Source organism: Ovis canadensis, chromosome 21, assembly GCF_042477335.2.
Source record: "Ovis canadensis isolate MfBH-ARS-UI-01 breed Bighorn chromosome 21, ARS-UI_OviCan_v2, whole genome shotgun sequence".
Taxonomy (NCBI): domain Eukaryota; kingdom Metazoa; phylum Chordata; class Mammalia; order Artiodactyla; family Bovidae; genus Ovis; species Ovis canadensis.
In genome coordinates, this window is record NC_091265.1 from 43111680 (window position 1) to 43183768 (window position 72089).

Consider the following 72089-nt stretch of genomic DNA (forward strand, 5'->3'; position numbering starts at 1 on the left):
AACTCTTACGTCCATATATGACTCCTGTAAAAACCATAGCTTTGACTATATGGGCCTTTGTCATACATATATTAAATGCTCCACTCTATTTTTATTAAATACACTAATTTTATTAATATTAAATATATTTAATATACTAAATATTTCACTTTTTTTCATTTAATTCTTATAATTACTTTGTGAAGTAACAATTTTTACTATTCAACATTTAAATGGTTAGGGTATCAACATTTAAGGGAGTACTTAAAAGAAAAGCATAGCAGTGCTCAAAATTAGGAGGTGTAAAGCTAGTTATCATACATAGGCATGTCTAATAACAATTTTGAAAACATTCTATAGTGTTCCTTACAAAATAATGGATTTTAAATAAGCTGGATAGGAAAATTATCACCTTCCTTTTGTACTGTTTCTTTGAATATTAAAGGAGTTCAGGAAAGAACAAGATGGCAGAGGAGTAGGTGGATGTGGAGTACATCTCTCTTCACAGATGCATCAAGAATACAGCTTCTGACACAGAAGTGCATGCAAAACACCAGCTGAGAGAAGATGGGAGTACCTGACTAGTGGACAAAATACATAGAATCACACGAAACTCGGTAGAATGAAGAAACTAGGGGGAAAAACAGGAGTGTTAGAAAGACTGGACCTGCCCTTGGTGGGTGGGGGAACTGAGACAGGGGTCCCATCACCACATTGAGGCAATTGTCTGAGTCAGGGGAGAAACATTTAAGGCTGAAAGAGAAACAGCTTAACTGTGGCAGCCTAAATGGAATAAGAATCAGACAGCCCTTGCTGCAGCCATACATACTCCAAACAGGGATGCAGGTCTCATGGAAGGCACAGTAGCTGGGAGCTGGAATTTAGGGATTGTGGAGCAATACCAAGGTGAGTGGGCTGCTGTTGACTGAAGACAGATTGAGGGGATGTGAAGGAGGAGATTGTGGTGGGAGATGGCTATGGAGGAGAGCCAGGCAGCCATGGAAGCAAGGGGATACAGCTGAGGCACATGTAGGGATGGAACTATCACTATAACCTCTCTCCCCATAGGCCAGCATCGGCAGCTGAACAATAGAGAAGCTGGCCCAGAAAACACCGGACACAATGAAATACACAGTAGGACCCCAGCCAGGGGGGGCCCCTCTTTCTGTCTGATGTGCTGAACAACAGAGAAGCACCCCAGGCAAGGGAGCCCTTTAAGTGCCTGAATGGGCAGAGCTACAGAGGAAGACTGGTCAAAGAAGCCTTTTGATCACCAGCTATAAGAGGCTTGAAAAAAAGACTCTGATAGGGCCATAACTCCAGTGCTGGAGGCAGTCCATGTGCCTGCACATTTGGCACCCCCAGGGTTCCGGCAAGCAGCTGAACTATCTTCACACTCAACTCTCACTGGGGCAGTGCCGCCATAGGTAAAAACAAAACAAAACAAAACAACCTTGCATCTATGTGTGCAGCTTTTCTTTGGTCGTGTCCTACTTTTTACAATCCTATAGACTGCGGTCTGCCAGGGTTCTCTGTCCGGGAGGTTCTCCAGGCAATAATACTAAAGCATATTGGTCAATACTGGTTGCATAACCTTCTAGAGCATATATTTTCCACTGCCTTAGCCGGCAATTCCCTTGAGTACCTGGTGCTACAAGAACCCCTATGGCCCAAGCAGCTGCATCACCTCCACACCTGGCCTTCACAGAAGCAAACCCAAGTCATACAGGGCAGCCTCAGGAGCAAACCACAGTGGACAACCCATGTGCAGAGGTGGAAATAAAACAACAATTGAAACCCAGGGGCAGTGTGGCTAAAGAAGAAGACCCAAAACCTTCCCACTAGCTGTACAGGTTTCAGATTAAGTGCACAGGATCATCTAGGCAGACTCTGTGTTTGGATATATAAAAGGTGATTGAGTTCAGTTCAGTTGAGTAGCTCAGTTGTGTCTGACTCTTTGCAATCCCATGAATTGCAGCGTGCCAGGCTTCCCTGTCCATCACCAACTCCCGGAGTTCATTTAGACTCATGTCCATCGAGTCAGTGATGCCCTCCAGCCTTCTCAACCTCTGTCATCCCCTTCTCCTCCTGCCCCTAATCCTTTCCAGCATCAGAGTCTTTTCCAGTGAATCAACTCTTCATATCAGGTGGCCAAAGTACTGGAGTTTCAACTTTAGTATCATTCCTTCCAGAGAAATCCCAGGGTTGATCTCCTTCAGAATGGACTGGTAGGATCTCCTTGCAGTCCAAGTTCAAAAGCATCAATTCTTCGGTGCTCAGATTTCTTCACAGTCCAAATCTCACATCCATACATGACCACTGGAAAAACCATAGCCTTGACTAGACGGACCTTGGTCGGCAAAGTAATATCTCTGCCTTTGAATATGATATCTAGTTTGGTCATAATTTTTCTTCCAAGGAGTAAGCATCTTTTAATTTCATGGCTGCAGTCACCATCTACAGTGATTTTGGAGCCCCAAAAAAATAAAGTCTGACACTGTTTCCACTGTTTCCCCATCTATTTCCCATGAAGTGATGGGACCAGATGTCATGATCTTCGTTTTCTGAATGTTGAGCTGTAAGCCAACTTTTTCACTCTCCTCTTTCACTTTCGTCAAGAGGCTTTTTAGCTCCTCTTCACTTTCTGCCATAAGGGTGGTGTCATCTGCATATCTGAGGTTATTGATATTTCTCCCGGCAATCTTGATTCCAGCTTGTGCTTCTTCCAGCCCAGCCTTTCTCATGATGTACTCTGCATATAAGTTAAATAAGCAGGGTGACAGTATACAGCCTTGATGTACTCCTTTCCCTATTTGGAACCAGTCTGTTGTTCCATGTCCAGTCCTAACTCTTGCTTCCTGACCTGCATACAGATTTCTCAAGAGGCAAGTCAGGTGGTCTGGTATTCCCATCTCTCTCAGAATTTTCCACAGTTGATTGTGATCCACACAGTCAAAGGCTTTGGCATAGTCAATAAAGCAGAAGTAGATGTTTTTCTGGAACTCTCTTGCTTTTTCCATGATCCAGCAGTAGTTGGCAATTTGATATATGGTTCGTCTGCCTTTTCTAAAACCAGCTTGAACATCTGGAAGTTCACTGTTCATGTACTGCTGAAGCCTGGCTTGGAGAATTTGGAGCATTACTTTACTAGCATGTGAGATGAGTGCAATTGTGCGGTAGTTTGAGCATTCTTTGGCATTGCCTTTCTTTGGGATTGGAATGAAAACTGACCTTTTCCAGTCCTGTGGCCACTGCTGAGTTTTCCAAATTTGCTAGCATATTGAGAGCAGCACTTTCACAGCATCATCTTTCAGGATTTGAAACAGCTCAACTGGAATTCCATCACCCCCACTAGCTTTGTTTGTAGTGATGCTTTCTAAGGCCCACTTGACTTCACATCCAGGATGTCTGACTCTAGGTGAGTGATCACACCATCATGATTATCTGGGTCGTGAAGATCTTTTTTGTACAGTTCTTCTGTGTATTCTTGCCATCTCTTCTTAATATCTTCTGCTTCTGTTAGTTCCAGACCATTTCTGTCCTGTATCGAGCCCATCTTTGTATGAAATATTCCCTTGGTATCTCTAATTTTCTTGAAGAGATCTCTAGTCTTCCCCATTCTGTTCTTTGCCTCTATTTCTTTGCATTGATCGCTGAGGAAGGCTTTCTTATCTCTTCTTGCTATTCGTTGGAACTCTGCATTCAGATGCTTATATCTTTCCTTTTCTCCTTTGTTTTTCACTTCTCTCCTTTTCACAGTTATTTGTAAGGCCTCCCCAGACAGCCATTTTGCTGTTTTGCATTTCTTTTCCATGGGGATGGTCTTGATCCCTGTCTCCAGTACAGTGTCACAAACCTCCACCCATAGTTCATCAGGCACTCTATCAGATCTAGGCCGTAAAATCTATTTCACACTTCCACTGTATAATCATAAGGGATTTGATTTAGGTCATACCTGAATGGTCTAGATAGAGCTCCCACAAAAGAAAACACAATAGTTCTGATAGCTGTGAACATTGGAGGTAAGAACACATAGGTGTAGGACCAGATTAGTATTTGAGCTGCCCCAGAGCAGGTCCAGAGGTCAGCACAGTGTTGGAAGGCATTCTAGGGAGGTTAAGTGAAATGTGATTCCCAGTGAGGGAAAGGACTCTGACATTAGTGACTCAAGAACAACTTTTATTACTCTTATCTGTTGACTTGTTCTCTAGATTCTTTTGAATTTTTTTCTTCTTCTTTTTTCCTTTTTATCCCCCTCTGTTGCAGTTATCGACTTTATTGGTATTATGACACTATGAAATGGGAGTAAGCTTTTGAGCTTTTATTTTTTCTTTCTTTTTTCTTCTTACTTTTTTTTCTTTTTAATTATAAACCTCTGCCTCTATGATGGGCTTTTGCTGTTCTGTGGACTTTTTCTCTTTCTATTTTTTTTTTTTTGCTTTCTTTCCTCTTTTCTTAATTTTATTTTTTAACTTTATAAATTTATTATTATTTCTTCTATATTTATTCCTTCATTTACTTTTCCTACTGTACTATTCCCCTTGCTGGAGAAAGCAATGGCACCCCACTCCAGTACTCTTGCCTGGAATATCCCATGGACAGAGGAGCCTGGTAGGCTGCAGACCATGGGGTCACTAATTAGTCAGACATGACTGAGCGATTTCACTTTCACTTTTCACTTTCATGCATTGGAGAAGGAAATGGCAACCCACTCCAATGTTCTTGCCTGGAGAATCCCAGGGATGGCGGAGCCTGGTAGGCTGCAGTCTATGGGGTTGCCAAGAGTCAGGCACGACTGAGCGACTTCACTTTCACTTTCTATTCCCCTTGAAGTTAATCTTTAATGTATAAAAATCTTCCTTTCTATCTCTTTAACTTTGCATATCTATTTTGTACAGTTCTTCTGTGTATTCTTGCCATCTCTTCTTAATATCTTCCGCTTCTGTTAGGTCCAGACCATTTCTGTCCTTTATCGAGCCCATCTTTCCTTCCCTCTCAACATATATGTTGCTTTTATTTTCATTGCTGAATTCCCCCAACTGGAATCTTGCTTTACTTTTTTACTTTTTTACTTTTTTTAATTTTTAATTTTTTTTTACTTTACAATATTGTATTGGTTTTGCCATACTTCAACATGAATCCACCACGGGTGTACACGTGTTGCCAATCCTGAACCCCCTTCCCACCTCCCTCTCCATATCATCCCTCTGGGTCATCCCAGTGCACCAGCCCCAAGCATCCTGTATCCTGCATCAAACCTAGACTGGCGATTCATTTCTTATATGATATTATACATGTTTTAATGCCGTTCTCCCAAATCATCCCACCCTCTCCCTCTCCCTCAGAGTCCAAAAGTCCGCTCTATACATCTGTGTCTCTTTTGCTGTCTCGCATACAGGGGTATCATTAACATCTTTCTAAATTCCACATATATGCATTAGTATACTGTATTGCTGTTTTTCCTTCTGGCTTACTTCACTCTGTATAATAGGCTCCAGTTTCATCCACCTCATTAGAACTGATTCAAATGTATTCTTTTTAATGGCTGAGTAATAATCTATTGTGTATATGTACCACAGCTTTCTTATCCACTCATCTGCTGATGGACATCTAGGTTGCTTCCATGTTCTGGCTATTATAAACAGTGCTGCGATGAACATTGGGTTTCACGTGTTTCTTTCAATTCTGGTTTCCTCGGTGTGTATGCCCAGCAGTGAGATTGCTGGGTCATAAGGCAGTTCTATTTCCAGTTTTTTAAGGAATCTCCACACTGTTCTCCATAGTGGCTGTACTAGTTTGCATTCCCACCAACAGTGTAAGAGGGTTCCCTTTTCTCCACACCCTCTCTAGCATTTATTGCTTGTAGACTTTTGGATTGCAGCCATTCTGACTGGCATGAAATGGTACCTCATTGTGGTTTTGATTTGCATTTCTCTGATAATGAGTGATGTTGAGCATCTTTTCATGTGCTTGTTAACCATCTGTATGTCTTCTTTGGAGAAATGTCTATTTATTTCACTGGCCCATTTTTTGATTGGGTCGTTTATTTTTCTGGAGTTGAGCTGCAGGAGTTGTTTGTATATTTTTGAGATTAGTTGTTTGTCAGTTGCTTCATTTGCTATTATTTTCTCCCATTCCGAAGGCTGTCTTCTTGCTTTACTTTTGTTTTCCAGTTTGTGCTTTAGTTAGTTTTGTTTTGGTAGATATGATTTTTGGTTTTCTTTGTTCACTGGGTCAATCTATTGCACTTTATTTTTGTTGGACTGTCTCAATTTTGTTTATGGGTGTATATGCATATGTATATATTGTCACACTTTTAATTATTGTTATAAATCTCTGCCTCTAAATTGGGCGTTTGCAGTTCTGTTGAGTTTTCCTTTTTTTTTTTTTCTTTCTCTTTTCTCTCTACTTACACTTTTTGTTTTCTTTTTTAAAAAACTTTAATTAAAAAAATTTTTTCCTACATTTTTCCCTTTGTTTGCCTTTCTGTTATTTTCCCCTTTCAGTTAGACTTTGATGTATATAAATCTTATTCATCTAACTATTTAACTTTGTATATCTATTCTTTGTTTCCTTTCCTCTCAACATATTTGTTATTTTTGTTCTCATTGCTTTATTCCACACTTGGCACATTGCTTTAGTTTTGTTTTCCAGTATGTGCTTTAGTTAGCTTTGTTCTTAGCTGGTAAATATAATTTTTTATTTCTTTTGTTCACTGGGTCAATCTATGGTATTTTATGTTTGTTGGACTGATTTGACTTTGCTCATTGGTGTATATGTATATGAGTATATTCTATTATTTTAATTATTACTTGCCTAATTGTGTAACTGCCGTTTGTCTGGAGTTCATCTTTGGTTTATCATTTTTGGGTATTTGTTTTACCTCACTTAATGTCATAACAAACCATTTGTGGGATCTTCCTTCCTGACCAGAGATCAAGCCCTGAGCCTTGGAGTAGGAGCACTGACTCCAAGACCCTAGACTACCAGAGAACTAACACTAGGGAAAATCAAATAGTGAGAACTCATACTAAGGAAACCACTTGAATAAAAGACCCGGCAACACCCAGCCACCAGTAGCACTCTGTGCTACACTGTTTAGAACTCCTCATCTAAACAACAGACAAAACAAAAGTACAAACCCAGTCATCAGAAGACAAATTTATTACCTCACTCAGCCTTTCCCATCAGAAGAAAAACAAACAAACAAATAAACACACACAGGAAAAAAAAAAACCAACCTCAGGACAAATCTCACCCTATATGAAACTTACACAAATCACTGGACCAACTAGGGTAAGGCAGAGACCAAAAGAAAGAAAGTATTCAACCTTGAAGCCTGGGAAATGGAAACATCAAACACAATAAGTTTAAAAAAAATAATGAAAAGTCAGAGAAACACTACACAAATGAAGGAACAAACTAGAGATACAGAAGTCCAAATAAATGAAGAGGAAATAGGCAAACTACCTGAAAAGAATTCAGAATAATGATAGTAAAGATGATCAAAATCCTAGAAAACAGAATGGAGAAAATGCAAGAATCAATTAACAAAGGCCTAGAAGAATTAGAGAATAAACATATGCACACAAACAACACAATTGCTGAAATTAAAAATACTATAGAATAAATCAATAGCAATATCTGAAGCAGAAGAATGAAACAGTGAGCTGGAAGAAAAAAGATGGAATAAACTTCTGAAGAGGAGAATAAAGTGAAAAGAATGAAAAGATCTGAGGATAGTCTTAGAGACCTCTGGAACAATATCAAGCACAACAATATTGGAATTATAGGGGTCCCAGAAGAAGAAGAGAAAAAGAAAGGATATGACAACATTTTTGAAGAGATTATAGTTAAAAACTTCCCCAATATGGAAAAGGAAATAGTCAATCAAGACCAAGAGGCACAAGAGTCCCATATAGGATAAACCCAAAGACAAACACACCACACACATACTAATCAAACTAACAGAGGCTAAACACAAAGAAAGAATATTTTAAAATGCAAGAGAAAAGCAACAAGTAACATACAAGGAAACCACATATGCTTAACATATGATTTTTCAGAGGAAAAGCTGCAGGCCAGAAGGGAATGGCAGGATATATTTAAAGTAATGAAAGGGGAAAATCTAGAACCAAGATTACCGTACTCTGCAAGGATCTCATTCAAAATTGATGGAGAAATCAAAAGCTTTTCACAGAAGCAAAAGTTAAGAGAATACAGTACCACCAAACCAGCTTTACAACAAATGTTAAAGGGAATTGTATAGTCAAGAAACACAAGAGAAGAAAAAAAGGTCTATAAAATCAACCCCAAACAATTAAGAAAATGGCAATAAGAACATATATATCAAGAATTTCTTTAAATATAAATGGATTAAATGCTCCAACCAAAATGATCCAGCCACAGACTGGCTGAATGGATGCAAAAACAAGACCCATATATATGCTGTCTACAAGAAACTCAAATCTGACCTAAAGACATATTTAGACTGAGAGTGAGAGGATAGAAAAATATATTCCATGCAAATGGAAAGAAAAAGAAAGCTGGAGTAGCAATTCTCATAGCAAACAACAACCGCAACAAAAACTTTAAAATAAAGATTATAAGAGATAAGGAAAGACACTACATAATGATCAAGGGATAAATCCAAGAGGAAGATATAACAATTGTAAATATCTATGCACCCAATATAGGAGCACCTCAATACATAAGACAAACATTAAAAAGAGATAAAAGTAGAAGCTGGCAGTAACACAATAATAGTAGGAGACTTTAACATCCCACTCACACCAATGGACAGATCATAAAAACTGAAAATTAATAAGAAAATGCAAGTCTTAAATGATACATTAGATGAGATGGCTCTCATTGAAATCTTCAGGACATTCCATCCAAATGCAGAAGAATACACCTTCCTCTCAAGTGCACATAGAACATTCTCCAGGATAGACCACATCTTGAGTCACAAATCAAGCCTCAGTAAATTTAAGAAAATTGAAATCATATCAAACATCTTCTCTGAACACAACAGTATGAGACTAGATATCAATAACAAGAAAAAAAACTGTAAAAAACACAAACACATGGAAATTAAACAACACATTTCTAAGTACCCAATAGGTTACTGAATGAATCAAAAGGGAAATGAAAAAATTTCTAGAAAAATGACAATCAAAGCACAACAACTCAAAACCCATCAGTTCAGTTCAGTTCAGTTGCTCAGTCATGTCCGACTCTTTGTGACCCCATGGACTGCAGCACGCCAGGCTTCCATGCCCATCACTAACTCCTGAACTTATTCAAACTCATGTCCATAGAGTCAGTGATCCATAAACCATCTCATCCTGTTGTCCCCTTCTCCTGCTGCCCCCAATCCCTCCCAGCATTAAGGTCTTTTCCAATGAGTCATTTCTTCACATCAGGTGGCCAAAGTATTGGAGTTTCAACTTCAGTATCAGTCCATCCAATGAATATTCAGGACTGATTTCCTTTAGGATGGATTCGTTTGATCTCCTTGCAATCCAAAGGACTCTCTCAAAAGTCTTCTCCAACACCACTGTTGAAAAGCATCAACTCTTCAGTGCTCAGCCTTCTTTATAGTCCAACTCTCAGAAATTTTGGGATGCAACAAAAGCAGTTCTAAAAAGGAAGTTTTTAGCAATACAATCCTACCTCACGAAACAAGAAAAACATCGACTAGAAAACCAAACTTTACATCTAAAACAACTTGAAGAACAACAACAACAACAAAAAAAAAAACAAACCCCATAATTAATAGAAGGAAAGGAATCAAAAAGATCAGAGGAAAAATAAATGAATAAGAAATTAAAGAAAGAATATTAAAGATCAAAAAAACTAAAAGCTGGTTCTTTGAGAAGTTAAACAAAATTGACAAATCTTTAACCAGACTCATCAAGAAGAAAAGAGAGAAGAATCAAATCAACAAAGTTAGAAATTAAAAAGGAGAGGTTATAAGAGACAATGCAGAAATACAAAGGATTATAAGAGACTATTATGAACAACTATATGACCAAAAAAAAAAAAAAAAAAAGGATAGCCTGGAAGAAATAAACAGATTCTTAGAAAAGTTCAATATTCAGAGACTGAACCAGGAAGAAATAGAAGTTATTACCAACCTAATTACAAGCACTGAAATTGAAGCTGTGATCAAAAATCTCCCAAAAAACAAAAGCCCAGGACCAGATGGTTTCACAGGAGAATTCTAGCAAACATTTAGAGTAGAGCTAATACCTGTTCTTCTAAAACTCTTCTATGAGGCCACCATCACCCTGACAGCAAAACCAGACAAGGACAATAAAAAATAGAGAATTACAGGCCAATGTCACTGATGAACATAGATGCAAAAATTCTCAAAAAAAAATTAAAGCAAACAGAATTCAGCAACACATCAACAAGCTCATACACAATAATTGGTTCAGTTCATTTCAGTTCAGTTGCTCAGTCATGTCCAGCTCTTTGCGACCCCATGAATCACAGCACGCCAGGCCTCCCTGTCCATCACCAGCTTCCGGAGTTCACTCAGACTCGTGTCCTTCGAGTCAGTGATGCCATAAAGCCATCTCATCCTCAGTCGTCCCCTTCATCTCCTGCCCCCAATCCCTCCCAGCATCAAAGTCTTTTCCAATGAGTCAACTCTTCACATCAGGTGGCCAAAGTACTGGAGTTTCAGCTTTAGCATCATTCCTTCCAAAGAAATCCCAGGGTTGATCTCCTTCAGAATGGATTGGTTAGATATTCTTGTAGTCCAAGGGACTCTCAAGAGTCTTCTCCAACACCACAGTTCAAACGCATCAATTCTTCGGCACTCAGCCTTCTTCACAATCCAACTCTCACATCCATACATGACTACTGGAAAAACCATAGCCTTGACTAGACAGACCTTAGTCGGCAGAGTAATGTCTCTGCTTTTGAACATGCTATCTAGGTTGGTCATAACTTTTCTTCCAAAGAGTAAGCATCTTTTAATTTCATGGCTGCAGTCACCATATGCAGTGATTTTGGAGCCCAAAAAATAAATTCTGACACTATTTCCACTGTTTCTCCATCTATTTTCCCATGGAGTGATAAGACTGGATGCCATGATCTTCGTTTTCTGAATGTTGAGCTTTAAGCCAACTTTTTCACTCTCCTCTTTTACTTTCATCAAGAGGCTTTTTAGTTCCTCTTCACTTTCTGCCATAAGGGTGGTGTCATCTGCATATCTGAGGTTATTGATATTTCTCCTGGCAATCTTGATTCCAGCTTGTGTTTCTTCCAGTCCAACACAACAAGAACACAAGAGAAGACTCTACACATGGACATCACCAGATGGTCAACACTGAAATCAGATTGATTATATTCTTTGCAGCCAAAGATGGAGAAGCTCTATACAGTCAACAAAAACAAGACCAGGAGCTGACTGTGGCTCAGATTATGAACTCATTACCAAATTCAGATTGAAATTGAAGAAAACAGGGAAAACCACTAGACCATTCAGGTATGACCTAAATCAAATCCCTTATGATTATACAGTGGAAGTGAGAAATAGATTTAAGGGCCTAGATCTGATAGATAGAGTGCCTGATGAACTATGGAATGAGGTTCATGACATTGTACACCATAATCAGGTTGGGTTTATTCCAGGGATTCAATGATTCTTCAATATATGCAAATATATCAATGTAATACACCATATTAACAAATTGAAAGATAAAAACCATATGATAATCTTGATAGATTCAGAAAAAGCCTTTGACAATGTACAACACCATTTATGATTAAAACTCATCAAAAAATGGGTATAGAAGAAACCTACCTCAACATAGGAAAGGCCATATATGATAAGCCTACAGCAAATATTATTCTCAATGGTGAAAAACTGAAAGCATTCCCTTTAAGATCAGGAACAAGACAAGGGTGCCCACTTTCACCACTCTTACTCAACACAGTTCTGGAAGTCCTTGCTAAAGCAATCAGAGAAGAAAAAGAAATAAAAGGAATTCAGTTTGGAAAAGAAATAAAGATCTCACTGTTTGCAGATGACATGATACGGTATATAGAAAACCCTAAAGATAGTTTCAGAAAATTACTTGAGCTAATCAGTGAATTTAGCAAAGTTGCAGGATACAAAATCAATACACAGAAATCACTTCCATTTCTACATACTAACAATGAAAAATCAGAAAGAGAAATTAAGGAATCAATCCCATTCACCATTGCAACAAAAAGAATAAAATATCTAGGAATACACTTAAGGAGACAAAAGAACTGTACACAGAAAATTAAAAAAACAGTAATGAAAGAAATCAAAGATGACATAAACAGATGGAGAGATAATCCATGTTCCTGGGTAGGAAGAATCAATATTGTGAAAATGACTATACTACCAAATGCAATCTACAGATTCAATGCAATGCCTATCAAATTACCAATGACATTTTTCACAGAACTAGAAAAAAATTTCACAATTTCTATTGAAACACAAAAGACCCGAATAGCCAAAGCAATCTGGAGAAAGAAGAATAGAGCTGGAGGAATCAACCTTCCTGACTTCAGATTATACTACAAAGCTGCAGTCATCAAGACAGGATGGTACTGGCACAAAAACAGAAATATAGACCAATGGCACAAGATAGAAAATCCAGAAAAAAAATGCACCTATGGTTACCTAATTTTTGAGTAAAGAGGCAAGGCTTTACAATGGGGCAAACACAGCTTCTTCAATAAATGGTGCTAAGAAAACTGGACAGCTATGTGTAAAGAATGAAATTAGAACACATCATACACAAAGTTAAACTCAAAATGGATTAAAGACCTAACGTAAGACTAGAAAATATAAAACTCTTAGAGGAAAACATGGGCAGAACACTTGATGACATCAGTCAAAGCCAGGTCCTCTATGATCCACCTCCTAGAGTAATGGAAATAAAAACGAAAGTAAGCAAGTGGGACCTGATTAAACTTAAAAGCTTTTGCACAGCAGAGAAAACTATAAGCAAAGTGAGAAGACAACCCCCAGAATGGGAGAAAATAAAAGCAAATGAACCTACTGATGAAGGATTAATTTCCAAAATACTCAATATCAGAAAAACAAACAACCCAATCAAAAAGTGGGAGAAAGACCTAAACAGACATTTCTCAGAAGACATGCAAATGGCTAACAAACACATGAAAAGATGTTAAGCATTGCTCTTTATTAAGAAATGCAAGTCAAAACTACAGTGAGATACCACCTCACACTGGTCAGAATGACCATTATCAAAAAGTCTACAAACAATAAATGCTGGAGAGGGTGTAGAGAAAAGGGAATGCTCTTGCACTGTTGGTGGGAATATAAACTGATAACAGCTACTGTGAAAGACGGTATAGCTTTTCCTTAAAAAACTAAGAATAAAACAATCATATGACCCAGCACTCCCACTGCTAGGCATATACCCTGAGGAAACCAAAATTGAAACAGACACATGTATCCCATTGTTTATTGCAGCACTATTTACAATAGCTAGAACATGGAAGGAACCTAGATGTCCAACAACAGATTAGTGAATAAAGAAGTTGTGGTATATATACACAATGGAATATTACTCAGCCATAAAAAGGAATGTCTTTGAGTCATTTCTAATGAGGTGGATGAATCTAGAACCTATTATACAGAGTGATGTAAGTCAGAAAGAGAAATATACATATCATATCCTAACACGTATATATGGAATCTAGAAAAAATAGTACTGAAGAATTTTTTTATGTGGCAGCAATGGAGAAACAGACATAGAGAATAGACTTATTGACATGGGCAGAAGGGATGAGAGGGTAAGTTTTATGGAAAGAGTTATATAGAAACATATTACCATATGTAAAATAGATAGCCAACAGAAATTCGCTCTATGACTCAGGAAACTCAAACAGGAGCTCTGTATCAACCTAGAGTAGTGGGGTGGGAAGGGAGATGGAAGAGAGGTTCAAAAGGGAAGGGATTTATGTACACTTATGGTTTTTTCCAGTGGTCACGTATGGATGTGAGAGTTGGACTGTGAAGAAAGCTGAGTGCCAAAGAATTGATGCTTCTGAACTGTGGTGTTGGAGAAGACTCTTGAGAGTCCCTTGGACTGCAAGGAGATCCAACCAGTCCATTCTGAAGGAGATCAGCCCTGGGATTTCTTTGGAAGGAATAATGCTAAAGCTGAAACTCCAGTATGTTGGCCACCTCATGTGAAGAGTTAACTCTTTGGAAAAGACCCGGATGCTGAGAGGGATTGTGGGCAGAAGGAGAAGGGGATGACAAAGGATGAGATGGCTGAATGGCATATCTGACTCGAAGGATGTGAGTCTGAGTGAATTCCGGGAGTTGGTGATGGACAGGGAGGCCTGGTGTGCTGCGATTCATGGAGTCACAAAGAGTTGGACATGACTGAGCGACTGAACTGAACTGAAATGATGGCTGATTCATGCTGAGGTTTGAAAGAAAACAACAAGGTTCTGTAAAGCAATTATCCTTCAGTTAAAAAAAAAAGACATAAAAAAGGAGGTCATATGTTTATTATTAAAGACAAAGGTTATATTTAGAAGACATGAATAGTAAAATAAAATACAAAAAATGTACTAATTAAAAACTGCATCAATGACATCATATGGCAATTTAGTGACCATAATGTCAGTGATGTTACACAGAATCAAAGGAAAAAGATGTATCCATTTATGAATGGATAACTGCTACAGAACTTGCAGCACTTGCTCAACCTCTTTAAACTACTAGAAAGGTGAAAACTACACTTTTGATATACTAACAGGAATCACAAGTTTATGACGAATGCAAGAAAAAAAAAAAACAACTAGATGAACAAATTAGCCTTGTGATCACCCTTGGCTTTTTCCTTTTGTGGAATTTTTGGACATGGACACAGGAAAGGTGATTTAAAAACTTGCATAGAAGTCTTGCTAAACTAATGATACAGAATTCAGACTTCAGAGATATTAGAATGGCTAGGGTTTGTGGGGTGGAACATAGAGAGGAAGAAGGTATTCAGAGAATGTGCTCCAGAAATCAGCAGGAGGGTCCTCTTGAATAAATGACTAACTACTAATTTGTGAAATTCCCCAAGATAAGGCAAAGTAAATGATGGAGCAATCATAACCAGTAAGAAGCTATAAGCAAAAATATTTCAAGTACTCAGAGCTGAAATTGTTCGAGTTCTGACCTTCCCAAGAGGGATGATATGGGAAGTTTGGTAGAGATCCAAGAGTGGTCAACAATCAGAATTGGGGCTGAATTAGCCCACAAGGAAAACCACTTCAGACACATAATAAAGAAGCTTGAAACCAAGGCTTTGATTAATCAAGATGATCCAAAAGTTACATAGCTACATGCCAGAACAAGCTCCAACCCCCTAAAGAAGCATACCAAAATGTAGCACTCTCATGAGGGCCCTAGAGCTAAGAACTGTTTTATAGTTCCACCATCCAAAGTAGAAAACCTTTGTGTTACAAAGAGCATTGAGTAGGGTATGAAGATTTTGTCTCAGCAGTGGAGCAAAACTATCAGTTGATTAAAGGCTGATCAGATCAAATAAAACTTAATAGCAAACCTTGAAAGAAGCAAAATTTCCCAAATAACTGCATCACAGAATCAAAAATATCCAGATACATAAAGAAGTTGAAACATAAGGCCCATAATTAAGGTAAAAATAAGTTAATATACAAAGACCCAGAAAAGTGACAAGTGCTGGAATTAGTAGACAAGGACATAAAAGAAATTCTTTTAAATACATATCATATGTTCAAAAGATAAAAGAACTCATAAGCATCACGAGAAATATGGATGATGAAAAAAATCACCTTAGCCCAAGTTCTAAAGACACACTGTCTCCATGGAGGTTTGGGTCTCATGCCAGGCAGGAGTGCCTTTCCTCGAGTCTCTGTAACATCTTAGAATATTCCTCCTTATATCTACTATTCCTTTCTTCTTTAAAATTGTCTTTTGTTCTCATGAGCTAAATTCCTGTTACTCTAATGCTCAATTTAAAATGTTTGTATTAAAATTTCTTTATTCAAATCATTGTATGGTTTCTATTTCTTGACTAATACATTTTCCACCTAATGTCAAAACAAAGCAAAGATGTTTGTTCTGACCGTTTTTATTCAGTATTTAGTTAAGGATGCCAACCAGAGCAAAAAGGAAAAGAAATAAAAGCATCCATCCTGAGAGGAGGAAATAATGTTCAGTATTTGCTGACTATATGAGCATTTTTGTGATAAATCCTAGGGAATCTATCAAGAAACTACTAAAAATAAAAAGGCGTGGCTGATTCATGTCAATGTATGGCAAAACCAATACAGTATTGTAAAGCAAAAATGAAGTAAAAATAAAAACTAAAAAAAAAAAGGCAAATTTAACAAAGGTTCAGTTCTGTGTATATAACAACCATCCCACAAAGTACAGATGTGTATGGCAGTGGGTGGAGCTATTGGCCAATAATATTTTACTCTTTCTAAATTTTATGTGAAATAATGTATTAGTAACCATAAGAGGACTGTGAAGTTTAAAGATGTACCCACCATTATTAAAGACAAAAATTTGCTCACACCCCTTTGTAGTCAATCTCCAAACACTCCATCCCAGGTAAGAATTAATCTTTTTTCTCACTATATATTTGTTTTGCCTTTTTGATAGTTTTATATGAATGGGATCTATAATGTAAACTCTTTGGTGTCTAGACTTTTTCACTTAACATAATGCTTTTGATATTCATCCCTGTTCTGATGTGTACTTGAATTCACGCCTTTTTTATTGTTGAAATATGCTATCTCATGGAAATAATGCAATTTATTTACTCACTTATTGATGACTATTTCACTTGTTTTCTACTGTTCTAAATGAAACTGTCATGCATGTACATGTACATATTTGTTGAGACATGTTTTCATTTTTGAGGGTAAATATACTGTTGTATCTTATGAAAATGTGTATTCAACTTGAGAAGAAGCAGATCGGCATCATTTCAGTAAGAAAACTCAGGAAAATGTCCTTGTTTCTTAAAATTACCACCATGATGATCTTTAGTGAGAAATTTAAGGTAACTTTTGTTACCATTTACATCATCCTACAAGAACTCTTTGAATTAAGAAATCTCTTAGAAAAGAATTTTCAGTTAATTAATCTCAAAGGTCCTCATTCACTAGTCATGTAGAGATCAGATTCCCTGCCCTCATTATAATATCTGATTATTTTACCTCCCTTTCCTCAACTGAGAATTGTCTAACGAGGCAAAGTTGATTGATCACCTTGGGAACTAAATGAAGCAATTTAGAAATTTTGTTAAAACGATGATGTGCTGAATTCTCTCTTGTGATATTCCAAGGCAAAACTGAGCAGCAGTGCAACACATACACGTTTAATGACTACACACACAGATGCCATTTAGACTGATTTCTCCAGCACTTCCCAAATGAAGCTGATTCCTCTCAAGTCACTGCATTAAAAGGGAAAACCAAAATCTTGTAGCATCAATTGTGTTATTAATAAATATGCCTTACACAAGTTTCAAATTGCTGTTATTGATTCTGACAAGATGCAACAGTGAAAAAAGGTTGCTTGATGCCAGGGCTTCAAATGGCTTCATGTTCTGGATATGTAATCCACTGGCAAATTAAAAAAAAAAAAAAAGTGAAATCTGCACATCACATTGTGTCGGGCAGTCCCTGTTCTCAGAGCAGACTTTGCCGTGTGCGTAATGAAAGGTGGAATTCTTAAACAAGTTCACCCAAGCAATATGTCAGGGTAAACTATTTGAGCCTCGCAATGAATTTCAAGAGAGAATGTAGAGGGCTAAATTTATCAAATCAGGCAATACATTTATCTTAATTAACCAGATGCAGGCTCATTCTTTCCATTTGTATATGTGGTGCGGACATAGCTTAGATCATTCTTAATCCCATGAAACTCACAATTCAAGCATATATTATGTGTTTGGAGCTTCCCTGGGGATTCATTTGGTAAAGAATCTGCCTTCAATGCAAAAGAATGAGATTCTATCCCTGGGTCAGGAAGGTCACCTGGAGAAGGGCATGGCAACTGGCTCCTGTTTTCTTGCCTAGAGAATTCCATGGATCAAGGAGCCTGCTGGGCTACAGTCCATGGGGTCACATAGACCTGGACATGACTTAGTCACTGAAGAACAACAAATAAATGCTATGTGTTCTTCAGATGAATACAAATTCAGAATTCCTCAGGGGTTGGGCCTATAAATCTTGTAGTAGCTTTGTCTGGCTTTAATATTACAGTAATGCTGGCTGCATGGAATGGATTGTATGTTTATAAGAATTTATTCATTTCTTATAGACTATTCATTTTTTTGGTGGGCAACTGTTCATATAAGTTTACTAAACTTTTATTTCTGTGCATCAGTTTTATTTTTGCCTTTCATTTCTGATTTTATCTGAGTCCTTTTATTTGCTTATTGCTGAAGGGTTGTCAATTTGTCAATTTTCAAAAATCTTAGTTTCATTGATTTATTATTTTTTATTCATTAATTGATATATTTGTGATCTAATCTTTACTATTTCCTGCTTTCTAATTTGGGGCCTCAGTTGTTCTTTTTCTAGTTACTTTAAGTATAAAGGTCAGCTGTTGAATTCAGTCTCTCTTCTTTTTAAATATAAAAACTTCTTTTTTTATTATAACTACTGAGTTCTGCAAAAAATCTGCTGATATTTAAATGGAGGTTCCATCATATAGGGCTTCCCTGCTGGTTCAATTAGTAAAGAATCTTCCTGCAATGCAGGAGACCTGTGTTCCATCCCTGGGATGGGAAGACCCCCTGGAGAAGGGAATGTCTATCCACTCGAGTATTCTTGCATAAAGAATCTCATGGACAGAGGAGCCTGGCAGGCTACAGTCCATGTGTCGCAAAAAGTCAGACACAACTGAGTGACTAACAATTTCACTTTTTCCATCATATAAGTTGAATTTCCTTTGCTGCTTTGAAAATCATCTTTGACTTTTGATAACTTGATTACAATGTAATTGTGTGGATTTCTTTGTAGTCTTTTCGTTGTTATTGTTCAGTCATTGTTATTGTTCAATCACTCAGCCATGTCAAACTCTTTGCAACCCCACTTACTGCAACATGACAGGCTTCCCTGTCCTTCACCATCTCCTAAAGTTGCTCATGTCCATTGACTCATTGATGCTGTCCAACCATCTATCTCATCTTCTGTCATCCCCTTTTCCTCCTGCCTTCAGTCTTTTCCAGCATCAGGGTCTTTTCTAATTATGGACAGGGGGGCTTGGCATGCTGCAGTCCATGGCATTGCAAAGAGTATCACAGAGTCGGACATGACTGAGCAACTAAACTGACTGACTGGTACTATTAATATGTATAAAATAAGTAAGTAATAAGAATCTACTGTGTAGCTCAGGGAACTCTACTCAGTGCTCTATAGTGACCTAAATGGGACAGAAATCGGAAAAAGAGGGAATATCTGTATGTATGTGTGTGTGTGTGTGTGTGTGTGTGTGTGTGTGTGTGTATAGCTTTGCTGAACAGTAGAAACTAACACAACATTGTAAAGTCATTATCAGTTCAGTTCAGTCACTCAGTCGTGTCCGACTCTTTGCGACCCCATGAATCACAGCACACCTGTCCTCCCTGTCCATCACCAACTCCCAGAGTTCACTCAATCTCATGTCCATCAAGTCAGTGATGCCATCCAGCCATCTCAACCTCTGTCATTCCCTTCTCCTCCTGCCCCTAATCCTTCCCAGCATCAGAGTCTTTTCCAATGAGTCAACTCTTCGCATGAGGTGGCCAGAGTATTGGAGTTTCAGCTTTAGCCCAATACATTAATTTTTTTTTTCCCAAAAGGGAACACAGTACACACAATAATGGGTATACATTACCTTTATAGGAAGAAAAAACAGATGTGTGTTTCTTATTCATTCTAGATTTTTCATCTTGCTGTGAGTGATAAAATTATTTTAAGTGTTTGAGGGGCTTAGGTTTTTAAACACTTGTGTCTCCAGATTTGTATATTCCGAGAGTCATTGGAAGTGTTGAGCATTATTGGCATTGAAGGCTCTTTATTCCAAAACGTGTATCTTTGGCAAGTGCTTCTGAGACCAAAGGGAAACAAAGCAGGGCTAAGGGGGTGAAAGGACTATTCTCTATCTCCCACTGACCTGAGAACAATGTTCCAAGACAAAAGAGAAGTAGGATTTTTTGTCTGATATTCTTTCCAATATTTAATATGGTACCTGGGTTTTTATCTAAGCTTTTATTTGTTATCTAGTGGAGACTTATGTGGGCTGGTGTACAAGAAGATAAGGACAAGTAATAAATATATCGACTAGAAGCACTCCCAGAGAAGGCAATGGCACCCCACTGTAGTACTCTTATCTGGAAAATACCATGGGCAGAGGAGACTGGCAGGGTGCAGTCCATGGGTTGCTAAGAGGTGGGCATGACTGAACGACTTCACTTTCACTTTTCACTTTCATGCATTGGAGAAGGAAATGGCAACCCACTCCAGTGGTCTTGCTTGGAGAATCCCAGGGACAGGGGAGCCTGGTGGGCTGCCATCTATGGGGTCACACAGAGTCAGACACAACTGAAGAGACTTAGCAGCAGCAGCAAAAGCACTCCAGGGAAGTGAAAGCTCAAAGTCATATGGAAATCCCATTGATGCTTTCTGCATCGGAGATAGGTGAACTCAGATTGGAAACACTCCTACAGAATGTTGTAACCCAAGTTATGAGGAAGTGACAAGATGAGATTAAAAAAAGAGGAGAAGAGTGGACATAACCAAGTGGAAGGAACAGTAGGGCAAGTCTCCTTCTGGATAAAGCACAAACATTGCACATGGATAGCAGCATTGCTAATCACCAACCGTCCTTTAGTAGATTGGATACAACTGCCATGATTAAACTGGACACATATCCTGATACGTTGGCATTGCCTTTCTTTGGGATTGGAATGAAAACTGACCTTTTCCAGTCCTCTGGCCACTGCTGAGTTTTCCAAATTTGCTGGCATATTGAGTGCAACACTTTCACAGCATCATCTTTCAGGATTTGAAATAGCTCCACTGGAATTCCATCACCTCCACTAGCTTTGTTCGTAGTGATGCTTTCTAAGGCCCACTTGATTTCACATTCCAGGATGTCTGGCTTTAGGTGAGTGATCACACCATCGTGATTATCTGGGTCGTGAAGATCTTTTTTGTTCAGTTCTTCTGTGTATTCTTGCCATCTCTTCTTAATATCTTCTGCTTCTGTTAAGTCCAGAACATTTCTGTCCTTTATCGAGCTCATCTTTGCATGAAATGTTCCCTTGGTATCTCTAATTTTCTTGAAGAGATCTCTAGTCTTCCCCATTCTGTTGTTTTCCTCTATTTCTTTGCATTGATCACTGAAGAAGGCTTTCTTATCTCTTCTTGCTATTCTTCGGAACTCTACATTCAGATGCTTATATATTTCTTTTTCTCCTTTGTTTTTCCCCTCTCTTCTTTTCACAGCTATTTGTAAGGCCTCCCCAGACAGCCATTTTGCTTTTTTGCATTTCTTTTCCATGGGGATGGTCTTGATCCCTGTCTCCTGTACAATGTCACGAACCTCATTCCATAGTTCATCAGGCACTCTATCTATCAGATCTAGCCCCTTAAATCTATTTCTCACTTCCACTGTATAATCAAAAGAGATTTGATTTAGGTCGTACCTGAATGGTCTAGTGGTTTTCCTTACTTTCTTCAATTTAAATCTGAATTTGGTAATAAGGAGTTCATGATCTGAGCCACAGTCAGCTCCCTGTCTTGTTTTGCTGACTGTATAGAGCTTCTCCATCTTTGGCTGCAAAGAATATAATCAATCTGATTTCGGTGTTGACCATCTGGTGATGCCCATGTGTAGAGTCTTCTCTTGTGTTGTTGGAAGAGGGTGTTTGCTATGACCATTGCGTTCTCTTGGCAATATTCTATTAGCATTTGCCCTGCTTCATTCCATATTCCAAGGCCAAATTTGCCTGTTACTCCAGGTGTTTCTTGATTTCCTACTTTTGCATTCCAGTCCCCTGTAATGAAAAACACATCTTTTGGGGGTGTTAGTTCTAAAAGGTGTTGTAGGTCTTCATAGAACCGTTAAACTTCAGCTTCTTCAGCGTTACTGGTTGGGGCATAGACTTGGATTACAGTGATATTTAAAGGTTTGCCTTGGAAATGAATAGAGATCATTCTGTCATTTTTGAGATTGCATCCAAGTACTGCATTTCGGACTCTTTTGTTGACCATGATGGCTACTCCATTTCTTCTGAGGGATTCCTGCACTCAGTAGTAGATATAATGGTCATCTGAGTTAAATTTACCCATTCCAGTCCATTTTAGTTCTCTGATTCCTAGAATGTCGACGTTCACTCTTGCCAACTCCTGTTTGACCACTTCCAATTTACCTTGATTCATGGACCTGACATTCCAGGTTCCTATGCAATATTGCTCTTTACAGCATCGGACCTTGCTTCTATCACCAGTCACGTCCACAACTGGGTATTGTTTTTGCTTTGGCTCCATCCCTTCACTCTTTCTGGAGTTATTTCTCTACTGATCTCCAGTAGCATATTGGGCACCTACTGACCTGGGGAATTCCTCTTTCAGTATCCTATCATTTTGCATTTTCATACTGTTCATGGGGTTCTCGAGGTAAGAATACTGAAGTGATTTGCCATTCCCCTTCTCCAGTGGACCACATTCTGTCAGACCTCTCCTCCATGACCGCCCATCTTGGTTGGCCCCACAGGGCATGGCTTCGTTTCATATAGACAAGGCTGTGGTCCATGTGGTTAGATTGACTATAGTTTTCTGTGATCATGGTTTCACTGTGTCTGCCCTCTAATTCCCTCTTGCAATAATCTTGGGAAACTCAGCAGTGGCCACAGGACTGGAAAAGGTCAGTTTTCATTCCAATCCCAAAGAGAGGCAATGCCAAAAATGCTCAAAGTACCTCACAGTTGCACTCATTTCACATGCTAATAAAGTAATGCTCAAAATTCTCCAAGCCAGGCTTCAGCAGTATGTGAACCGTGAAATTCCAGAGGTTCAAGCTGGTTTTAGAAAAGGCAGAGGAACCAGAGGTCAAATTGCCAACATCCACTGGATCATCTAAAAAGCAAGAGAGTTCCAGAAAAACATCTATTTCTGCTTTATTGACTATGCCAAAGCCTATTACCATGTGAATCACAATAAACTGTGGAAAATTCTGAAAGAGATGCGAATACCAGACCACCTGACCTGCCTCTTGAGAAACCTATGTGCACATCAGGAAGCAACAGTTAGAACTGGACATGGAACAACAGACTGGTTCCAAATAAGGAGAGGATTATGTCAAGGCTGTATATTGTCACCCTGCTTATTTAACTTATATGCAGAGTACATCATGAGAAACACTGGGCTGGAAGAAGCACAAGCTGGAATCAAGATTACTGGGAGAAATATCAATAACCTCAGATATGGCAGAAAGTGAAGAGGAGCTAAAAAGAGGAGCTAAAAAGCCTCTTGATGAAAGTGAAAGAGGAGAGTGATAAAGTTACATTAAAGCCCAGCATTAAGAAAACTAAGATCATGGCATCTGGTCCTATCACTTCATGGGAAATAGATGCGGAAACAGTGGAGACAGTGTCAGACTTTATTTTGGGGGGCTCCAAAATCACTGCAGATGGTGATTGCAGCCATGAAATTAAAAGACACTTACTCCTTGGAAGGAAAGCTATGATCAACTTAGATAGCATATTCAAAAGCAGAGACATTACTTTGTCAACAAAGGTCCATCTAGTCAAGGCTCTGGTTTTTCCAGTGGTCACATATGGATGGACTGTGAAGAAAGCTGAGTGCCAAAGAATTGATGCTTTTGAACTGTGGTGTTGGAGAAGACTCTTGAGAAAGCCCGTTGGACTGCAGGGAGGTCCAACCAGTCCATCCTAAAGGAGACCAGTCCTGAGTATTCATTGGAAGGACTGATGCTGAGGCTGCAACTCCAATACTTTGGCTACCTCATGTGAAGAGTTGACTCATTGGAAAAGACCCTGATGCTGGGAGGGATTGGGGGCAGGCAAAGAAGGGGATGACAGAGGATGAGATGGCTGGATGGCATCTCTGACTCAATGCACATGAGTTTGGGTGAACTCCTGGTGTTGGTGATAGACAGGGAGGCCTGGTGTGCTGTGAGTCATGGGGTCACAAAGAGTCGGACACGGCTCAGCCACTGAACTGAACTGATTCATATTTTCAGTATCTTTTAAATTGTATCTAACATTTTAAGTTCATAACACTTTCAAATACATGATTATATAGTTGTTAATCTATTCACCAGGCTTACTTCTCCCTGCAGTGGGAAGGCTTTATGTTAGGGAAACAGTATCACAGCAGAGCATATGAACACCAAAGAACTGATGCTTTTGAACTGTGGTGTTGCAGACGACTCTTGAGAGTCCCTTGGATTGCAAGGAGATCAACCTGTCTATCCCAAAGGAAATCAATCCTGAATATTTATTAGAAAGACTGATGCTAAAGCTGAAGTTCCAATACTTTGGCCACCTGTTGCGAGGAGCCAACTCACTAGAAAATTCCCTGATGCTGGGAAAGATCGAAGGTGAGGGCAAAAGGGAATAACAGAGGATGAGATGGTTGGATGGTATCATTGACTCAATGGAAATTAGTTTGAGCAAGTTCCTTGAGATGGTCAAGGATAGGAAACCTGGCATACTGCAATCAATGGGGTTGCAAATAGTCGGATATGACTGAGTGACTGAACAGCAAACAAAAAATGAGAGAAAGGTAAATATTCTTCCCAATCAGGTAATGGCTAGAGAAAAGCAAGGTGATTGCACTAAAGCTCCTACTCCATGTGGAGGGAAACTCCAGGAGCAGAGTATGACTATCCCCTAATCCTCTGCTCTTGGGAGGCAAGTAGCCCCTCTATACTCCACAGTAATTTTTACAGGTTAATATTCTACTAATAAAAATTGCTGAGGTGTTAATGTGTCTATATTTTGTATGTTCTACTTCCCACTCATACTGGATCATTCCCTTTTCTGTTTAAGCACTTAATTTTCCATGAGAAAATCCCCTGCAGGCTAACATATGAGAAATTTCCACCCAGAAAAGTTTTGCATATTTTTCAGGCATCCCAGTATTATTACCCAAGATGAAGCAACAACTCAATTCAAAGAAGGGGAAGACATAAAGCAAATATACAAAGTTAAGAGATAGTTGGAATATTAGGGGGGAAAGTGGTTTTTTTTGTTTTTGTTTTTGTTTTTGTTTTTTTCGGGGAGGGGCTAGAAGGAGGCAGAATACCAAGAGAAAATCTGGAGCTTTGATAGAAGCCAAATTATGAAAGGCAGTATTGTTATGGTATTTACTTTGAATATACATACACAGTGGCTATTTTTTATCTTTTCCATATTGTCTTATTCTGATGATTTAACGTAGCCTACAAATCTCTACATGGTACACTAGTTAATCTGATTTTGAACAGATATGACAGATTTAGTAAAAATAAATAGAAATATTGTGAATGGACAAATTTAGAAGTATTGGGACTTCTGAGATAGGTTTTCAAAATAATTTTCTTTTACCCAGTGGAATACATCAACAGCAAAGTTTTAAATCAACCACCTACCTTAGCCCTAAAGATATGTTGTCATAAATTGCAACCAATTTTAATAAAACATTTCTTACCCTTCTAACCCCTTCTAATTTCTTTCAGCTTTTTCATTTACCCTTAATAAAATTCCTTGCTTTCTATTCTACTGCACAATTTATCTTGGGAGTGAGAAAACCAATATGCTTGCCATGTGTTAACAGTTGAAAATCGACTTTTTATTTCAAAACAATCTCTAAGACAAATATTCACCTAATTCATTGTCAAAGCAAAGTGGAATTATTTGTTGTCAGAAGTTAACAAATACTTTAATATATTTTATTTATGCCTTAAAATATGAGACTGCAGCCACTTTAAAAATGATTTTAATGAATTCGTTCTCTAAAACTACAGACATAAAATACATATGTATGATTTATTTTGACTTTCTGAAATTTTAAAATAAAAAGTCACTAAGATTAGATGGAAAGAGAGACACTGCAGAATTTTGCAGCATTTTAATGATCTCTTAAAATTTTATATTAAGCAATATCTTCTTCATACTGAATGGCTGAAACACCAGCTTTTATGTTTTGGAAGCAAAAAGTATAATTTATTTTACATTGCAATATTAAGAGTATAAAACACTGAATGATTTCCAAACAAAAACTGTGTCGAACACTGGGAATACAAAGATTTAAAAAAAAAAAAAGAGTCTGAGTTTTATAGGATTTCATAATCTATTAGGAGTAGCAGAGAAGTAATTCTTTTTCAAGATTAACTGTGTCAAGTAGTATAATAGGGTTAACAAAGAATACTTAAAACTATGAAGAACAGACCAATGCTGGATAAGTTGATATAAACCAAACTGCAAAGGGCAGCATTCACCATAGTACCTATTTTCAACACACATCTACACTAACTGCCATTTTATATTTTTTCATCTAATAATTTCTAAAGACTAATAGAAGTCGACAAAAATTTTGCAAATGTTAATAAAACCAGGAAAGAATGAAAGCAGTAATTCACAAAAGCTCTTGTTCACTGCTTTTGTTTTTGTGAGCAAATTTGAAACTGTGTCTGTGTCATGTGAATTCTATTACTGACACCAAAGACATACTTAAAACGAAGTCCTCAACATATTAGACATACCGCTTTAGTGTGTAGATAGATTTTTTAATATTATTCTATTAATTTATTACAGAATCTGCAATATTTGTCCCAGAGGTAGATATCTTTCCACATAGCAAAAACAGAGTAATAATAATTCCTCTATTTTCCTTAATGTTGCAAGTACATAAATACAATTGTAAAAGCTAAGAGGAGAAAGGAGAAGAAATTCTGAGAAACCTCAGGAAGAGAGAAGGAAGAAAGAAAAGAAAGCAAAAAAAAGGAAGGAAAGAAGGATGAAAGGAAGAAAGAGACTCTGAATTACAGTGGAAAATGTATCCCCTTTCCATTTAAGGTGACGATCCAGCCATGAAGAAACCCAAACAAAATCAGCAGAACAATCCAGTCCTCAAAATTCCTCACACAAATTCTGTTGCTGCCAAGAAAATACGTTCTTCTTAGTTTTCTTCACAGAAAATTGACATCATTATTGCTTAGACTATAGGTAATGGAGTTCAAGAAGGGCCCAACATTTGCATGAAAGACTGAGATCACATTTCCCCAGCCCATAGACTACATTAGAAGCTGAGAGGTACATGAATGCTATCGCCCAGGAGAAAAGCGAAAGAGTCTTATATGGGAACTTCGGATACTGAGGTACTGAATTAGAGCTTTAGCTCTGCTCTCTGTGGCGCTGACGGATACAATACTGGAGATGATAAAAGTATAGGTGAAAGTAGTGTTGGTGTGAACCAAAATGATCATCTTATTAGAAGACAAACCACAAGCTCATTGTTGCAGGTACTGGTGCAGGAAAGCTGAAGCAGAAGAAGTATATCGCAAAGATGGTGGTTGACAATATTGGCATCATGGAAGTTCGGTCTCACCATACAAGGAGTGTGGGTTCCTGTTCCCCTTGGCAATTTCCTATATATTTTATTGCACAATTTTTATATGATATCTGATGCAAGATCTAGCTATTTTGTAGAAATGGGGTCCACCAGAGTATCTAATTCAGCGTATTGCAAAAGGTGAAAGTTGGTATCTTTTATTCTCTATTTTTATATTTACAGAAGTTTTCACTAAGTTTTTGAAAAAGTGTTTCTTATAGTTTCTTTTTCTGCACTCACCCTGAGATTAAAATACTCACATGAGTAATCTATGAATATGTTCTACTCCCTCCCTCCCTCTACTAGTTAATCAACTGCAATCAGACTTCTGCTTCTATCATTTCCATAATATTATCTTCCAGAGTTTATAGATCCCCAGTGCAAAGGCCATCTAAACTCTCTACAGCACTGAATACTCTTCTTCTTGAAATAGCTAATTAATTTTCTTGATACCAGGAAATTGCTTATTATTAAAGTTTATATGTGCCCACATAAATCCTTGTCCAGAGACAATTTTAGGATCATAGAACATTAGAAGTGGAAAGCTCCAAATCACCAAGTAACCAAATGGTAATATAACCATTTGAAAAGAATTTTAAAAGGGCATATTCTTGAGCCCTGATGTCAGATGTATTTCAACACAGTAGGTCTTAAAATGGAAAAGAAGATAATAATATTAATTATTATCCTGAATGATTCTAACACATACCCAAGTTAAGAATGATTAATTCAGAGATTAATAATTCAAACTTCATAACTTATATGACTCAGTACCAATAAATCTGATTTTTTATATAAATAGGAATGATTAATTCAATTCAGTTCTTTTAGCATATAAGTCAAGAAACTGAGACACAGTGATTGCAAGATTTTTTTAATGAATAGAACACATGTTATCATCCAGCCTAGCATCTTATTTTTCATATTATTAAACTGAGGCTCCAAAAGTGAAATGATACTACTATGTAGGGTCAAATCCAGGACTACACCTCATTTACTGTAGCTTGAATGCCAAGTAACTAAATAACAACCTTCACAAAAATCCTTTTAAATTGGTACTATTATTTTTCTAATTTTGGAAATGAGGAAATAGATATTCTGAAATGTTAAGTCACATTTCAGAGTCATGTATTGAGCAAATGGCAAAATTGAAATTTAAACCCAGGTAGTAAAAATATAAACCAGAAACTGTGAGCTTGCTCACCCTAATGGGCTTCTAGGAGTCTCTGCAATTCATACCTTCATTTCCTGACTCTTAAATACACACAATAACCTACATAAAAATAAATCCATCTTTGTTTTCCATCCCTGTGCATTGAGAAATGCACTGTGGAAGTAAACTGCTACAAAAGCCATTCTAGGAGGGAGAAGTGGTAATAATTCTTAGAATGACTCACCTTCTCCCCAAATATCTATTCTCTATGACTCAAGGTTTAAAATCAAATAGAAGCATTCACTCATTCCAGACATAATTATTGAGCCTTTACTAAACACCCAACACTACGTAAAGCCCTAGAGATATAACCAAGAAGATACCCAAGGTGCCTTCCCTCCCAGGGAAGACAGATAATCAGATGGCTAGAAAAGCTTGTGAAAATTGCTCTTATTACCTCATGTCAGTCCTGACTGCTACACTTCGGGTGATACAAAAAAGAGCACCTAAACTTTGCAAGGTGGATTAGACAGATTTCCATTCAACTGATACATAAAACATCAACAGAAAACAAAGTAGGTTATAAATAGGTAATAAGAGCATGCTAGAAAAAGGAAAGCAAATAGAATATAACCAGGGAGGAAGCCTCATTGTTCAGTGAGCAAAATGAGTTTTCATGGAAAGGTAGAAAAATGAAAACAAGAGAAACCCTCTATGTACTCCATAAGTCATCATGTGATTCTCATCCCACTTTTGAAAATCCAAGTTGAATAAACATATGTCTTATGTAATATATTCCCTTGTATTGAGCTAAACTTTTTCCTGCAAATTAATAACTTAAAATGTTCTTATCATTAAATACATAGAATGAGATTGAATATTTAAGAAGGAAAGAACTTCCAGTACAGTGGAATGTGCCAGGAGAGGGTAAGCATATACCCTGAAGGTCATCTACCCATCTTTTTGTCCAGGAAAAACCTCCTGGAGTTCTGGATAACCTAATACCTGAAGGATAAACAGGCTGAGTAAGAAAAAGGACTGTTTCTTTGTACATGAAAGTGTTCCAGACTAAGAGAAGAGCTTGTAGAGAGGTAACGCAAAGGAACAAGAGTTTATTTAATTTGGGAAAGTTCAATAAAACTTTAGCAGGGTACTGGTGCCGGGGGCCAGCGTGAGGAACTCCACCCATGGCAAAGGTCATGAGGAAGGAGGCTTGAAATATGCAAAGGCGTGATCAAGCCTCAGGAAACCCCCTGTTCCTGAGCATCTACCCCCAAAACCAGAGTCTATACTGTTTCATGCTCTAGCCTACACCTCTGACTTTATGGGGGGCTGTTCCCCACAGGTTCTCTTGGAGAAGGAGTAAACGTGCAGCTCCAAGTCAATAAAAATTCCTGGGTGTGACAAGAGTGTTTCAATTTACGGACTCCTCTGAAGGTTATCTAGCCTGCCAGTATAGGTTCGTCCGGCTTTCTTGCTCCCCGTTTTTCTGGCTGAATTTCCATCTGGAATGCGGGTATTCACCATGCCTGCTTATTTTGCCTGGGCTTCTAAGATTGGACTGGGGAGGTCTCAGTGCCTCCTCTCCTTCGGGAGAATGGAAAGACTCCTGTGGCCTACATTGGTGGTGATTGGTATTCCATGTAAACCAGGTTATTCAGCCTCCTTTTCTCCACTAATTTTCCTACTACACTATCCATTTCTAATCTCTTTCTATCTGTAATTAAATAAGTTATTTCCATGGATGCTGACTCCGTCCCCACCTTTGAATCACCCTGGACCTACCGGGGCTGGACCCCGGCACTGGGAAGAAACAGGGAGGAAGGAGTTCCAGTGATAGAACATCAGGCTGGAGAGGTGAACAGGGTTCAAACAGAAAGATTCTTGCTTGGCCTACTGCGGAAATTTTGTTTTACCTTGAAAGAAATTCCAGTGAACATAGTGAACCAAGGTAAATAAGATCTTATTTGAAGTATGGAAAGAGCATTCTGGCTGCAGTGTGGAGAATAGATTTTAAGGGGAAAGATAAGAAAGGGAGAAGCCAGTTGGAAGGCTGGTGTCTGGATGAGAAATGATGAGAAATGTTCATAAGACAAGAATTGATAGCAATTGATAAATTGGATGTGGAAGACAAGTACTGAGAGGGGGCTCAAAGAAGATACCAACTTGGGATTTGAGCAATTAAGTAGATGATGCCATTCACAATGACAGAGACCAAAAGAAAAGAAGAGAGTTTGGTAGGCTTGGTTATAAGTTCAGGTGCCTATAGAACATTCTAAGAGAGATATTTGTCAGTTAAACATAGGTTTGAAGTTCAAATGTGAGTCCTATTTTTGTTTTCTGTGTAGAAATTTTCCATAATCAGAACATTCTTATCTGCTATGAACTAGTCAACTTACTTTAAAAGGTGTGAATATTCTTTCTGATTTTTAAGAGGAAGACACTGTGAAGGAAGATAGAGGAAGAAGTGAAAGAAGGAAGAAATATCTTTCACAACTATAAGAACCCCAATTCTTTGCTACAAATATTAAGTTGCATCAATTTCTTCCCAATAAAACTAAAGTAACAGTATACCCATACTTTGCAGAGTGTTCAACCCAACCTTCTAAATTAAAGTCTTTCTATTATACCTCACTTCATCCTGTGTGAAAGAACTCAATATAGGAAAAAAAAAAATTATTTTGAAAGAAAGGTGTATTCTATTATCATAATTAATACTGTTCCAGTTCAGAGAAATATTTTTCTAATGAAGGTTTTTTTCAGGGCAACCTTAACCTCCTTATTTCTGAAGCTATAGATCAGAGGATTAAGCATAGGCACCAAAATGGTATAGAATACGGTGGACACTTTCTTCTGGTTCATGGACAAAACAGAAGAAGGATGAAGATACATAAATGCCCCTGACCCAAAGAAAACAGAAACAACAATTATATGAGAGCTACAAGTACTGAATGCTTTGGACCTTCCTTCTGTGGAACTGATGTGGAGGATACTGGAAAGGATAAAAACATATGAGACAGTGACGGTGAGGCCAGGCACACCAACATCAAAGCCAACGATGATGAGAACCACCAGTACATTGATGTGAGTGCTGGTGCAGGAGAGCTCCAGGAGGGGGAGGATGTCACACATGTAGTGGTTGATGGTGTTCGCATCACAGAAGGTCAACCTCAACATGCATCCTGTGTGGGCCCAGGCAGCAATAAAGGCCCCCAAGTATACAACCGCAGCCATTAGAGAGCAGACCTGAGGGGACATGGTGACCTTGTACAGCAGGGGCTTGCAGATGGCCACATAGCGATCATAGGCCATCACTGTCAGTACATAGCATTCTGCATTGACAAAGAAGCAGTAGAAAAACAGCTGAGTCATGCATCCTGCATAGGAGAAGGTGTTCCTCTTTAACACAAAGTTTACTAACAGTTTGGGGGTGATGACAGAAGAGTAACAGAGATCAATACAGGATAAATTAAAGAGGAAGTAGTACATTGGAGTGTGGAGGTGAGAAGTCAGTCTAGAGTGACCAAGCCCAGGTTTCCTGCCACCGTAATTATGTAAATTCCCAAGAAGAGGAAGAACAGGGGTACCTGGATCTCCGGATGGTTAGTTAAACCCACAAGGATAAACTCAGTGACCAATGAGGCGTTTCCAATATCCATTCTCTTCCAGTGGGATCTGAAAGATAGGAGAATAGAGTCATATTTGAGGCAGAACTCAGATTCCCCATGCAATCTCATGCCCAGTCCATTCAGGAGCCAAGAAGACCAAAGACTCTGCTGAGGCTTAACTATTTTACAGAAATAAATAAATAAATGGATGTGGCTCTGCTCATACCGAGAAAAGCAAGTGCCTGGAGGGCATCAGCATAGTAATACTAGGAGAATGTAAGAGTGCAAGAGAATATAAAAAGAGCATGCATTTCCACCTTTTCTTCCCTCAGTTTGTCGCTAACAGTTTTCCTTCCTTCACCTGCTTAAGTATGCATTTGTTAATGTTTACTCACCACACTTCATCTACCCTGTGCTAGCTACCAGTCCAAACTGGACACTGTGTAGGGGGTGACCATAATCACAAGTCCACAGCAGAGTTGGGGAAAAAGAGACTCAAAGAGAACCTTTGGCTTCCCAAGCATACACAACAAGGAAGTCATTATGTCAGGCCTAGAACCTGGGTCTCCTGCATAAGAAATTCCTTAAAGTGTATAAAGGTTAGAAACACTGCAAACCCGCTAATCTAAGCAATACCTTAAATTTCTAATTTCCTCTCCCACAGACCCATTTGTTGTCTCTATCTCAGGGCCAGAACTGGGGGAAGATGTAAAAACAAAAAGGATTCAATACTCACTCTTCTTTGCCTACTGGCATCAGAACTGTCTTTCTGGTTTCCCCTCCACCAAGGCTCTCCAAAAAGGAAGAGATCTTCTGCTGCAAGAGGCAGCAGAACTGAATTCACCTCGTCTCCTCCAACCCTGTGGAGGGGTTCAGAATATTTATAAGTCTCAGCATTTCTTTTGTTCTGAGAGTCAGTCAGATGAAGATCATGATTTTTAATTACCGTTTTGCCCAGAGGTGATCATTAAATCACAAAAAGGAACCCAAACACTACTCTTGATTTTCAGCATAATCATATGTATTTTATTCCGAGTTTCAAGGTCTCAGCAGTTTGAAAAAGAGATTTTCTCAGGAGCCTCTGCATGCAAATCCTTGAGGAAATATAGACTTAGGAAATTGTTTACACAGTATGAAGATAATTTAACCCTGGTGTCTTTGGAAGCTCAATATTTTACTCAAAATTTCGTATTAGGGATTTTCTCTTCCTTTGTCTTTCTTCTACTGTTTCTTTGACTTTTGGGTACTATTGCTAACACATAGCTAATGGCATTTTTATTCCTATAGAAATAAATACTATCCAGAAAGCAGGAATAGAAGGAACATACCTCAACATAATAAAAGCTATATATGACAAACCCACAGCAAACATTATCCTCAATGGTGAAAAATTGAAAGCATTTCCCCTAAAGTCAGGAACAAGACAAGGGTGCCCACTTTCACCACTACTATAAAACATAGTTTTGGAAGTTTTGGCCACAGCAATCAGAGCAGAAAAAGAAATAAAAGGAATCCAAATTGGAAAAGAAGAAGTAAAACTCTCACTGTTTGCAGATGAAAAGATCATTACATAGAAAACCCTAAAGACTCCACCAGAAAATTATAAGACCTAATCAATGAATATAGTAAAGTTGCAGGATATAAAATCAACACACAGAAGTCCCTTGCATTCCTATACATTAATAATGAGAAAATAGAAAGAGAAATTAAGGAAAAAATTCCATTCGCCATTGCAACAAAAAGAATAAAATACTTAGGAATATATCTACCTAAAGAAACTAAAGACCTATATATAGGAAACTAGAAAACACTGGTGAAAGAAAAGAAAGAGGACACTAATAGACGGAGAAATATACCATGTTCATGGATCAGAAGAATCAATATAGTGAAAATGAGTATACTACCCAAAGCAATCTATAGATTCAATGCAATCCCTATCAAGCTACCAACGGTATTTTTCACAGAGCTAGAACAAATAATTTCACAGTTTGTATGGAAATTCAAAAAACCTCAAATAGCAAAAGCAATCTTGAGAAAGAAGTATGGAACTGGAGGAATCATCCTGCCTGACTTCAGGCTCTACTACAAAGCCACAATCATCAAGACAGTATAGTACTGGCACAAAGACAGAAATATAGATCAATGGAACAAAATAGAAAGCCCAGAGATAAATCCACACACCTATGGACACCTTATCTTTGACAAAGGAGGCAAAAATATACAATGGATTAAAGACAATCTCTTTAACAAGTGGTGCTGGAAAGACTGGTCAACCACTTGTAAAAGAATGAAACTAGAACACTTTCTAACACCACAGACAAAAATAAACTCAAAATGGATTAAAGATCTAAATGTAAGACCAGAAACTATAAAACTCTTAGAGGAGAACATAAGCAAAACACTCTCTGACATAAATCACAGCAGGATCCTCTATGACCCACCTCCCAGAATATTGGAAGTAAAAGCAAAAATAAACAAATGGGATCTAATTAAAATTAAAAGCTTCTGCACAACAAAGGAAACTATAAGCAAGGTGAAAAGACAGCCTTCAGAATGGGAGAAAATAATAGCAAATGAAGCAATTGACAAGCAACTAATCTCAAAAATATGCAAGCAACTCCTGCAGCTCAATTCCAGAAAATTACACAACCCAATCAAAAAATGGGCCAAAGAACTAAACAGACATTTATCCAAAGAAAACATACAGATGGCTAACAAACACATGGAAAGATGTTCAACATCAGTCATGATCAGAAAAATGCAAATCAAAACCACAATGAGGTACCATTTCATGCCAGTCAGAATGGCTGTGATCCAAAAGTGTACAAGCAATAAATGCTGGAGAGGGTGTGGAGAAAAGGGAACCCTCTTACACTGTTGGTGGGAATGCAAACCAGTACAGCCACTGTAGAGAACAGTGTGGAGATTCCTTAAAAAACTGGAAGTAACACTGCCTTATGACCCAGCAATCCCACTACTGGGCATACACACCGAGGAAACCAGAATTGAAAGAGACACGTGTACCACAATGTTCACTGCAGCCATGTTTATAATAGCCAGGACATGGAAGCAACCTAGATGTCCATCAGCAGATGAATGGATAAGAAAGCTGTGGTGCATATACACAATGGAGTACTACCCAGCCATTAAAAAGCATACATTGGAATCATTTCTAATGAGATGGATGAAACTGGAGCCTATTATACAGATTGAAGTAAGCCAGAAAGAAAAACACCAATGCAGTATACTAAGGCATATATATGGAATTTAGAAAGATGGTAACGATAACCCTGGAGGCAAGACATCAAAAGAGACACAGATGTATAGAACAGTCTTTTGGAGTCTGTGTGAGAGGGCAAGGGTGGGATGATTTGGGAGAATGGCATTGAAACATGTATAATATATATGATATGAATCATCAGTCCAGGTTCGATGCATGATACACGATGCTTGGAGCTGGTGCACTGGGATGACCCAGAGGGATGATATGGGGAGGTAGGTTGGAAGGGGGTTCAGGATGGGGAACACATGTACACCCGTGGCAGATTCATGTTGATTTATGGCAAAACCAATACAATATTGTAAAGTAATTACCCTCCAATTAATATAAATAAGTTTATATTAAAAACAAACAAACAAAAAAAAACAAAAATATGACATGCACATTTTCCCGCACATACATGTTTTTAAGGTTATGGCATAAGTGACCAAATGATGCATACTTTATATATTTAAAGCATATCATTTCCTTTTCCTTAGCACTCTCTTTCCTATATGATCTCCCATCCATCAGTCACTCTCAATTATCCATGTTTATAACCAAAAACACCTTTCTATGTCTTCCTACTCACTGATATAAAAAATAATTACAACTATAAAGACTTTACAATTGATTACAAACCTCACATTTTTGACCCTTTGCTCTTTTCATCTAATAGAATTATACTAAAATGTCTATAAAAGTCTATGTTGTGGATATATTCTAATACATCAAACCAGTCCCCATTGATAGAGATCTACAATTTCTATCCAATAGCAATGCTAAAGTGTTCAATATTTTACATACACTTGATATTCCAGTACTTTTATTTTAATGGGATAAATTCCCAGCATGTATCCCATGGACCCCCCTCCTCAAGTTTGATTCATCAGCTAGAGTGGCTCACAGAAGAGAAGAAAAGTTTACTAATAGTTACCAGCTTATTATAAAATGATCTGATATAGGATACAGATGAACATCTGGATAGAAGAGATGAATAGGTCAAGGTATGCAGAAAGACTATGGAGCTTCCATGCCCTTCTCAGGTACACAGCTCTCCCAGCATCTCTACACTTTCACCAACCCAGAAGCTCTTGGAATCCCATCAATTTGAGGTTTAATGGAGGCTTCATTGCACAGGCATGATTGATTAAATCATTGGCCATTGGTGATTGAAATCAATCTTCAGCCCCTCTCCCCTCCATGGAATTCTAGAAGTTCTAGGAAGAGACTGGAAGCTCCAACCCCCTAATAACAAGGTTGGTTCTTCTGGCAACCAGTCAGCATCCTTAGATGAGGCCCCAAAGTCACCTCATTAACATTACCAAGCATACCTTTATCTTTGTCATCCCTTGAATTCCAAGGGATTTAGGAGCTCTGTGCCACAAATGGGGTAGGAGACTGAATATATTCAATACATTTTATATTATTATAATTTGTCAATAATAGATATTAGTCTAATATTTGTTACCATGATTAAACTATATATTTTGCTGTTCTATTATTAGTCCCTGGTTTGCTTAAGGTATTTCTTCCCCAACAAAAGTTTTTAAACATCATACAATAAAATATGACTACTTTTAATACATTCATAATTACACTATATAACACAAATCTGATATAACTACCTAAATTTGAGAAAATGTTATTTCTTACTTTTATTACTACCAGGTAAGTCCTCCTAACTAAATCCTTGATTCATCCATTGCCTCATACAGTCTATTCCCAACACAGCAACCAAGATCATCTTTTTAAAGTATGTCAATAAATAAATAAATAAAGCATGTCACTGTGTTATAAATTCCTGTATTCAATTTCACTCAAAGTACCAAGTTTTATAATGGCCTGCAGAAAGAAATATGTTACATCTCAGTGCTTATCATCATCTCTTTCCCTCACTCTTATCAATAAATAAAACCACTATGCTTTTATTCATACATGCCAAAAGTATCACCTTAGATCCAGCAACCCCAATCGTAGGCATATATCCAGTCAAAATACAATTCCAAAAGATACATGTACTCCTATATTCAAAGCAGCAATATTCACAATAGACATGATATGAAAACGATATATATGTTTATTTACAGATGATTGGATAAAGATGTGGTACATATATTGATGATAATTTTGGTAAATTCTTTGGAAATGCCAAAGAATGCTCAAACTCCTTGTCAATCACACTCATCTCACACGCAGTAAAGTAATGCTCGAAATTCTCCAAGCCAGGCTTCAGCAATACGTGAACCATGAACTTCCAAATGTTCAAGCCGGTTTTAGAAAAGGTAGAGCAACCAAAGATCAAATTGCCAACATCCGCTAGATCATCAAAAAAGCAAGAGAGTTCCAGAAAAACGTCTATTTCTGCTTTATTGACTATGCCAAAGCCTTTGACTGTGTGGATCACAAGAAACTGTGGAAAATTCTGAAAGAGATCGGAATACCAGACCACCTGACCTGCCTCTTGAGAAACCTGTATGCAGGTCAGGAAGCAACAGTTAGAACTGGACATGGAACAACAGACTGGTTCCAAATAGGAAAAGGAGTACGTCAAGGCTGTATATTGTCACCCTGCTTATTTAGCTTACATGCAGAGTACATCATGCAAAATGCTGGGCTGGATGAAGCATAAGCTGGAATCAAGATTGCTGGGAGAAATATCAATAATCTCAGATATGCAGATGACACCAACCTTATGGCAGAAAGTGAAGAAGAACTAAAGAACCTCTTGATGAAAGTGAAAGAGGAGAGTGAAAAAGTTGGCTTAAAGCTCAACATTCAGAAAACTAAGATCATGGCATCAGGTCCCATCACTTTATGGCAAATAGATGAGGAATAGATGAGTGTTCTTCTCACTGGAAAGTGAGAGACTTTGTTTCAGGGGGCTCCAAAATCACTGAAGATGGTGATTACAGCCATGAAATTAAAAGACGCTTGCTCCTTGGAAGGAAAGTTATGACCAACCAAGACAGCATATTAAAAAGCAGAGACATTACTTTGCCATCAAAGGCCCATCTAGCCAAGGCTATGGTTTTTTCAGTAGTCATCTATGGATGTGAGAGTTGGACTATAAAGAGGGCTCAGCACAAAAGAATTGATGCTTTTGAACTGTGGTGTTGGAGAAGACTCTTGAGAGTCCCTTGGACAGCAAGGAGATCCAACCAGTCCATGCTAAAGAAGATCAGTCCTGGGTGTTCACTGGAAGGTCTGATGTTGAAGATGAAACTCTAATACTTTGGCCACCTGATGCGAAGAGCTGCTTCATTTAAAAAGACCCTGATGCTGGGAAAGATTGAAGGCAGGAGGAGAAGGGGACGACAGAGGATGAGATGGTTGGATGGCATCACCGACTCAACAGACATGAGTTTGGATAAGCTCTGGAAGTTGGTGTTGAACAGGGAGGCCTGGCTTGCTGCAGCTCACAGGGTTGCAGAGAGTCGGACACAACTGAGTGACTAAGCTGAACTGAACTGAATATCCTCTGAAGGGTTACATGTTATGAATTTAGCAACATTGATATGCTTGCTATTTTTGTATTTTTTGATGTTCAACATTGACTTACAGTTTTTAACTCCTTGCTATATCCTTTATCATTTTCAATGGCACTCATACCATATCCCTTGATCTTAATATCAACATATATTATTTTCACATATCAAGTCCTATATTTAAAAAATAGTTGACCTAGTTGGAACTTTTTTCATTTATATTTTACCCTGTTTTATAAACGTCTCTTCCTTATTGAGAAAAATGTGTATCTAAAAAAGTAAATAATAATTAAACTACTTGGGAACCCTTAAAGGCATAGAGAAGTGCAGCCACTGTGTTTTGTATTTTACCATTATTTGATGTGCCAAAAATATGTTAAAGTTGGTCACAAGATTTCCATTTGAGAAGCCTCAAAATGCAATTTGTTTCATTTTTAGAAAAAATAAACTTTCTGTCAAATTAGATTTCATTCTATCAGAATATTGTGGATAAAATAATATAGAAGTTTAAATAACACTTCTAAAGTTTACATTTGGCAATAGATTAAGGAATCAACTTAATTATCATTTCTTGTAGCAACTGAAGTTCTTTGTGTCTGTTTGGACCTCACTAAAAGAAGGGGAATCGAGTTAGGATGCTTACATGTATAATATGGAACATATTGCTGCAAAACTTGAAAATTGCTTCATCTGAAAATTTTCAGATAAAGAAATAAAGAGACCTGGAAGTAAGACTCTTACAGAAATATGTCCATGTAGGAAATGGGCATAGACAGGGAATGAAGCAGTGTCCTATATTTCCCTTCAGAGTTGAAGATAATGAAGAGATGGGAATTCACTTTGGATCTACCTGAGGGAGGCACAGGCCCCAGAGTAAAGCAAAAATGATTAAAACAATAGGTCCATAAGAATTAAAGACAGATCACACACAGGAATCTTAATTTCCTTATTCCATATATATATATATATATATATATATATATACATATATATATATATATATATATATATGATCTACATCTCAGAGAAGAGACTTAGAAAGCTTCTACCCAGTTTTTAACCAACAGCATTACCTCATTATACTCACATTAACTCTTTCTGTGTCTAATTACTAGCAAGTGTGATAATTAAAGGCTTTGGCTTTTCCCACTGCTTGAAAGGACAACATAATCAGAAATTACACTAGATCATAAACATTTCCTCAGCATATTTCTAGGTTGTCTCCTCTTAGAATCAAGGAAATCAAGTCTCAAGAACCTGAAATTACATTTCCAGTAACAACAGAGCGACAATCAATGATAAAGGAACCAGCTCTGTGGTTTTCTGAACTAAGAAGGGTGAGTTTCTGAATTCAACTTACATACCTAATTTAATTTACAATACTCATTCCTTGTTTTGAGATGAAAATTGGGGAACCTAATGTATGCCTACTCTTTATCATTTTGTGTAGTTCTAAGACTCAAGTGATCCCAGGGGATCTGTTGGAGAGGGATCAGAGAATGTTCCAAAACATGAGTGGGCTCAAATCATATCAGTCAGGAAGTTTCCTCTAAGAGGATAAAGCTCTCACTCTTTTATATTTATGGCTTTTGCTTTGTGCCAAGGGAAGTTACTTAATTCTCATAGACTATTTTCTTGGATTACAAACAGAATTCTTGGTTCTGACCATATGAAGTCTAAGGTGTATTAGAAGCCAGCACCTAGTTGCTAGGGTCACTGCTTGCAGTTCTACTGATGAGGAAAGACCTCAAGTGAATGAGGAAATGTTGAGATGAGAGTAGAATGATAGTGTCCTAAGCCACCCCTCTTCTCTCTTGTTTTTTTTTTTTCAGCTGGTATGTTTGCATATGGTAGCACTGGCCTTTCCTCTGTAAGCTGTTTGTGATATCCTTTGCGATATTTAGCTTTTAAAAGCTAAATACACATCACTGTATAGTGATAAAGGTAAAGGCAGATTCTATGGGAGTAGGTTGGGATAGTGTCAGGCATCCACAGTGTTTGTACTCTTTAGTGCTGAACTTTCCTAGTGGCTCAGTGGTAAGAATCCATCTTCTAATGTAGGAGATGCAGGTTCAATCCCTGGGTCAGGAAGATCACCCAGAGAAGGAAATGGCAACCCACTCTAGTATTCTTGCCTGGGAAATCCCATGGACATGGAACCAGTCCATGGAGTCACAAAAGGCTCGGACATGACTTAGAAACTCAACAACAGCAAAAATACTCTTTCGTAGGATGAGACACTATGGGAAGAGCTGAGTTGTTCTCTAATGGAACAATTTTCTGCTCTATCCACTGATTCCCTTAGAGAAGAATGGCTCCTGGAAATGTCTCCTTTGTGACTGAATTCAATCTGTTGGGATTAACAGACTGACATGATCTCCAACTCACTCTGTTCTTCCTGTTCCTAGGAATGTACATGGTCACTGTGCTGGGAAATTTGGGACTTATAATGCTAATTGCATTGAATTCAAACCTACACACCCCCATGGACTTTTTCCTCTTTAACTTGTCCTTCATATACCTCTGTTATTCTTATGTATTTACACCCAAAATGCTGATTAACTTCTTATCAAAGATGGATATGATTTCTTATATGGGATGCAAGACTCAGCTCTACTTTTTCCATTTTTTCATCATTACTGAATGCTATCTGCTGACACCAATGGCCTATGACTGTTATGTAGCCATCTGTAAATCACTCTTTATAATGTTGTCATGTCCCTACACTTTAGGAGTGTGTTCCACCCTTATGCTTGTTTCCTACTTAATGGCATTTTCTGATGTCATGGTTCACACTGAATGCATACTGAGACTGACCTTCTGTGATGCAAACAACATCAACCATTATTTCTGTGATGTCTTTCCTCTGCTCAAGCTCTCCTGCACAGGTAGCCACATCAATGAGCTGGTAATTTTCATTGTGGTGGGCATCAACATCATTGTGCCCAGTTTCACCATCTTTGTCTCTTATGGTCTCATCCTCACCAACATCTTCCACATCAGCTCCATAAAGGGCAGGTCCAAAACCTTCAGTACCTGCTATCCCCACATCATTGCTGTTTCTCTTTTCTTTGGATCATATACATTTATGTATCTCAAGCCTTCATCTGCTGGGTCTATGGATGAAAGAAGTCTCTTCTCTGTTTACACCAATGTGTTGCCATGATGAACCCTTTAATCTACAGCTTGAGAAAGCTGCTCTGAGAAAATCCCTGAGTAGGAGAGAATTTTGAATTGATAGAATATCTCTCTGTGCAGTTGGTCACAAGGCAGAAAGGTTCTGTATTTAATAATTTTGTTGACAATCTTTTTGTTTCTTTTTAACCAGGTAGAAGGAAATCTGAGTCATCTCTCAATTTATTTCCACTCTGTGTACAGCCATACTTCTCTCTTACCTAACCATTTGCTGAATTTCTCACAGTCTCCCATTTATTAACACTAATTAGAAAAAAATATTACCTCTTGCTTTTTTTTCTCTCAGTTTGAACATATTTCCCCTCTGGAAATAGAAAACTGCTCTATAGATGATGAAACATGGAACATTAGGGTGACATAGTGTCACTGAGGATGTCTTACCTGCCACTTGCCATTGGAAGTATGAATTAGACGATTTTTTCTCTTCCTGTCTTTTCAATCTTCCTTGAGAAAGACTACATCTCCTTAAATGCCTGAGATGAAAGGTTCCATAATGACTGCTAAGTATAAACCACTTTACTTCTCTAAACATTACACAATATATTTTCCTGGAAAAAATTTTTCTTAATTTGCACATCCATTCCTGCACATAACATATTGTTAAAATATATTACCTGAATGTGAGAGCTAAGTTCAGAGTAGTAATTTGCTTCTACTTTATGTCATTGTTTTTGTTTCAGTAAACATGGAAAGGAGAAAATACTCTAATTTGAAAGTTGATTTTCAAACTTTGTCTTTGGGTTGTATATGACTTTTTCTCAAGGTGACTATCAGAAAAGTTAACAGCAGTATCGAAAAAAGTTTTTTGGATATGTCTCCTCAGCCTAAGAAATAAAAGCAAAATTAAGCAGAAGGGACTGCATCAAATTGAAAAGACATTGTAGAGCACAAGAAACTTAGCAAAATACAAACTCAGTCTACTGAATGGGAGAAGATATTTGAAAACATTATGTCTGAAAACAAGCTAATAATATCTAAAATATAAGAATAAACTGCATTACTCAGCATCTAGAAAACAAAGAACCCAATTAAAAAATGGGCAGAAGTGTATTTTTTCAAAGACATATGGATGACTACCAGACCCATGAAATGATGTTCAGCTTCACTTATCTTCAGAGAAATGCAAATCAAATCCAAGGAGATACCTCATTACTGTCAGAATGGCAAACAAAAAGGCAATAAGCAAAAATTATTGGTAAAGATGTACAGAAAAGGGAATCCTCATGCACTGTTGGTGGCATGTAAACACAATGGAAAACAGTATGAAAGTTCCTCAAAAATTAAAAATAGAACTACTATACAGTCCAAACACTCCACTCCTGAGTATTTACCTAAAGGAAACAAAATCACTAATTCAGAAATATATATACACCCTGAAGTTCACTGAAGTATTATTGGCCAAGATATGTATGCCTAAAGTCACAGTGATATTACAGATGATTGGATAAAGGAGACATGGTATATATTTATACAATGGAATACTTCTCATACATAAAAAAGAGTGAAATATTGCTATTTGAGACGACATAAATGAACTTAGAGAATGTTAAGTGAAACAAGTCAGATAGAAAAAGACAAATACTGTATGATTTCACTTATATTTGGAATCTACAAAACAGAAAAAATAAACAATGTAGGCAAGAAGAAATTGTTACAGATACAGAGAATAAACAGACTGTTGCCAGAGGGAAGGAAGAGGGGGTAGGAGAGAAGTTGGTGAGAGACTTTAAGAGATATAATCTTCCAGTTGCAAAAAAAAAAAAAAAAAAGTGATAAGCATGAACAGTGTGGGGAATATAGCTGATTATTATGTGGTATCTTTGAATGGTTAAAGTTGGTAACAAGACATGTTGATGTTAATTTCGAAGTGTATAGAGATAGCAAATCAGCTTATTACTCATTCAGTTCAGTTCAGTCACTCAGTCATGTCCAACTCTTCGCGACCCCATGAACGCAGCACGCCAGGCCTCCCTGTCCATCACCAACTTGCGGAGTTTACTTAAACTCATGTGCATCGAGTTGGTGATGCCATCCAGCCATCTCATCCTCTGTCGTCCCCTTCTCCACCTGCCCCCAATGCCTCCCAGCATCAGGATCTTTTCCAATGAGTCAACTCTTCGCATGAGGTGGCCAGAGCACAGGAGTTTCAGCTTTAGCATCAGTCCTTCCAATGAACACCCAGGACTGATCTCCTTTAGGATGGACTGGTTGGACCTCCTTGCAGTCCAAGGGACTCTCAAGAGTCTTCTCCAACACCACAGTTCAAAAGCATCAATTCTTCGGCACTCAGCTTTCTTCACAGTCCAACCCTCACATCCATGCATGACCACTGGAAAAACCATAGCCTTGACTAGATGGACCTTTGTTGGCAAAGTAATTACCCATTAGAAACTAATATAATATTGTTGGTAAGTTATACCTTAAAAGCAAACAAACTAACAAATGTATAGAAAAATAGATCAGATTTATGGTTACCAAAGTCAGGGATCTGGAGAGAAGAGCAAGTGGATAAAGATAGGACAAATATCCAGTTCTAAGATAAATAAGTACTAGATGTAATATACAATATGATAAATGCAAATAACACTGCTAAATGTTTTCTGTGAAAGTTGTTAAGAGAGGAAATCCTTAGAGTTCCCATTACAAAGAAAAAGGATACTTTTTTAAAAAATATATAAATTTATTTTAATTAGAGGTTAATTACTTTACAATATTGTATTGGTTTTGCCATACATCAACATGAATCCACCACAGGTATACACGTGTTCCCCATCCTGAACCCCGCTCCCTCTTCCCGCCCCATACCATCCCAGGTTCGATGCATGATACTGAAAAAGGATACTTTTTTACCTTTTATTTGGTATCCATATCAGATGATGGATGTTCTTACTGTGGTTATTGCTTCATGATGCATGTAAATCAAATCATTATACTGTACACCTTAAATTTACAAGATGCTGTATAAAAAAAGTGAAAGTGTTAGTTTATCAGTAATGTCCTACTCTTTGTGATCCTACAGACTGTAGCCCAGAAACTCCATGGAATACTCCAGATAAGAATACTGCAGTTGGTAGCCATTCCCTTATTCAGGGGATCTTTCCATCCCAGGGATTGAATCCAGGTCTCCTGAATTGCAGGCAGATTTTTCAGCATCTAAGCCAACAAGGAAGCAGATTATATTTCAAAACCCAGAAGAAATGAATAAAATGGAAAAAAATTCCATGTGTTTAGATTTGAATATATCTTGGATACTATGTACTTATCAGATATATCATTTATAAGCATTTCTTCCATTGTGTTAGTCCTCCATTCTCTTGATGATATCTTTGAAACCCAAAAGTTTTTAATTTCATAATGTTCAGCATCCACTTTTTTTGTTTTGTTTTGTTTTCATTTGTCCTTTATTAGTCATATCTATGGATAAGGCAATGGCACCCCACTCCAGTACACTTGCCTGAGAAATCCCATGGACAGAGGAGCCTGGTGGGCTGCAGTCCATGGGGTCGCTAAGAGTCAGAAACGACTGAGCGACTTCACTTTCACTTTTTACTTTCACGCATTGGAGAAAGAAATGGCAACCCATTCCAATGTTCTTGCCTGGAGAATCCCAGGGACGGGGGAGCCTGGTGGGCTGCCATCTATGGGGTTGCATAGAGTCGGACACGACTGAAGTGACTTACCAGCAACAGCAGCAGTCATATCTAAGAACCATTGTCCATCCCAAAGTCAAAAAGATTTACTCTGATGTTTTCTTCTAAGAGTTTAATAATATTACCTTTCATAATTAGATATAAGGTTTATTATGAATTAACTTTCTTACTTTGTGTAGTGCTCCAAATTCATTCTTTTAAAATGGACTTAATTATTTTAGTAGGTTTTGTTGAAAAGAGTTCTCTCTCTACCACATAATCTTGGCATCCCTGTTGAAAATCAAGTGAACATAAATGGAGTGGCTTATTTTCAGACGCCCTGAGATATATATATATGTTTTTCCCTCACTTGTGTATATGTAAATGCAGTGAATTCATGTCTGTGCTTTAAATGTAACCTCCAATTAAAATAAATAAACTTATATTAAAAAAATAAAATAAAATAATTTTATTTCCATTGATCAAAAACAGAGGTGGGCATGGTGTTATAATATTTTTTAACTACAATTTTCATCATTTGTGACCATCATGAACAGTAAGACAGAGGATAGAGAGGTAAAGGTAAGAACTTTTACACTCTTTCTCTCTTGAACTCATTCCTAGAAAAGCTGCTTCCCTTACCCATTAATATTCCTCCATAGAACTAAAAGCCTTCCTCCAAGGAGATAAAAGGAAGTGAAAGTAGAAGGGAAAACAATTACCAATATGTTTTCCATCAGTTCAGTTCAGTTGCTCAGTCGTGTCTGACTCTTTGCGACACCATGGACTGAAGCACGCCAGGCCTCCCTGTCCATCACCAACCCACAGAGTTTACTCAAACTCATGTCCATTGAGTCGGTGATGCCATCCAACCATCTCATCCTCTGTCGTCCCCTTCTCCCCTCCCCTCCTTCAATCCTTCCCAGCATCAGGGTCTTTACTAGTGAGTCAGTTCTTCGCATCAGGTGGCCAAAGTACTGGAGTTTCAGCTTCAACAACAGCCCTTCCAATGACTATCCAGGACTGATTTCCTTTAGGATGGGCTGGTTGGATCTCCTTGCAGTCTAAGGGACCCTCAAGAGTCTTCTCCAACACCACCGTTGAAAACCATCAATTCTTTGGCACTCAGCTTTCTTTAGAGTCCAACTCTCACATCCTTATGTGACTACTGGAAAAACCATAGCCTTAACTAGATGGACCTTTGTTGGCAAAGATATATCTCTGCTTTTGAATATGCTAAGTTGGTCATAACTTTTCTTCCAAGGAGTCAGCATCTTTTAATTTCATGTCTACAATCACCTTCTGAAGTGACTTTGGAGCCCCCCAAAATAAAGTCTCTCAGTTTCCATTGTTTCCCCATCTATTTGCCATGAAGTGATGGGACTGGATGCCAAGATCTTACTCTTCTGAATGTTGAGCCTCAAGACAACTTTTTCACTCTCCTATTTCACTTTCCTCAAGAGGCTCTTTAGTTATTCTTCACTTTCTGCCATAAGGATGGTGTCATCTGCATTTCTGAGGTTATTGATATTTCTCCCAGCAATCTTGATTCCAGCTTGTGCTTCATTCATCAGCCCAGCGTTTCTCATGAGGTACTCTGCATGTAAGTTCAATAAGCAGGGTGACAATATACAGCCTTGACGTACTCCTTTTCCTATTTGGAACAAGTCTGTTGTTTCATGTCCGGTTCTAACTGTTGCTTCCTGATGTGCATATAGGTTTCTCAAGAGGCAGGTCAGGTGGTCTGGTATTCCCATCTCTTTCAGAATTTTCCACAGTTTATTATGATCCACACAGTCAAAGGCTTTGGCATAGTCAATAAAGCAGAAATAGATGTTTTTCTGGAACTCTCTTGCTTTTTCAATAATCCAATGGATGTTAGCAATTTGATCTCTGGTTCCTCTGCCTTTTCTAAAACCAGCTTGAACATCAGGAAGTTCATGGTTCACGTACAGTTGAAGTCTGACTTGGAGAATTTTGACCATTACTTTATAAGAGTGTGAGATGAGCGCATTTGTGCGGTAGTTTGAGCATTCTTTGGCATTGCCCTTCTTTGGGATTGGAGTGAAAACTGACCTTTTGCAGTCCTGTGGCCACTGCTGAGTTTTCCAAATTTGCTGGCATTTTGAGTGCAGCACTTTCACAGTATCATCTTTTAGGATTTGAAAAAGCTCAACTGGAATTCCATCACCTGCACTAGCTTTGTTCATAGTGATGCTTCCTACAGCCCACTTAACTTTGCATTCCAGGATGTCTGGCTCTAGGCGAGTGATCACACCATTATGATTATCTGGCTCATGAAGATCTTTTTTTGTACAGTTCTTCTGTGTATTCTTGCCACCTCTTCTTAATATCTTCTGCTTCTCTTAGACCCATACCACTTCTGTCCTTTATTGAACCCATCTTTGCATGAAATGTTCCCCTGGTATCTCTAATTTTCTTGAAGAGATCTCTAGTCTTTCCCATTCTTTTGTTTTCCTCTATTTCTTTGCACTGATCACTGAGGAAGGCTTTCTTATCTCTCCTTGCTATTCTTTGGAACTCTGCATTCAAATGGGTATATCTTTCCTTTTCTCCTTTGCTTTTTGCTTCTCTTCTTTTCTCAGCTATTTGTAAGGCCTCCTCAGACAGCCATTTTGCTTTTTTGCATTTCTTTGTCATGGGGATGGTCTTCTCCCTGTCTCTTGTACAGTGTCACGAACCTCCTTCCATAGTTCATCAGGCACTCTGTCTATCAGATCTAATCCCTTGAATCTATTTCTCACTTCCACTGTATAATCATAAAGGATTTGATTTAGGTCATTCCTGAATGGTCCAGTAGTTTTAAAACTGGTCACACTGCCATTTGAGAAGCCTCAAAATGGAAGTTAAATTTGTTTCATTTGTAGATAAGGTAAATGTTCTTTCATATTAGTTTTTATTCTGACAGAATATTGTAGAAAAAAATGACTGAACAACTTAACTGTGCAACTGTTACAGTTTAATGTTGGAAGAAGGAAGGCAAGATTCACAACCATCTAACTCTGTAGTCCCTAGTGTTTTCTATAATGAGAAAAAACTGATAACCTCAGTTACTGAATTTTTACAGAAAGTGACCCAACAGGAGAATCAGGAAGAAATTTCAGATGTGTGTTAGAGTTATAAACTGTAAGTGTATAAAATATAGAAGGGACATCTGTGCTGTATGCTTAGTCGTGTCCAACTCTTGTGACCCCTTAGGCTGTAGCCTGCCAGGCTCCTCTGTCCATGGGATTTTCCAGGCAAGAATACTGGAGTGAGTTGCCATTCCCTTCTCCAGGGTCTCCTGCATTGCAGGCAGACTCTACCAACTGAGCTATGAGGGAAGCCTCCATCAAAGGGACATAGAGTATTGCAAATTATTTCAGCAATTTCCTGCAGACAGAACATCTGAAATGAGTTATTTCAACATTTGAAAACATTGAGATAAAGAAATAAAGAAACTTGAAACTGGGACCCTTCGAGAAAACACATTCATTTAAGAAATGGACACAAAGAGGGAATGAAGCAATGCACTAGCTTTCTCTTCAGATGTGTAGATAACGAGGAGACAGGAATTTACTTTGATCCACTTGAGGATGTTCAATCCCTAGAGTAAAGTGAAAATGGTTAAAAGAGTGAGTCCCTAAGGAACTAAAGACAGATCATGAACCATGTATATAGTTTCCTTCTTCTCTCTCTCTTTTTTTTTTTTTTGTTTAATATATAATCGAATCCCTGGGGAATTGTTGGAGCAAACCTCTAGTCTGCCTTACATCATTACACTCATATTAAATCTTCTGTGTTTAATCAAGTTGCGAGTGTGGTAATAAAATGCTTTATTTTCCTCCACCTCTTGAGGGGACTGAAAATAACCAGAAATTATGGTAGTTCATAAAGTTTTTGAGGGCATATGCCAATGCTGTCTCATTTTAGAGTCAAAGGAATCAAGCCTCAAGAACCTGACATTGCATTTCCAGTATCAGCAAGGTGAAGACTAATGATAATGGAGACAGCCCCAAGGTTTTCTGCCCTAAGGAGGGTGAGTTTCTGAATTCATCTTACATGCTGAGTTCAATTTGCAAACTTATTCCTTGTTCTGAGATGAAAATTCAGGGTCCATTTTTTCTCATTTTGTATAGTTCTGGGAGTCAAGTGAAGCTAGTGGATGAATCTGTCGGAGGGGGCTCAAAGGACATATCAGTCAGAAGTTTCCTCTAAGTATGTGTAACTCTCACTCTTCTAACTTTATGGCTTTTAACTCTGTGACAAGTGGAGTAACAACTCTTATAGATTCTGGTCCCCTCATCTTGGATTAGAAAGCATATTTTTGATTTAGACCATGTCACAGCTAATCTGCATTAGAAGCCAGGGCCAGGTTGCTAGGATTACTTCCTCCCGTTATAGTGATGAGGGAAGAGTTGAAGAAAATAAGGAAATGTTGAAATGAGAGGAGAACAGTTGTATCCTAATCCATCTGTCTTCCCTTTGGATTATCCAGCAGGTATGCTTGCATATGGCAGGACTGGTCTTCCCTCTGTAGGCTGTTTGTAATGTACTTTGCTATATTTAGCTTGTAACAGCTCTAATAAAGGGCAAGTCCACATCACTCTGTATTGTAATAATGGTAAAGTCAGATTCTATGGGACCAGGTTGGGATAGTGTTAGGCATTCCCAGTGTGTATACTCTTTTGTGCTGGGCTTCCCTGGGGCTCAGTGGTAAAGAACCCTCCTGCTAATGCAAGAGATGTGGTTTGATCCCTGGGTTGGGAAGAACCTCTGGTAAAGGAAATGTCAATTCACTCCAGTATTCTTGCCTGGGAAATTCCATGGACCAAAGAACCTTGAGGGCTACAACCCATGGGGTCACAAAAGAGTTGGACGCAACTTAGTGACTAAAAAAGAAAAAAACTGAGCTCTTTTGTAGGATGAGACACTATGGAAGAGCTGGGTTGTTCTCTAATGGAACCCTTTTGTCCTGTATCCACAGATTTCCTCAGAGAAGAATGGCTCCTGGAAATGACTCTTTTGTAACTGAATTCATTCTGTTGGGATTAACAGACAGAACTGATCTCCAACTCCCTCTGTTCTTACTGTTCCTAGGAATGTATATGATCACTGTTCTGGGAAATTTGGGATTGATATTCCTAATCACACTGAATTCAAATCTGCACACCCCCATGTACTTTTTCCTCTTTAACTTGTCCTTCATAGATCTCTGTTATTCTTCTGTGTTTACACCCAAAATGCTGATTAACTTCACATCAAAGAAGAATATTATCTCTTACATGGGATGCATGACCCAGCTCTACTTCTTCTGTTTTTTTGTCATTTCTGAATGCTATGTGCTGACATCGATGGCCTATGATCGCTATGCGGCCATCTGTAACCCACTTTTGTATAATGTTGCCATGTCCCCTAAAGTATGTTCCAGCCTTGTGCTTGCTTCCTACTTGATGGCATTTTCTGGTGCCATGGCTCACACTGGATGCATGCTGAGACTGACCTTCTGTGATGCAAACACCATCAACCATTATTTCTGTGATGTCCACCCTTTGCTCCAGCTCTCCTGCACAAGTACCTATGTCAATGAGCTTGTAGTTTTCATTGTGGTGGGAATCAACATCATTGTGCCCAGTTTCACTATCTTTGTCTCTTATTGTCTCATTCTCACCAATATTCTCCAAATCAAATCCGCAGAGGGCAGGTCCAAAGCCTTCAGCACTTGTACTTCCCACATAATTGCTGTTTCTCTGTTCTTTGGATCAATGTCATTCATGTACCTCAAACCATCTTCTGCTGGCTCTATGGATGAGGAAAAAATCTCTTCTGTCTTTTACACCAATGTGGTTACTATGATGAACCCCTTAATCTACAGTTTGAGAAATAAAGATGTGAAAACTGCTCTGAGAAAAACCCTTAGTAGGAGATAATTTTGAATAGAGTATCTCTCTCTGTGAAGTTGGTCAAGGGCAGAAAGTTTCTGTGTTTAATCATAGTATCTTTGTTGACTATCTTATTTCTTTTTCACCATGTTGAAGGAGAGCTGAGTCATCTCACAATTTATTTCCACTTTTTAGAATTGGTCTCTATTTTCTTACCACTAGCACAATTTCCTTTCCTCACTTTCTCCCATTTATTAATACTCTTCAGAAAAATTTATTCAATCTGTCTTTTCTATCAGTTTAAACTTTTTCCCTGTTGAAATAGAAGACTTGTCTACTGATGATTAAATCGGGGAACATTAGTTTGTTGTTGTGTCTTTACGGTTGTGTTATCTGACATCTGCCATTGGAAGAATGAATCAGAGAATGTTTTCTCTTCTTTTCCTTCCAGTCTTCCTTGAGCAAGGATATATTTCATTTAATCCGAGATATAAAGTTACATAATGGCTAAGTATAAAAATTTTTGTTTTTGTTGCCAATGCACATTTTGCTTTTTTGACAAGAAGTTTCTTACTTTTACACAGCCAGTCCTGCACATAACAGATTATTAACATATACTTCTGGACGGGGAAGTATAACTCAAAGTAGTAATTGCTTTATTTACAGTTGTATATTTCTTAATGAAGACACCTAGACTAAATTTAATTTTATGTTTTAAAGTCTGCTAATCTCAGTATACTTTGCTTCTGCTTTATCTCATTATTTTTATTTAATTAAACACAGCACAAAGGAAAATATTCTAATTAGAAATTTGACTATGCTTTGTCCCTGGGTCACATGAATTTTTCTCAGGATGGGTATTTTTTTTTTTCAGTATTTTTTGCTGTTGTTGTTGCTTTGTTTGCTTATGAAAATAATTTATTTTGTGCTTGTTGTTGGGAAATAAGAAGCCTATGGACCTGAATACTGGGGAAATGACTGGCTTAAGTAAGACATTATTTTTTCCAAAAAATTAAGAAAAAAAAAATGGAACACTTTCAAGTGTTTGTAATTCAAGGAACAGTGTTTGGTAGATTAAAGAGTTCAGAATCCTGTCATGAGGCCAAGGTCAACAAGCCACATTGCCAATAAATAAGAGGTCTTTGTGGGGGTTTCTCATGAGGCTTAGGAACTGCGTTTAAATATGGGTTTTTTTACCTATTCCATCTAATACATTAAATGTTTAGTCCACAAAGCTTTAATAAACTTATGATACACAGTGACCATACTATAGTAGGGTCTTTTGAGATGAAGGTAGAAATGTTGTGACTACCTGTGAGGAAAAAGTTATAAGACATTTTTTCCCCCCTGAAGATAAAACAACTATTAGTGGTTAAAACTCAAATTAGGGATAAGGAATCTAGGAAATAAAATTTTGAAATTAAAAGACTCATTTTTATGATTCTCTTCCTTTTCTGGAAGACCTAGAAATATGAAGGAGATCACAGGATTTCTATGGATAGAATGAAAAGTCATTTGATAATTAAAAAACTAAACTCATCAACCTTCAACACTGTATGTGACCTGGGCAAAAATTTATTGCTTATGTTTTGTTGGCTACTTCCTCATGGATTTTAGGGTATAAAATACTCAAAATGCTGTTAGAAAATGATAATCTGAAAGAAATATTTGATGACTAATTCAAGCTATGACTTTTCTCAAATAGGATGTTGGATTACTTTCGTTTTGAGAAAATATGGGGAAATGGTTAGTCTAAAATACTTAAATGATTCTGTGCAGTCTTTCAGTTGTGTCCCACTCTTTGTGACCCCATAGACTGTAGCCCTCCAGCCTCCTCTGCCCATGGAATTTTCCAGGCAAGAATACTGGAGTGGGTTGCTATAGGTTTGTTGTATATGGCCTTTATTATGTTAAGGTACCCTCTAGGTCTTGTATCTGTAGTGTAGTAGTTATCATGTTTGCCTCACATGTCAAAGATCCCTGGTTTGAAACAGGGCAGAAACAGACTTTCAGAAGCCTAAGGATCTCTGCTACTCCCTAATTTCTATGGCTCAGTAATAAAGAATCTGCTTGTAAAGCAGGAGACCCAGGTTCGATCCCCGGGTTAGGAAGATCACCTGGAGAAGGAAACGGCAACCCACTCCAATATTCTTGCCTGAAGAATCCCATGGACTGAGGAGCCTGGCGGGCTACAGTTCATAGTCTCACAAAGAGTTGGACAAACTTAAAGGGACTTAGCACACATGCGCATGTACTCTCTATGACTTTCTGGAGAGTTTTTATCATAAATTGGTGCTGAATTTTGTCAAAAATTTATTGTACATCTATTGAGATGATCATATTGTTTTTATTCTTTGATTGGTTGGTGTGGTATATCACATTGATTGATTTGCAGAATTTGAAAAATCCTTGCATCACTGGGATGAATTCCAATTGATCCTGGTGTGTGATCTTTCAAAAGTATTGTTGGATTCAGATTGTTAGAATTTTGTTGAGGAGTTTTGCATCTATTTTCATCAATGCTATTGGCCTATAATTTTCTTTTTTGTGCTATCTTTGTCTGGCTTTGGTTTCAGGTCTTGGTGGCCTCATAGAATGAGTTTGAACCTTTTCCTTCCTCTGCAATATTTTGGGAACAGTTTCAGGAGCATATGTGTTAATTCTTCTGTAAATGTTTGGTAGAATTCCCTTCAAAACCATCAGGTCCTGGGCTTTTGTTTGTTGGGAGTATTTCAATAACAGTTTCAATTTTAGTGCTTGAGATTGGTCTGTTCATATCTTCTATTTCTCCTTGGCTCCGTCTTGGGAGACTGTGCTTTTCTAAGAATTTGTCCATTTCTTCCTGGTTGTCCATAATATTGGCATACAGTTGCTCATCATAGTCTTATGATTCTTTGTATCTCTGTGGAGTCATTTGTAACTTTTTACTTTTTATTTTTAATTTTATTGATTTGAGTCCCCTCCCTTTTTAATTTGAGTTTTGCTAAAGGTTTATCCATTTTGTTTATCTTTTCAAAGAACCATATTTTCATTTCATTGATCTTTGCAACTGTTTTCTTTATCTACTGCATTTATTTCTGCTCTTATCTTTAGGATTTCTTTACTTCCACTAGCTTTATTTTTTTTTCTTTTTATGTCTAGAAGTGTTTTATTTTGGCCTTAACCTGATTTGATTTGTTTTAGGTTGAGTATTACCTCACACCTGCCAAAATGGCTATCATCAAAAAAATCCACAAAGAATAAATGCTGGAAAAGGTGTGGAGAGAAGGGAACCCTTCTACACTGCTGGTGGGAATGTAAACTTGTATAGCCACTATGACGAACAGTATGGCAGTTCCTTAAAATTAAAAAAAAAATAGTACTACCATATGACACTGCAATCCCACCCCTGGGCATATATTGGAGAAAAGCATCAACTGAACAGATAAATGTGCAACCCAATGTTCATTGCATCACTATTTACAATAGCCAAGACATGGAAACAATCTAAATATCCATTAATAGAGGGATGGATAAAGAAGTCATGGTGCATATATACAATGGAATACTACTCAGCCATTAAAAGCTAATGAAATAATGCCATTTGCAGCAACATGAATGGACCTAGAGATTGTTATACTGAACGAAGTACATCAGACACAGAAGGAGAAATATACGAAGTCCCTTATATTTGAAATCCAACAAGAAATAATGCAAATGAACTTACAGAATAGAAAGTGATTCACAGAGTTAGAGAATGAACTAATGGTTGCCAGGGGAAGGATGGGAAGAAGAGATGGGGAGTTTGGAATGGATTTGTGCACACTGCTATATTTAAAAATGGAAAAGCAACAAGGACCTCTGGTATACCACAGGGAACTCTACCTAATGCTATGTGACAGCTTGGATGCTAGAGGAGTTTGGGGAAGAATGGAAAAATATATGTATATGGCTGAGTCTTTTCACTGTCAACTGAAACTATCACAATATTTCTATTCTATTTCTCCAATAGAAATTAAAACTTTAAATTAAAAAAAAAAGAACTGCTTTCCTTTATTGACATTCCTCTGAAGAACTCAAAGTCTTCTCAGAGTGAGATAAAAGGAGGTGAAATTAGATTGCAAAATAATTGCCAATTTGTTCTCCCGTAGTATTATAAATTTTTCTGCAATTAAAATATTTCAAGGATCTTAATCTGATTTTTAAAATTTTTCTTAAGAGCTCTCATTTGGGAAATTCACTAAAGAAAATTTTTTTAATTAATTCAAATCTTATCCAAGTCAAAATTTCCCACCAATGGGAGCTGGTTACTTAGAACATCTTGAAAACACTTAAAAATATTTCCAAAATATTTCCCAATGATAAAATCCTCATTCTCTGACAAGGACCTACTCAGAGACAAATAACATTCTTCCTTAATTCACAGGCCAGAATGCTGTGTGGGTAGACTTTCCCTTCTCCAAGGGATCTTCCTAACCCAGAGATTGAACCGAGGTCTCCCACACTGCAGGTGGATTCTTTACCATTCTGGCCTAGAGAATTCCACGGATTGTATAACCTAGGGGTTGCAAAGAGTCTGACACGACTGAGTGACTTTCACTTTCACTTAATTCACAGGGAGAATTATCAGAGATTGATTTTTCGCACTCTGATAGTTTTGATTCTGAAGAATACTGTTACTTTCAGGGCAGATGCTATTTGTAAGAAGGCTTTCCTTTCCCATTTAGGGGAAAAAAAAAAAAAGATCTTTAGACCCAATGCTTTTTTTCCTCATCTATCATCTATTATCTTGTAGACTGTTTGGAGAATTTATGATCTAACAAATCTCAGAGGCAAGATATTTTTCCTGTGCTGATCATTGATAGCTAGTTGATACCCTACATAGAGTAACCCCAATTATTGCACTTCTTTTCAAATAATGCATGTACTGTTACACTGTGGGATTTGTTAAGACACATTTTTGCATGCTATTTTTCATTTTTAAATTTGTTCAGAAATTTCTGGCTATGGACTTTTTTGAGGAAATGAAGGGGCACTCAGATATGGCCACTTGGTTCTGAAGAGGACATGAAAACTGAGCACTGACCACATGGATTGACAGGTCCTTTTTCTGCTTGAGTATCTTTACTTAGGGTCTGAGAAACACAGTCATCTTAGTCAGCTTTTAATACATCATAACTTCCACTGGCATCTTTACTGTATATAATCAGACTTTCTTTGAGATGGAGAACCAGGACTGATACCAGGATTTCCCTGAAGAGAGTCTAGTGTCTCTTATTTAAAATTAATATCATAAGCATTTGTGAAGTTTCCTGGGGGTATTTCTAACCTCTGTTTATATAATTAGTAATTTGCTTCTATACATTGGATTATTTTTCAAAATGCTATATCATGTATCATACCTTCTCTTACCTAATTTAGCTAGACTAGTAGATTTAAATACTATACAATGTATTTCAAAGATTGTAAACAACAGGTAGGGAGCTATGAAAAAATTTCAAAAAACCAAAAAATTTTAGATGCCATACTCTTAATTTTTATTCATTAGAAATTCAGTGCCTATTGGTCTTTTCCATCTCTCTCTCTCAGGAGTTGTTATGAAAATAAATAAATCACTTAATTTTGGTAGCACAAGTCACTGTTTTGTGTGTGAGGAACTACTTTTTGAGCAAATTGAAGACATTCTTTTGAGAGTTTGATGCTTTTCTGTTAATAAGAGAAGGCTCTCATATTTCAAAATGATTATCTTTCCCTTCCTTCCACTAAATGTAAGCAATGTGTGTATAAATATAAACATATAAGTATTTATTTTTCAAATGCAAACACATATATATTTCTAAAATAAGTTGAACTTGCCAAAGCAATTGCTTTGTCTCAGAAAAGTAAACATTCTCTAATTTTCTTTAATATGGTTTTAAGAAGGTTAAATTTTTTTAATAGTTAATTTATGCAAAAGACTTCATAAATCAAATTGGCCTTTTCATGGCTTCTCATCAAAGATAACTCTTACTCAATTTCTTATTTAGTTTTAACTAATATTTAATCATAATTTTGAGAAATATATTTTTATTACATTGCTTGAATTTTCAAGTAGGTAATGGAGAACCATCGGAGGTACTTGAACTAGAGAGAGATACAGCAATGATTTCAGACTTCGGTGTTTATGGTTAAATAAGAGTGCATATTTTCAAAAATGCTAAAATAATCATTAGAAGCCACTAAAGTTCAGTATTACAGTAGTTCAGTTTAAACATCCAAAGTCAGAAATTGTGTGGTGGCTAAGGAACATGGGTGGAGGTCATTGTGGTTGCAGATGTTGTGATTTGGTATAAGAGAAATGTTGAATATGTTCTGATGGCTCTTAGAGAAAAATAACATGATTTTCAGGAATATTTATTGATTTTCTTCTAGGTACTCTGCATTGTCTTAGATCTGGGAGCCATATAGTAAACAAAGTAGAAGAAATATTTTTCTTTATAGAACTTACAGTTTCTAGAGGAGCACAGATAATCAGGTGGCAAAAAAGTCTGATGAGTGCTGTGGTGGAGAACCTAGTGAAATTTATAATCATGGATAATGAGAGCTGTCATTTATTGACTATTTACCATATTCCAGGTATTTTCTTAGCCAGTTCACTTAAGCTTTTTTCATTGAATCAACACAGTAGTTCAATCAAACAGAAACTGTTTCTACCATCACTATTTTACAGGATGGAACAGAAAGAGAAATCACTTGCCCAAAGAATTATAGTTTGTAAGTAGGAAATTCAGGTTCACAACACTATCTCCAACTCCATAGTCCCTATTCTTGTCTGTGATGAGAAGAAATTGATAACCTCAGTTACTGAAATGTAACAGAAAATGACCCAGTGGGAGAATCAATTAGAAATTGCAAATAAGTTTTTAAAAGCATAAACTATAGAGGAATGTTGTTGTTGAGTTGCTAAGTCTTGTCTGACTCTGTGACACCATGGACCGTAAACCACCAGGCTCCTCTGTTCGTGGGATTTCCAGGTAAGAATACTGGAAGAGATTGCCATTTCCTTCTCCAGGAGATCTTCCCAACCCAGGGATCAAACCCATGTCTCTTGCGTTGGCAGGCAGTTTCTTTTCCACTGAGCCACTGGGAAGCCCCATAGAAGGAGTATACAACATTGCAAATTATTTCAGAGATAATCTAGAGAGAGAACTGAAATGAGTTGCTGTAACACTTGAAAATTTTCAGATAAAGAAATAAGGAAACCTGGAAATAGGAGCCTTACAGAGAATTTGTCCATTGGGGAAATGGGAATAAGAAGGAACGAAATAATGTATCAGTTTTTCCTTAGAGGTGAAGGTAATGAGGAGATGAGAAGTTTCTTCAGATTTACACTGAGGGATGTACAATACCTAAAATGAAAAGGAGTAAAGCAGTGAGCCCACAAGAAACAAAAGACAGGTCATGATCCAAGATATATAATTGCCTTATTCCCATGTATACATATAACCTATACACTGGGAAAAAGACTGAACAAGCTTCTAGCCTATTTTTAACCAAATGCATCCCATGATTACACACACATTAAATCTTCTGTGTCTAATCAGGTAGCAAGTGTAATAATAAAAACCTTTTTTATTTCTCTGCTGCTTGAAAGAACTGAAAATAATTATCAGATATTATATTAGTTAAGAAAACTTTCCAAGGAATATGTCGATTTAAGTCTACGCTGTCTCCCTTAGAATCAAAGGAATTAAGCCTCAAGAATCTGAAAATGCATTTCCAGTATCAACTGGGTAGAGACTGCTAATAAGAGAGCCAGCCCTGAAGTTTTCTGAACTAAGGGGGGTAAGTTTTTGAATTCCAATTACAATATATAATCCTTGTTTTGAGAAAAAAATCCAGGGACCTAAACGAAGTGAAGCTTGCAGGAAAATCTCTTCAGGGGATTGGTCAGAGAATATTCAGAGTCATTCAGGGGCTCAAAGAGTATATCAATCAGGAAGTCTCCCCTAAGTAGGTGGAACTCTCAGTCTTCTACCTTTGTAGCTTTTACTCTCTGGCAGGGGAAATAACCGCATGAGGATTCTGGTGCCTTTATTTTGTATTAGAAACAGGGTTCTTGGTTCCTACCAGTGAAGACTAATCTGCATTAGAAGCTAGAGGCAGCTTGCTAGGAACACTGCCTCCAATTTTCCTGGTGAGGGGAGAGTTCAGGTGAATGAGGAAACGTTGAGAGGAAAGTAGTACAATCCTGTCCTAATCAACAGTTCTCCCTTGATTTTTCCAGCGTCATCATTGCCTATGGTCTTCCCACTATAGGCTAGGTTTGTGATGTCTTTGCTATATTAGCTTATAAAAGCTCTGATAAAATGAAAGTCCATTTCACTCTGTATCATGATAATGGTAAAGATAAACTCCAAGGGTCTAGGTAGGGTCTAAGTTCATGCATTGCCAGTGTATACTCTATTGTAGGATGAAATATTATGGCAAGAACTGAGTTGTTTTCTAATGTTACACTTTTCTCCTGAGTCCACAGATTCCTTTAGAGAATGGCTCCTATGAATGATTCTTTTGTGACTGAATTTGTTCTGTTGAGATTAACAAACCAACCATATCTCCAACTCTCCGTATTTTTCCTGTTTGTTTGTAGTAATGAATATGACCACTGTGATGGGGAATTTGGGATTGATAATTCTAATTGGGCTAAATTCACACCTACACACCCCAGAGTACTTTTTCCTCTTTAACTTGTCCTTCATAAATCTCTGTTATTCTTCTGTGTTTACACCCAAAATGCTGAGTAACTTAACATCAAAGAAGAATGTTATTTCTTACATGGGGTGCATGACTCAGCTTTATTTTTTCTGTGTGTGTGTGTGTGTGTGTGTGTGTGTGTGTTTTCCCCTGAGATCTATGTGCTGACATCAATGGACTATGATCGCTATGTGGCCATCTGCAACCCACTTTTGTATAATGTTGTTATGTCTCCTAAAGTGTGTTCTAGCCTTATACTTGGTTCCTAGTTGGTGGCATTTTCTTGTGCCATGGCTCACACTGGATGCATGCTGAGACTGACCTTCTGTGATGCAAACACCATCAACCATTATTTTTGTGACATCTATTCTCTCTTCCAGCTCTCCTGCACAAGTCCCTGCATCAGTGAGCTGGAACTTTTCATTGTGGTAGGTATTAACATCATTGTACCTAATCTCACCATTTTGTCTCTTATAGCTCATCCTCACCAACATCTTCCTTATATGCTCCATAGAGGGCAGGTCCAAAGCCTTCATTACCTGCAGTTCCCAAATCACTGCTCTTTCTGTGTTCTTTGGATCATGCATATTTATGTATCTCAAATCATCTTCTGCTGGGTCTATGAATGAGAGAAACTCTCTTCTCTCTTTTACATCAATGTGGTTGCCATGATGAATCCATTAATCTACAGCTTGAGAAATAAAGATGTGAAAACTGCTCTGAGAAAAACTCTGAGAAGGAGATAAATTTAATTAGAAACCATCTCTGTACAATTAGTCACAGGGCAGGAATTTTCTGTGTTTAAAATAAATTTATTGACAATATTTTTCTCTTTCTCACCATGTTAAAGAAAATTTGAATCTTCTCTTATTTTAAGTTTTTGGAGAGTAGGTCTTCTCTCTTTCCTCATTGTTTGCACAATTTGCTTTCCTCTTTTCCCACTAATACTAGTAAGAAGAAAGGCATTATCTTTGTTTTTTTTTTTCTTTATCATTTCCAGTGATTTTCTCTCTGGAAATAGGAGACTGTTCTATAGATGATGAAATCAGTTCAGTTCAGTTCAGTTCAGTTCTTCAGCCATGTCCAACTCTTTGTGACCCCATGAACTGCAGCATGCCAGGCCTCCCTGTCCATCACTAACTCCTAGAGTTCATCCAAACTCATGTCCAGTGAGGCAGTGATGCCATCCAGCCATCTCATCTTCTGTCATACCCTATTTTCTCCTGCCCCCAATCCCTCCCAGCATCAGAATCTTTTCCAATGAGTCAACTTTTCACATGAGGTGGCCAAACTATTGGAGTTTTAGCTTTAGCATCAGTCCTTCCAGAGAAAACCCAGGACTGATCCCCTTTAGAATGGACTGATTGGATTTCCTTGCAGTCCAAAGGACTCTCAAGAGTCTTCTCCAACACCACAGTTCAAAAGCATCAATTCTTCTGCACCGAACTTTCTTCACAGTCCAACTTTCACATCCATACATGACCACTGGGAAAACCATAGCCTTGACTAGATGGACATTTGTTGGCAAAGTAATATCTCTGCTTTTGAATATGCTATCTAAGTTGGTCATAACTTTATTTCCAAGGAGTGTCTTTTTTTTTCCCCCAGACATTAACCCCAGAAAGAATTTCTTTTTTTTCCCTAATTTAATGGCTGCAGTCACCATCTACAGTGATTTTGGAGCCCCAAAAGATAAAGACTGACACTGTTTCCCCATCTATTTGCCATGAAGTGATGAGACCAGATGCCTTGATCCTAGTTTTCTGAATGTTGAGCTTTAAGCCAACCTTTTCACTCTCCTCTTTTACTTTCATCAAGAGGCATTTTAGTTCCTCTTCACTTTCTGCCATAAGGGTGGTGTCATCTGCATATCTGAGGTTACTGATATTTCTCCCGCAATCTTGATTCTAGCTCATGCTTCTTCCAGCCCAGCATTTCTCATTGTGTACTCTGCATATAAGTTAAATAAGCAAGGTGACAATATACAGCCTTGATATACTCATTTTCTTATTTGGAACCAGTTTGTTATTCCATGTCCAGTTCTAACTGTTGCTTACTGACGTGCATATAGGTTTCTCAAGAGGCAGGTCAGGTGGTCTGGTATTCCCATCTTTCAGAATTTTCTACAGTTTATTGTGATCCACACAGTCAAAGGCTTTGGCATAGTCAATAAAACAGAAATAGATGTTTTTCTGGAACTCTCTTGCTTTTTCCATGATCCAGCAGATGTTGGCAATTCAATCTCTGGTTGCTCTGCCTTTTCTAAAACCAGCTTGAACATCTGGAAGTTTACGGTTCATGTATTGCTGAAGCCTGGCTTGGAGAATTTTGAGCTTAACTTTACTAGTGTGTGAGATGAGTGCAATTGTGCGGTAGTTTGAGCATTCTTTGGCATTGTCTTTCTTTGGGATTGGAATGAAAACTGACCTTTGCCAGTCCTGTGGCCACTGCTGTGTTTTCCAAATTTGCTGGCATATCGAGTGCAGCACTTTCACAGCATCATCTTTCAGGATTTGAAATAGCTCTACTGGAATTCCATCATCTCCACTAGCTTTGTTCATAGTGATGCTTTCTAAGGCCCATTTGACTTCATTTTCCAAGATGTCTGACTCTAGGTGAGTGATCACACCATCGTGATCATCTTGGTCATGAAGATATTTTTTGTACAGTTCTTCTGTGTAGTCTTGCCACCTCTTCTTAGTGTATTCTGCTTGTTAGGTCCATACCATTTCTGTCCTTTATTGAGCTCATCTTTGCATTAAATGTTCCCTTGGTATCCCTAATTTTCTTGAAGAGATCTCTAGTCTTTCCCATTCTATTGTTTTCCTCTATTTCTTTTCATTGATTGCTGAGGAAGGCTTTCTTATTTCTCCTTGCTATTCTTTGGAACTCTGCATTTAGATGCTTATATCTTTCCTTTTCTCCTTTGCTTTTCACTTCTCTTCTTTTCAAAGCTATTAGTAAGGCCTCCCCAGACAGCCATTTTGCTTTTTTGCATTTCTTTTTCATGGGGATTGTCTTGATCCCTGTATCCTGTACAATGTAACAAACCTCCATCCATAGTTCATCAGGCACTCTGTCTATCAGATCTAGTTCCTTATTTCTATTTCTCACTTCCACTGTATAATCATAAGGGATTTGATTTAGGTCATACCTCGATGGTCTAGTGGTTTTCCCTACTTTCTTCAAGTTATTTCTGAATTTGGCAATAAGGAGTTCATGATCTGAGCCACAGTCAGCTCCTGGTCTTGTTTTTGCTGACTGTATAGAGCTTCTCCATCTTTGGCTGCAAAGAATATAATCAATCTGATATCAGTGTTGACCATCTGGTGACGTCCATGTGTAGAGTCTTCTCTTGTGTTGTTGGAAGCAGGGAACATTAGACTGACATATCATTGTAGATGTCTTATCTGCCTCTTGTTATTGGAAGCATGAATCAGACAATGTTTGATTTTCCTGTCTCTCTAGCCTTCATTGAGCAAGAATATTTATTTCTCCTTTAATGCCTGAGATGGAAGGTTCTATAATGAATGTTTAGTATATCCCATTTTGCATCTGTAAACACTTCACATTAGGCTTCATCTGGCAAGGGTATTTTTGCCTCTGCACACCCAGTCCTGTACATCATGGATTGTCAATATATATTTATTTCCTGTTTGGGAGAATAAAGTTTAGTGTAGTTATTGCCTTATTTGCAGTTATATAGCTTTTCAATGAAATAGTCTAGACCAAATTTAGCTTTCTGATTTTAAATCCACTTCTGCCTCTAAAGTATATCTAAATAAGCAAATAATAATTACACAATTTGGGAATGTTTGTAGGCATTGCAGAGGCCCATCTATTCCATTATATATTTTATCACTATTTGAGATGCCAAAATTGTGTTTAAAATTGGTCAAAAATCTTTCATTTGCAAAGCCTCAAAACAAAAATCAAACTTGTGGGGGGTTGAGGATGGGAAACACATGTACACCCATGGCAGATTCATGTCAATATATGGCAAAACCAATACAATATTGTAAAGTAAAAAAAATAAAAATAAAAAGCTTGTTTTATTTTTTAGAAGGAATAAGCTTTCTTTAAAATTAGGTTTCATTCTTTCAGATTATTTAAGGAAAAAGTAATCCAGAGAGATGATATGGGGTGGGAGGTGGGAGGGGGGTTCAGGATTGGGAACTCATGTACACCTGTGGCAGATTCATGTCAATGTATGGCAAAACCAATACAGTATTGTAAAGTAAAATAAAGTAAAAATAAAAATTTAAAAATAAAATAAAATTAGCATACCATTGTAATCACTATTTTTGGCAAAGTTTTAGAAGAAAACTTAGTTCTCATTTTTAGTTATCAAATCAAGCTCTGTGTGTTTCTCCATGTTAGTCACTTAGTCGTCTCCAACTCTTTGTGACCCCATGAAATATACCCTGCCAGGCTCCTCTGTCCGTGGGGTTCTGCAGGCAAGAATACTGTAGTGGGTTACCATGCCCTCCTCCAGGGATCAACCCTCTGACCCAAGGATCAAACCTGCATCTCCCTAATTGCAGGCAGAATTCTTTACCATGAGCCACCAAGTGTCTGTTTGGACCTCACTGAAAGAAGGGGGAATCAAGATAAAGTGTTTACATGTATAATGGAGAGTTATCCTTTGTAGTATTTGCTTTTTTGTGTGTTATGCAGCAAAAAAGTTATGAGAGAAAGAATAATTCTGTTGAACTTGTACAGTGGAGAGTTAAACAGGCAAGCTGTGAGCTTCTCCTGTGTCTGTGTAACAGGAGAGCTTCCCTGGTGGCACAGATTATAAAGAGTTTGATCCCTGGATTGGGAAGATTCCCTGGAGAAGGAAATGGCAACCCATTCCAATATTCTTGTCTGGAAAATTTCATGGACAGCTTAGCCTGGCAGGCTACAGTCCATCGGTTTATAGAGTAGGACATGACTGAGTCATTAACACTTTTTTATTTTCCCCCCAATTCAGTGTGAAAGCATACTCTCTGGGCAATTACAGAAACCACAAAGAAAATTTGCTAATTTTATTAATTCCATCCTCCACTCTTTTGCACAACCTCCCTACAAAAAAACTTGCACAGAGACAGACATACACAGATTGCTTTCAAGTCTTGTGTTTTGTGAAATCACTGCCTAATAACTACTGGAGGGCATGCAACGCACTTGCCATCATTGCAAGCACTTCCAGGTACGTGGTTCCTGGTTTCACCTCCTAGGAACAAGGGTTGAACTAGAGATACTTGCCTATTTCAGGAAGAAATAATTATTGCTTCAACCACTCACTGTTCATATAAAAGAAAAATAGAACAAAACACCATGAACATTTTATAACTGTGAAGTGCCTAGCACACAAAGAAATGTAAGAGACAGATATACATTTAAATTTTCGTTTGCAATATAGTAGACTTTGGCAAGGCATTCCAGTATTCCTGCCTTGGAAATTCCATAGACAGAGGAACCCAGTAGACTACAGTTCATGGGGTCCCAAAAGTGCTGGTCATGATGTAGTGACTAAATAACAGAGTTACATCCTATATGTGGGTAGATCCAAAAATAGATCTTACATGGTTACAATCATTCCTAAAAAATGATTATGTCAGAAAATGCCCTTGTTGAGGATAGACATGCCATTTTCCCCTTCATCTGGCACAGTTGGTGTTTTCTATACCTTTATGACATTGCATTCTATATTCATTTAAGCATCAGATGAAGTAGGTGGTTTATATATGAGGTTTTGCTGTACAAAATATATACCTTGTACTTTTTAAATATAAATTTATTTATTTTAATTGGAGGTTAATTACTTTACAATATTATATTGGTTTTGCCATACATCAACATGAATCCACCACAGGTATACACATGTTCCCCATCCTGAACCCCCCTCCCTCCTTCCTCTCTGTACCATCCCTCTGGGTTGTCCCAGTGCATCAGCCCCAAGCATCCAGTATCATGCATCGAACCTGGAATGACGATTCATTTCATATATGATATTATACTATTGTATGTTAAAATTACTCTCTGTGTAATGAAGTTTTACATTCCGAGGCTGAAATTTCCAGGTTCCTCACTGAGTGGTAGGAAGATGGAGTCACCTCGGATATTTAAAGTCTCTCTTACATCAAATTAAATCAATCCACTTCAAATAATAATAAAGAGAATGAATAGGGTGTTACCACTGCTCTTAGAAGTAGTGTTGTAATTTTCGCTGTACTATTTATTACCTATGTCAGTATATGTGTATCTCCTGGGAGAACTTTGAGGCAAATAGGAAAGGGGAATTTGGCTTCCATTTCCTCAGTTCAGTTCAGTCGCTCAGTCATGTCTGACTCTTTGTGATCACATAGACTGTTGCACACCAGGCTTCCTTGTCCATTACCAACTCCCCAAGTTTACTCAAACTTATGTCCATGAAGTCAATGATGCCATCCAACCATCTTATCCTCTCTCGTGTGCTTCTCCTCCAGTTTTCAAGCTTTCCTAGCATCAGGGTCATTACCAATGAGTCATTTCTTCACAACAGGTGACCAAAGTATCCGAGTTTCAGCTTTAGCATCAGTCCTTCCAATGAATATTCAGGATTGATTCTCTGTAGAATGGACTGGTTGGATCTCCTTGCAGTCCAAGGGACCCTCAAGAGTCTTCTCCAACACCACACAGCTTCAGTTCTTCAGCACTCACATTTCTTTATAGTCCTACTCCCACATCCATACATGACTACTGGAAAAACCATAACTTTGACTAGATGGAACTTTGTTGGCAAAGTAATGTCTCTTTTTAATATGCTGTCTGGGTTAGTCATAGGTTTTCTTCCAAGGAGCAAGCATCTTTTAATTTCATGGCTGCAGTCACCATCTGCAGTGATTTTAGATCCCCCCAAAATAAAGTTTTTCATTGCTTCCATTGTTTCCCCATCTATCTGCCATGAAGGGATGGGACTTGATGCCATGATCTTGAAGTGAACTGAAGTCGCTTAGTCGTGTCTGACTCTTTGCGACCCGTGGACTGTAGCTCACCAGGTTCCTCTGTCCATGGGATTCTCAATACTGGAGTGGGTTGCCATTTCCTTCTCCAGGGGATATTCCTGACCCAGGGATCGAACCCAGGTCTCCCCACATTGCAGGCAGATACTTTAACCTCTGAGCCATCAGGGAAGCAAGCCAAATTTTTCACTCTCCTCTTTCTCTTTCATCAAGAGGCTCTTTAGTTCTTCTTCACTTTCTGCCATAAGGGTGGTGTCATCCACGTATCTGAGCTTATTGATATTTCTCCTGGCAATCTTGATTCCAGCTCATCCTTCTTCCAGCCCAGGGTTTCTCATGATGTACTCTGCATATAAGTTAAATAAGCAGGGTGACAATACACAGCCTTGACGTACTCCTTTTCCTATTTGGAACCAGTTTGTTGTTCCATGTCCAGTTCTAACTCTTGCTTCCTGACCTGCATATAGGTTTCTCAAGAGGCAGGTCAGGTGGTCTGGTATTCCCATCTCTTTCAGAATTTTCCACAGTTTCTTGTGATCCACACAGTCAAAGGCTTTGGCATAGTCAATAAAGCAGAAATAGATGTTTTTCTGGAACTCTCTTGCTTTTTCCATGATCCAGCGGATGTTGGCAATTTGATCTTTGGTTCCTCTGCCTTCTCTAAAACCAGCTTGAATATCTGGAAGTTCGCAGTTCAAGTATTGCTGAAGCCTGGCTTGGAGAATTTTGAGCATTACTTTCGTAGCATGATATATGAACTCAAAAGTCTGTTTCTGACAACAGCAACAAAAGACAATCAAACTGTTTTGCTAAAAAGAAAAGAAAGGAATACCCAGCATGAGAGAAATTCATATCATTCTAAGACAGAGGAGAGTCAACTTTACATCAAGAATGTTTTCTTATATTTCATGCTCACTGAAATAGAATAATATAATCAAGAGTGTATAGAGTATACTGAAGAATAATACACTTGAAGTCAAAATGATAAGAATTTAGTCTACAATTTTTCTTTCTAAAGCTGTGTGACTTGAAGTAAATCATTATCCACTCTTGGCTTCAATTTCCCACCCATGCAAACATGTATTTTGATGACTGGCCATGTGTCAGTTTTACTTACAAAGATGAAAAGTCAAACTCTTTGCAAGAAGAAGCTTAACATTAAAGGTTTACAGATGGGAAAGGGATTATCCTTGATACTCTTAGAACCACCAGTCTCTGGTATTTCAAAAAGGTATATCTCGACAAGTGAAATATGGAAAGATAAGAGTAGAAACAGAGTATTTTATTTATCCTTCTTAATACAAGTTGATAGATTAAAAGTAACCCATGTAATATGATTCAGTCTAATGTTATGTAATTCATTATTTGGAGGCCATTTGTCTTTTTCCAGTGGAAAAATAATTTCAAAAAGATAATGAAAAAGATAATATATTCACTATTTAATGTTATTACTATGCAAGAAAAAGATATGTATTTTGAAAACAGTGAAAAAATTTATAAAAATGGAAATAAATTATTCAAATAGGACTCAAATTTCTTTAAGATACTAGGTTTAAAAAAAAGATAAAAAATACGGTAAGAAGGTTGTCAATAAAATTAAAAACTCAACCTCTCATGGTACAAGTTACTTGTGCACACAGACAGTTCTAATTAAAACTGTCTCCTACTCAGAGTTCTTCTAAGAGCAAGTTTAACGTCTTTGTTCCTCAAGCTGTAGATTAAAGGGTTCATCACAGGAACCATACTGGTGTAAAAGACAGAAGAGATTTTCCCCTCATCCATAGACACAGCAGAAGGTGGTTTGAGATACATGAATGCCCCTGATCCAAAGAAAAGAGAAACAGCAATGATGTGGGAACTGCAGGTGCTGAAGGCTTTGGACCTGCCCTCTGTGGAGCTGATGTGGAGGATGTTGGTGAAGATGAGACCATAAGAGACAAAGATGGTGAGACTGGGCACAATGATGTTGATGCCCACTACAATAAACACTTCCAGCTCATTGACGTAGGTACTTGTGCAGGAGAGCTCAAGCAGAGGGAGGATGTCACAGAAATAATGGTTGATGGTGTTTGCATCACAGAAGGTCAGTCTCAGCATGCATCCAGTGTGAGCCATGGCACCAGAAAATGCCATCAAGTATGAGCCAAGCATAAGGCTGGAACACACTTTAGGGGACATGGCAACATTATACAAGAGTGGCTTACAGATGGCCACATAGCGGTCATAGGCCATTGATGTCAGCACATAGCATTCAGAAATGCTAAAAAAGCAGAAGAAGTAGAGCTGGGTCATGCACCCCATGTAAGAAATAATATTCTTTGATAAGAAGTTAATCAGCATCTTGGGTGTAAATACAGTAGAATAACAGAGGTCTATGAGAGACAAGTTAAAAAGGAAAAAGTACATGGGGGTGTGTAGGTGTGAAGTCAGTGCAATTAGGATTATCAATCCCAAATTTCCCAGCACAGCAACCATGTACACTCCTAGGAACAGGAAGAACAGAGGGAGCTGGAGATCTGGCTGGTTGGTTAATCCCAACAGAATGAATTTTGTCACAAAAGAGCCATTTCCAGGAGCCATTCTTCTCTAAGGTGATCTGTGAGCACAGAAGAAAAAGGTTACATAGAGAACAATGACTCAATTTTCACACAGTATCTCCTCTCACTAGTGTAGTATTTGGGCTGGGATATCTGAGAATAACCCAGCTTGAACTCATGGAATTGTCTTACTTACTCTCTCATGGAACTGTGTTACCATTATCCTGATTCTTAGTGACAGGGAATTTCACTTTTTGGGGTCTTTATAAACTAAGTAGAAAAGAATATCAAAACTTAGCCTACAGAAGGAAGGAAACCACTGCCGTGTGCAGACTTGACTGCTCTGGGAAAGAAACAGACAGTGGATAAAGGAGAGGTTTGGAGCAGGGTTGACTCATTCTTCCCACATCTCAACATTTCTCCTTTTACTTGAAGTCTCCCCTCACCAGTAAGACCATAGGCAGAGACTCTAGCAATTAGATGATGGCCTTTAAAGCAGATTAGACTGGTGAGGTGAGAACAAAGAAAATTGCTTCTTAACTAAAACTGAGTGGCCAGAGTTGATGAGAGGTTAACTCTTCACCCCACATTACAGAGTAAAAGCTGTAACTGTAGATGAGTGAGACTTCCATCCGTGGAGAGGGAACTTACTGACTGATCTAACACATCCTTTTCGGCCCTATGTCTCTGAGCAGTCACTGATCCATGCCTTGAATAGATATTTTTCTGTTTTATGTGAGTCTCAGGGTGATAAATTGGAAATAAATTGCGATATCTTAGATCCTTGGACTTCCAATTCAAACAAGAAGGGCGTGAATAAATGGAATTCAGAAACTCACCTTCCTTTCTCCAGAAAACCCCAGGGCTTTCTTATCATTGGTTTTACCCTCTGGTCTTAGTAGGGCAATTTCAGGTTCTGAAGCTTTGGTTCCTTTGATTCTAAGAGAATGCAGCCCACATGTATTTTCTGATTTGACTTCAAAATCTTTTAGAAATATAGATCGTAATTTCTCTTTATGACTTTCAGTCCACTCAAGCAGCAGAGAAAAATAAACATTCTTCTTTATTATTATTTTTGTCACTTGATAAGCCACAGATTTAATGTCAGTGTAATGCTATAATGCACTCACTTATAAATGTGGCAGAAGCTTGTTCAATCTCTTCCCCAGGGAAATACTCTATGTATAATAGGGACCTGGGGGGATTGCATTTACATCCTGTACCTTAATCTGTCCTTAGTCCGTTAGAGATTCCATAGTTTACTCAAGTTTTCGCTTCACTTAGGGATTGTCCATTCACCAAAGAAGAGCCAAATCTCCCATGTTCTGTTCATTTAGATTACGGAAATGAAGAGAAAGCCCTAGTCTTTTTTCCTACAAAAACAACTGATGGAAAAACAATTTATGTACCGAATATGTAAGATTCAGAAAATTGTTAAGAGAGTCTTTCACTCCGTTCATGCATGAAGCCAGACATATTGAAGCTGGGTGTAAGGGCAGTGAGCAATTGCATTTCTGGAGAATATGATTCAGAAATGAGCCCTAGCAAATCAGTGCTGGCATTGTGCTTACTCGCTCAGTCTTGTCCAACTCTTTGTCACCCTATGGACTGTAACCTGCCAGGCTCCTCTATCCATGGGGATTCTCCAGGTAGGAATACTTGAGTGGGTTGCCATGTCCTCCTCCAGGGATTTTCCCAACCCAAGGATTGAACCCATCATTCACTGCAGATAGAGTCTTTACAATCTGAGAAACCAGAGAAGCCCAAGAATACTGGAGTGGGTAGTTTATCCTTTCTCCAGGGGATCTTCCTGACCCAGGAATGGAATCAGGTTCCCCTGCATCGCATTTGGATTCTTTACCAGCTGGGCTACCAGGGAATCCCAATAAACTGGCTTATCAATGACTCACTTATGGGAAAAATGTTCCCTCTGAGATTTTCTAATCCATCAATTCTCTACGCAGTCTAGAAAAAAACTGTTATTAAAGGAGTAAAGGAACAATGGGTCTTCAGCTGAAAGCTTTCTTATAATTTAAA

At 37.9% G+C, this 72089-nt stretch overlaps 3 protein-coding genes and 2 pseudogenes across 4 annotated transcripts; 3 read left to right on the plus strand and 2 right to left on the minus strand.

Annotated features, from left to right (window-relative positions):
- Window positions 1-31480: 31480 nt before the first annotated feature.
- LOC138426500 (olfactory receptor 8B8-like) lies at window positions 31481-32699 on the minus strand (annotated as a pseudogene).
- An 8819-nt stretch (window positions 32700-41518) lies between these two features.
- Window positions 41519-42274, plus strand: LOC138426627 (olfactory receptor 8B3-like). Its single transcript, XM_069565353.1, has one exon. It carries the CDS (start codon window positions 41519-41521, stop codon window positions 42272-42274), a length of 756 nt encoding a protein of 251 aa, XP_069421454.1.
- Window positions 42275-50932: 8658 nt separating this feature from the next.
- LOC138427218 (olfactory receptor 8B3-like) lies at window positions 50933-51862 on the plus strand. Its single transcript, XM_069566590.1, has one exon. It carries the CDS (start codon window positions 50936-50938, stop codon window positions 51860-51862), a length of 927 nt encoding a protein of 308 aa, XP_069422691.1. The 5' UTR covers window positions 50933-50935.
- Window positions 51863-60321: 8459 nt separating this feature from the next.
- On the plus strand, window positions 60322-61272 carry LOC138426443 (olfactory receptor 8B3-like; annotated as a pseudogene).
- Window positions 61273-63962: 2690 nt separating this feature from the next.
- LOC138427217 (olfactory receptor 8B8-like) lies at window positions 63963-70095 on the minus strand. Of its 2 annotated transcripts, XM_069566588.1 has the most exons (2): window positions 69183-70095; window positions 63963-63982 (listed from the first exon to the last, which is right to left on the minus strand). In XM_069566588.1, exons 1-2 carry the CDS (start codon window positions 70093-70095, stop codon window positions 63963-63965), a joined length of 933 nt encoding a protein of 310 aa, XP_069422689.1. The 2 variants fall into 2 exon arrangements, with proteins under 2 accessions (XP_069422689.1, XP_069422690.1); XM_069566589.1 differs by lacking the exon at window positions 63963-63982 and having other exon boundaries at window positions 69166-70095.
- Window positions 70096-72089: the final 1994 nt, after the last annotated feature.

Bases quoted from the DNA above. Each gene is read 5' to 3' on its own strand.
- LOC138426627 (XM_069565353.1), top strand. From the start codon at position 41,519: ATGTACATGGTCACTGTGCTGGGAAATTTGGGACTTATAATGCTAATT.
- LOC138427218 (XM_069566590.1), top strand. From the start codon at position 50,936: ATGGCTCCTGGAAATGACTCTTTTGTAACTGAATTCATTCTGTTGGGA.
- LOC138427217 (XM_069566588.1), bottom strand. From the start codon at position 70,095: ATGGCTCCTGGAAATGGCTCTTTTGTGACAAAATTCATTCTGTTGGGA. The intron at 63,983-69,182 runs GTAGGAGACAGT...CTAGAGAGACAG, and splicing joins TGCTCTTAGAAGAACTCTGA to GAAAATCAAACATTGTCTGA.